The sequence below is a fragment of the Hemiscyllium ocellatum genome, chromosome 33 (assembly GCF_020745735.1).
Source record: "Hemiscyllium ocellatum isolate sHemOce1 chromosome 33, sHemOce1.pat.X.cur, whole genome shotgun sequence".
Taxonomy (NCBI): domain Eukaryota; kingdom Metazoa; phylum Chordata; class Chondrichthyes; order Orectolobiformes; family Hemiscylliidae; genus Hemiscyllium; species Hemiscyllium ocellatum.
The window spans coordinates 12840977-12901924 of NC_083433.1; the positions used below are offsets into that span (position 1 = coordinate 12840977).

At 45.2% G+C, this 60948-nt stretch overlaps 5 protein-coding genes across 5 annotated transcripts; all 5 read right to left on the reverse strand.

Annotated features, from left to right (window-relative positions):
- Positions 1 to 5874: 5874 nt before the first annotated feature.
- On the reverse strand, positions 5875 to 10280 carry LOC132831213 (ferritin, middle subunit-like). The gene is made up of 4 exons (XM_060849224.1): positions 10179 to 10280; positions 7247 to 7393; positions 6465 to 6596; positions 5875 to 6024 (listed from the first exon to the last, which is right to left on the reverse strand). Exons 1-4 carry the CDS (start codon positions 10278 to 10280, stop codon positions 5875 to 5877), a joined length of 531 nt encoding a protein of 176 aa, XP_060705207.1.
- Positions 10281 to 17608: 7328 nt separating this feature from the next.
- LOC132831209 (ferritin, middle subunit-like) lies at positions 17609 to 22284 on the reverse strand. Its single transcript, XM_060849221.1, has 4 exons — positions 22183 to 22284; positions 19053 to 19199; positions 18216 to 18341; positions 17609 to 17764 (listed from the first exon to the last, which is right to left on the reverse strand). Exons 1-4 carry the CDS (start codon positions 22282 to 22284, stop codon positions 17609 to 17611), a joined length of 531 nt encoding a protein of 176 aa, XP_060705204.1.
- Positions 22285 to 32521: 10237 nt separating this feature from the next.
- On the reverse strand, positions 32522 to 37424 carry LOC132831522 (ferritin, middle subunit-like). Its single transcript, XM_060849718.1, has 4 exons — positions 37323 to 37424; positions 34354 to 34500; positions 33200 to 33325; positions 32522 to 32677 (listed from the first exon to the last, which is right to left on the reverse strand). The coding sequence occupies exons 1-4, from the start codon at positions 37422 to 37424 to the stop codon at positions 32522 to 32524; spliced, it is 531 nt and encodes a 176-aa protein (XP_060705701.1).
- A 4704-nt stretch (positions 37425 to 42128) lies between these two features.
- Positions 42129 to 47304, reverse strand: LOC132831371 (ferritin, middle subunit-like). The gene is made up of 4 exons (XM_060849478.1): positions 47203 to 47304; positions 43952 to 44098; positions 42800 to 42925; positions 42129 to 42284 (listed from the first exon to the last, which is right to left on the reverse strand). Exons 1-4 carry the CDS (start codon positions 47302 to 47304, stop codon positions 42129 to 42131), a joined length of 531 nt encoding a protein of 176 aa, XP_060705461.1.
- A 5012-nt stretch (positions 47305 to 52316) lies between these two features.
- Positions 52317 to 57398, reverse strand: LOC132831400 (ferritin, middle subunit-like). The gene is made up of 4 exons (XM_060849526.1): positions 57297 to 57398; positions 54169 to 54315; positions 53014 to 53139; positions 52317 to 52472 (listed from the first exon to the last, which is right to left on the reverse strand). The coding sequence occupies exons 1-4, from the start codon at positions 57396 to 57398 to the stop codon at positions 52317 to 52319; spliced, it is 531 nt and encodes a 176-aa protein (XP_060705509.1).
- Between the last annotated feature and the right edge of the window lie 3550 nt (positions 57399 to 60948).

Sequence of the window (60948 nt, forward strand, 5' to 3'; positions counted from 1 at the left end):
CCACCTAAATCATCACTCTCTTTGGACTTTTATTTATACTCCAGGAACAGACCCTCATTATATTAAGCAGGAAGTGACATCATCAGTGACGGCCAATCACTCTTGCTAATCAATCAGCTGTCATGTCCAATCAGCGCAGAATGGGAATTGGATCCAGAAGACAATCAGAATTCACAACTGGTTAATGATGGAATTGCTGATTGACCTTTGACCTCTGACACAAGTTCAAATTCTCTAAGGGTATCTACCTGAAAATGAGAATAAAACATGCTCTGAAACTACGCAATTGTATCCGAGGTTGTGTATTAAGACATACAGATTTGTAGAATTCTGTTAGTTTGTTACTCTGAGGAATTTGTCTTCCTACCTTTTGAATGACAGTGTTGGGAGTCCATTGAAAAATGGCTAGATTTTATTGAAATTACGTATTTGCATATTGATTGACAGTAACAGAAATAAAGTGCTGTTGGATCATCTAGTGCAGGCAACTGATATACTTTGTGGATCCATTCTGAATCTGCTGTGATCTCTTTGACCTTAGGTCTCAGGAAGTCCAGTATGAAAATAAAAACACTAAATGTGCTGACAGATTGAATAGAGTGCCATGCGGTAGGCCTCAGGCCTTCATTTCTAAATTGCTGTTAGAAACTTATTGCATGATCAACTTTTCTATCGTTACATTCAGTCTTTAATTGTTTCAAGAACAGCTAACCCTCAACTCAAGCAGTTTCCAAGTGGGGAGATTCTGGTTCTGTTTACATTGCATTCTGTAAAATGTGCAGCTCAGAAACTGGCCTCCCAGCTCAACATGGTCCATAGCCACAGCGATATGGACATGAGGGTCTCTCAACCTAATGTTGAATGTGTTGAACTGAGCAGCCTCCAGTGGAATGGTGGGCTGTGAGAGTTTGGGGATTGAAGGTCCCCACTCAATGTTAGGGTATGATCACAGCCTTGACGGATGGATTGGTGGAAGCAAGTTACTTTGACCCAATAACTTTCTCAAATACCAGGTTACCATCTAGCCTTATCGTTTCGGATTGAGTTACAAGTTTGAATATTATACATGGAACCACGGTCAGAGGTCAACCCTGATAAATATTCATGGTGATGAGAGTAAGTCAGAGGCTGGGAATTCTGTTGTGCATTTCTCAACTCCTGACTTTCCAAAGCCTCTCCACCATCTACAAGACCAAAGTTAGGAAAAGTGTTGGGATACATTCCAATTTTCTGGCTGAATACAGCCCCAAGAACACTGACGGAGTCCTTGGGAAATCTCTCACCATCCTGAGTTGGAACAATATCACTGTTTCTGAATCCAAGTCCCGGACGCCCCCCCTCAGCAGCAGCAGCAGCAGCAGCAGCAGCAGCAGCAGCATCTGGTCTCTCCCACACCAGGTGGGCTGTAATAACCAGCTCATCACCACCTCCTGAAGGGTAACTGCGGCTGGGCACGAAACGCAGCGTTCTGATTGGCACACTGAAGATTGACCAACAAAAACACCCTGTGACGGGGTGGGGGTGTGCAACACTAGAGGGCTTAAGGTGAGAGGGGAAAGATTAAAAATAGGGATGTGAGGGGCAACCTTTCCAGCGATAGTGTGCTTTCTACATGGAATGAGCTGCCAGTGTTGGAGGCGGGTACAATTACAACATTTAAAAGATGTTTGGACAGATACGTGAATGGGAAGGTTTTAGATGGATGTCGAGCATATGAAGGCAAGTGGGACTCATTTAATTTTGGAAATCTGGTTGGCATGGACAGGTTGGACTGAAGGGTTTGTTTCTGTGATGGATGACTCTATGACTCTAATGTTGTGCAACATGTTCCTTCAGGGTGGCGTGGTAGCTCAGTGGTTAGCACTGCTGCCTCACAGCTCCAGGGACCTGGGTTTGATTCTAGCCTCGAGCACAAAGCTGTTGACCCCAGGAAACATTGAGGAGCTCAAGAGGGACTGCGCAGGTTGGAGAACCATGAAGCCTCTCTTTGAGTCCCCAGCGGATTGGTGAGAAACAGTAAAAGGGAACATCAAGAGGTTCTTCATCCTCAAAGGTGTTCAGGAGGTGAGAGAGAGGTGGGGAAAACTGTCCCAGCTCCAGGAAAGTATGCAGAACTTGTTCCTGCTGCAGACGATGGGGGTCGATGTCACGGAGGACCTCCAGGAGGTGAAGGGCCAGCAAGCCTCCCTCATTGCCTTGGAGGCCACCAAGATAATCTTCTGGCCAAGTGTCCGCTCGGTGGAGCAGGACGAGACGTGCTCACATTTCTTCTTCCAGAAGGTGCACAAAGCGAGTTCCGTGCTCAGCAGCCTGAAGGAAGAAGATGGCTCGATAACGTCATCTCAGGCTGACATCATGAGGATCAGCAAATCCTTCTATGTCAGTCTGTATGATGCGAAGCCAAACAATAGCGCGGCCTCCCAGTTATTCCTGTCCTCTATCATGGAGGTCTCAGATGACAGAACACGCGAGAGGCTGGACCAGCCGCTATCTCTGGACGAGCTGACCAAGGCCCTCGAGTCCTTCCAAAAGAATAAAGCTCCAAGAAGCGAAGGCTTACAGGTTGAGCTCTATTCTGCTCTGTGGGACTTGATTGGCCAGGACCTGCTGGAGATGTATGTCAGTATGCTTCGGGCAGGTACCATGAGTGAATCCGTGAGGAAAGGCATCATCCCCCTCATCTACAAGCGGAAGGGGGAGAGGGAGGAACTCAAACATTGGAGACCAATCACACTGTTGAATGCGGATTACAAAATTTTATCAAAGGTAATCGCCAACCGGGTCAGGTCTGCTCTGGGGTCGGTGGTTCACCCTGACCAAACCTGTGCTATGCCGGGCAGGAAGATCGCTGAGAGTCTCGCACTCCTCAGGGATACGATCGCCTACGTGCAGGATAGAGGGTTGGACACCTGCCTGATCAGCCTGGACCAGGAGAAAGCCTTTGACAGGATATCACACAGGTATATGAGAGATGTTCTCTCCAAAATGGGCTTTGGGGAAGAAATCTGCAATTGGATCAGACTGCTCTACACCAACATTGTCAGTACAGTCTCAATCAATGGGTGGGAATCAGATAGCTTCCCAGTCAGATCTGGAGTCAGGCAGGGCTGCTCTCTCTCTCCTGCCTTGTTTGTGTGCTGCATAGAGCCATTTGCCGAGTCCATCAGGAAAGATGCGAGCCTGAGAGGGGTGACTATTCCTGGCAGCGGGGGCCTGCAGGTTAAGGCCCCCCCTGTACATGGATGACATCGCTGTTTTCTGCTCGGATCCACTGTCTGTGCGCAGACTCATGTGCATATATGACCAGTTCGAACAGGCCTCGGGGGCCAAGGTAAACCGAGGCAAGAGCGAGGCCATGCTCTTCGGGAACGGGGCCGACCAATCCTCGATCCCCTTCACTGTCAGGACCGACCACCTGAAGGTGCTGGGTATTTGGTTCAGAGGGGGTGGGGCGGGCACCAAGTCTTGGGGGGAGTGTGAAGCAGAAACTGGGCAGATGGAAGCTACGGTCACTCTCCATCGTGGGAAAAACCTGGTCATCAGGTGTGAGGCACTGTCATTGCTGTTATATGTGACACAGGTGTGGCTTATTCCCAGAACCTGTGCCGCTGCCGTCACTCAGACCATCTTCCAATTTATATGGAGATCAAAGATGGACCGGATCCGAAGGGACTCGCTATACAAAGATCTGGGCAATGGGGGAAAAAATACACCCAATGCCACCCTCACCCTGATGGCCACCTTTGTGTGTGGCTGCATCAAACTGTGTGTGGATCCCCGGTACGCAAACACCAAGCGTCACTACATACTGAGGTTCTACCTGTCCCCGGTGTTGCGAATGATGGGCCTGGCCTCACTGCTGCGGAGCGCTCCGAGTAGTTGGAGCGTTCCGTATCACCTGTCCTTCGTGGAAAAGTTTATGAAGAAAAATACCTTTGACCACAAGTCCATGAGGAAGTGGTCAGCACGTAGTGTCCTTGAGACCCCTTCGGGAAAAGGAGAGGGCGGATCCTATCGAGCAGTTCCCTGAGCAGACTGTCAAAGCCATTTGGCAGAATGCCTCATCGCCAGAACTTTCCAACAAGCACCGAGACATGGCTTGGCTGGTGGTGAGAAGGGCTCTGCCTGAGATCTTTAATGCACGCCCGGACTCTCAGCCGCACTGCACGCTGCCCTCGAAGTGGCTGCGGGGGGGGGGAATGACTGTCACACACCTCCTTCTGGAATGTGCCTCTGCAGAGGCAGGCAGTGGTGTTTGTCGAGGTTCGTCCCGAGCAGTGCCGTGACATGGGACTCCATGCTCTGTTCCCCAGGACAAATATCAACTGTGCCTGGAGGATCATCAACTCAGTGAAGGATGCTCTCTGGGTGGTCCGAAACCTGTTGATCTTCTAGCTGAAGGAGTTGACCCCGACTGAGTGTTGCAGACTGGCACATTCCAAGGTCCAGGACTACGTGTTGAGGGATACGCTGAAGCTTGGGGCAGCTGCTGCCAAGGTGCAGTGGGTAAGAGACCCCTGTGTAACATCTGCCTGCCTAAGAAGAACAGGGGGCCCACGCCATCATTTGGGCTCTGCTGACGCCTCAGCTAAATATATGGGCATATGATTTATATATAGGTCTGTACATTTATCAATGATAAATTCTGATCGATGTAAAGAAATGGAATGTTTACATATGTATGGCATGACCAACTATGTAGACCAAAATATTGTGATTAAAGTATATTTTTGAAATAAAAACACTCTAGCCTCAGCTGACTGAGTGTGGAGTTTGTATGTTCTCCATGTCTGTGGGCTTCCTCCCATAGGCCAAAGATGTGCAGAATCAGTGGATTGGCCATGGGAAATGTAGGGTTAAGGGGATTGAGTGTTCAGACTCAATGGGCTGAATGGTCTTTTCTTGCCCTGTGCATCTATAATTATAGGGAGGAACAGTAAAGTGAGGGAGCCATAGCAAGACTATATTGTTACTTCAGGAATGAAGTCTTCCTGTGGCTAGGCTCCTTGATTAGATACCCATTCTGCTCAAAGGCCCCCATCAAGAGCTTTGTTTGAGTTGTTTATCCTCAATTTGTCTGACACTGGCCAACTACTTACAGCAGTGACAAGACAAGGGGCAAAGAGCACAGGCCCCTGTGCTGGTCCAAACCAAACCAGCACTGGCTGAGGCTAGAGCCACAGGAAGAAAACAGCAACATTAGAATGAATGAGTTAGTCACTTCAGAGTTCCCATTAGAGCTGTACTGGACAAGTTGAGATCATATTCTCAGGTTAGCTAGTTCCAACTGGGCAGAACTAGGGGCCTGATGGACCTCATTGAAAGGCCTGTGGGAAAGAGGTGAACACCTAGTGGTCAAATCTGGAAGTGAACATTGGACATCCCACATATTTGATTCAGACAGTCTTTTGAAGAGCTATGGAAACTGTCACAATTTGCTACAACTGTACCCATTAAGTTCAGAAAAGTATAATTGCTGGACAAAAGAATTAAAGGTTTGATATCCCACAGACTGCAATTCCAACCCAAAGTCTAGTTTTGGGTTGGAGTGGGGGGGCAGGGTAGCTTGAATTTGTCACTATGTAGAACTCCACCTAATTATCTTTGTCCAATTGGCTGGGGATGTGGGTGAGGAAAAGAAATTAGTAAATTTTAGTCCAGTGATGTGATGAGCTGGACTGCAGAATGATTACTAGCATCAAGCTTTGTGTGAAGTATGTTGTCTGAATGACAGATTTTATTCATTTCCATTCAGGTGGTACAGCCATTACATTCTTGCCAACATGCTCCTTCTCCCTGGGAGGGGGAAGCCAGATTGTCCAAGTGAAGTCAGTAATGCATTCAGACAAAGAGCAGACAGTCCCCCATGCCCCACTAACTGCTGTCCTCCAGTGAGAGCCTGTCAAACAGGTACTCTCCCAGCCCATTCTCAGGAGCTCCCAGACGCTTCAGGTTGGTGATGTAGTCCCCATGTCGCTTGATGATCTCAACCTCCTCATCCAAATAGTGGGTCTCCAGGAAGTCTCAGATGGAACACAGGAATAGCACAGCTCATTACATTAGCACAATCCAAGACCTGTTTACAATTCCCACTGCAAAACAGGCTGGGCCATATTGCTCCAGACAGGAAAGTCAAGCTAATGGCTGGATATTGTGCCAGGGAGGATGATAGCATTTCAGCTTCAGTTTCTTAACAGGAAACTGGTTGTATTGTGGTGTACAGTGATCATTCTACTGCAATGGTCCTGAATGGGGATTTAGTGGCCAATATCACTTCAGCATTCACACCAGATTACAATCCAAGTTCCTCCTTAACCTTATTGCTGAACAGTTGTAACATCAGTATGGATCTGGAGTGATCAATGTTACATCTGGTCCAAGTGTTGCATTATTGAATTTCAAACCCAAAGACCAACCAGTGAGGTGTTGCCCTGAGGATCTGGCTGTGATGAGAATGTGGTGAAGCTTACATGAGGGTCAGTCTGGGCAGTGGTGAGTTGGTGTAGATCCAGCAAACTCTGGTTCACATTCTTCTCCAGATCCAGGGCAACCTGCATTGCCTGCAGCCCATTACCCCACTCATCCCTCTCTGGCTTCTGAAACATGGAAACAAAGGACAGTTAAGGATCAGAATCAGAATCCTGACAGTGGGATGCAGTAGGACATTTAGCCCTTTTGTCCAAACCCACCCTCTGAAGAGTATCCCACTGACCCCACCCCATTCCTGTAATCTTATCTTCCCATGAAGAATGCATGTAGCTTGTGCATCCCTGGAAACTATGGGCAACTTAGCATGACCAAACTGACCTGCACATCTTTGGACTAAGACTGAGCAGTTGCCAGAGACTGGAATTGGACCTGGGTCCCTGGCACAGTGCCATCCTCAAGTCTAGATGAAGGTTTGAGGAGAAAGGGATTGAGATGGTATTGGAGGAATTTTTGAGAGAAAAATGGTGTACCACCTGAGAATGGGGTGGCAGCTAGTCCAGTGACATTTCTGCATCTGGACAAATATTTCAAGTGACAGGGCATAGTGGCCTCAGGACAAAGTGCAGGTAGATGGGATGAGTGGAGTTTGGGGTTTGTTGGTCAGACCAAAGGGCCTGTGTTGATGCTTGACAGGGCAATGGAGGAGATCTTGGGGGGGGGGGGGGGTGGGGAAGAAGCTAATCAAAAAGCTTTTCACTTCCCCTTCAGGATGTGCAAACCCTGTCACTGACTTGAAGCCACATCCCAACATACCCACCTTCACATCCTGGAGGAGGACTCTGCCTCCACACCGATTCTGGAATTTCAGCAGCTTCTCTGCATGTTCCTGCTTCTCCTGGGACTGAGCTTTGAAGAACTGGGAGAAATGGTGCAGGGCAACATCATCCTGGTCAAAGTACGACATCTGAAAGAGAACCATTTCCATCCCATTAACTAGCATTGGCCTCAATTTAATTGAGAGAAGGAGCTAGTTTAGCCCTCAAAAATCAGACCAAGTATTCAAGCAGCTGTTAAACTTGGTTCTCAACCATTTTAATATTGGGTAAAAACAATGACTGCTGCTCCTTGGATGCTGCCTGAACTGCTGTGCTCTTCAGCACCACTAATCCAGAACCATTTTAGTATTGTCCAATGAGCCAGCAGCTCCTTTAACTGGATGATCTGGAGCAACCTCAGCTTCTTCCTGGGACATGCAAACAATGTTTTATTTTGGATTAAACATCTGCTCAGCAGGTCTGACAGATAAATGCTGAATTCATGTCTCTGCTCAGTAACCGCCATCAAAAAATTGGAAGATATTGAGATTGAATAGGCTTTGAGCAAGTTAAGGAAACTGAAGTGCAGGATATATTCAGGGTGGAGGAGCCCAAAACTAGAGGGCACATGATTAGATAAGGGGGAAGATGTAGCAGACCCAAGAGTCAGCTTTATGCAGAGGGTGGTGCATGTATGGAATGAGCTGCCAGAGGAAACTGGTAGAGGCTGGTGCAGTGACAGCAGTTAGTAGGCATCTGAATAGATTGGAAAGTGTTCAGAGGGGTATGGACTAAGTGGGACTACATTTAGGATATCTGGCTGACATGGCAAAGCTGATTGTAGAGTGTTTCTGGGCTGTACATTTCACCATCTGTTGAAATTTCAGTTGGTTCCACACAGAACATTTGAAGTTATAACCTTTAACAAGGTGAGGGTTCAGTTGGATGACAAGGAAAGCCACTGGAGTACTCAGTGCAGTCTACTCCATTCAACATTAACCAGAGGGTAATACCCAGTCACCAGGGCATTTTTCTGGATGGAAGTAGAGATACAAAACTATCAGAACACAGACAGTAGGCCATTCAGCCCTGAAGCCTGTTCTGCCAATGAGAAAGTAACCATGAGGCTGCTGCAAGGCACTACATTGTTCCTTCAGGGCTAAAATGGATGTTGGACACTGCTGGCACTAAGTTAGTCAAGAGACAGTTTTCTGCAACATGTAGCTTGTTGGGATTGGATGTACCATACACTATCTGTACAAGAGCATTCCTATCTTGAGAATGGAGGGGAAAATGAGAGAAAAGGGGCCCTGGGTGTTGGCTAAAGAAAGCCTGCCCAATGACAGCCTTTGGATTGTTGCAGCAACAATTACTTGTGGTGCATTCAGACATCCAGAAACATGTCAGCAAGCAACTGAGTGGTTAGAAAGAGTAAAACATGAACAAGCTCACTGCAGGAACGACCTAGTGTGACCCTAGAGACAGCCATTATCTATCACCAGATTGAAGTGTAACTGAACAGTGTTTGACTTAATCCAACAAGTTCAAACCATTTAAATCTACACCCATAACTGGCTCAAACATTTGAACCACCAAATTCACAAGTGAATGGTGAAACAATACTATCCTTTTGCAAGGTCATTTTGATCTTTGTCTTTTTCAGGACAGGTTATAAAGGTGGAGGGGAGATATATCTGGATATAGCTCCTTTAAACAACAGCAGGAGAGAGTCCAGTTCAGGTTTTCATAGTATAACTTAGCCCCTTTTCACAGCAACAGTTTCTATGCTTCAACAGATATTTCTTGCCTGACTGAAATCAGTCTTCAAGAGTCAGATTTTGAATGCATCATTGCAATGTCACAACTCTTTGCTAATGGTGTCAGTCAGGCTTTCAAATACTTAAGCTAAGTTCTGCCTTTTGTTTAAACCTACATTCTGTTTTGTAAGCAGCAGAGTGGATTGACCAGCTGCATCAGTCCCAGAATATCCACTAACCAACTGCTTTTAAAATTAGTGCATTATTGCTTATATGGGGACACAACTCAGGTCAAAGTGGAAATGGGTGGTCTATTTTATTCTGGGATACTATCAAGTTAAACTAAACTAGCTCACCAATGAAAGTTGTACCCACTTCCAAACAGCTTTAGAGACTTCATTCTTATCACATGAGAGAGAACCTCTAAACAGAGGAGCCCAGAGTGTGATGAGTATTCTCCACATGTCTGGATGACAGCACTCAACATTCAGGAAGACACCATCCAGGATAAAACAGCCCACTTCATTGGTACTGCATTCTCCACTTATCAGTGAGGATTATCTAACAGGTACCCTGCAACATTTATCAAACCCTTCCAGGAAGGGTAACACTTCAGCAGGGCAAATCACCACCTGGTGAAACAGGCCATTTTGTTTCCTATGCCTGCTTTGGGTGGATTAAGGCCTACTTGTGGATTCCAGTCACACCCTGGCCATGAATACTTCTGCTCAGCTAGAGTATCAATAAATACTACTAGAATTCCTTTCACAATGAGTTGTTATTTTTGATCAGAAAAAAGGCATAACAAAATAATGTCACATTACAGTGGTAGAATGGTGACCAGTGGACATTATTCCACTGGATGGTTGACCAAAATGGCATCTAAAAACAGCTCAATATCCCATTTTGACAACCCAACAGAAGAAATAGCAGTTACTACAAATCACAATCCTCAGTTGCAAGTTGATCCCAAGAACAATTCATCCTGCATACATCACTGAAGGCCAACTGGGGATTAGTTGTTTTACATCAGTATCATACACTGTTGTTGCTAAGAGCATTTAGCTTGAATAGATATTAAGGCAACAGCCACAAAACAATCTACAAGAGCATCAAGTTGATTAGAAATAAGGAAGTTTACCTCATAAATGTATGTATAAATAGAGACAATACTCACCAAGGAGTGATAGAGATAGGAGGCAGTGAGCTCCAGGTTAATCTGCTTGTTGACAGCAGCTTCACAATCCTGGTGATAGTTTTGACAAACCTGGGAGGCCATTTTGCACTACCTTCCTCTCCAAACCAATTCACAGCCTAACAACAAACTTAATATCAGCACCAACTACACCTAAACCATCACACCCTTTGGACTTTTATTTATACTCCAGCAGCAGCCCATCATTTTATTAAGCAGGAAATGACATCATCAGTGATGGCCAATCACTCTTGTTAATCAATCGATCAGCTGCCATGTCCAATCAGTGCAAATTGGGAATTGGATTCAGAAACCAACCAGAATTGACAATGAGTCGATGATGGAATTGCTCATTGACGTTTGACCTCTGCACAAGTGCAAATTCTGGAAGTGTATCTACCTGAAAATGAGAATAAAACATACTCTAAAACTTCGCTATTGCATTTGAGGTTGTGTATTAAGACATGCTCAACACAGATTTGCAGAATTCTGTTAGTTTGTACATCTGAGGGATTTCTCTTCCTACGTTTTGAATGACAGTGTTGGGGATCATAGATCTAGTCAAATTGTCCTTATAGAGTCATAAAGATGTACAGCATGGAAACAGACCCTTCGATCCAACCTGTCCATGCTGCCCAGATATCCCAACCCAATCTCGCTAGCACCCGGCCCATATCCCTCCAAACCCTTCCTATTCATATACTCATCCAAATGCCTCTTAAATGTTGCAATTGTACCAGACTCCACCAAATCCTCTGGCAGCTCATTCCATACCCGTATCACCCTCTGTGTGAAAAATTTTCCCCTTAGGTCTCTTTTATAGCTTTCCCCTCCACCCTAAACCTATGCCCTCTAGTTTTGGACTCCCCGACCCCAGGGAAAAGACTTTGCCTATTTATCCTATCCATGCCCCTCATAATTTTGTAAACCTCTATAAGGTCACCCCTCAGCCTCCAACGCTCCAGGAAAACAGCCCCAGCCTGTTCAGTCTCTCCATATAGCTCAGATCCTCCAACTCTGACAACATCCTTGTAAATCTTTTCTGAACCCTTTCAAGTTTCACAACACCTTTCCAATAGGAAGGAGACCAGAATTGCATGCAATATTCCAACAGTGGCCTAACCAATGTCCTGTACAGCCCTGTATTCAATACTCTGATCAATGAAGGAAAGCATACCAAATGCCTTCTTCACTATCCTATCTACCTGTGACTCCACTTTCAAGGAGCTATGAACCTGCACTCCAAGGTCTCTTTGTTCAGCAACACTTGCTAGGACTTTACCATTAAGTAGATAAGTCCTGCTAAGATTTGCTTTCCCAAAATGCAGCAACTCGCATTTATCTGAATTAAACTCCATCTGCCACTTGTCAGCCCATTGGCCCATCTGTTGTAATCTGAGGTAACACTCTTTGCTGTCCACTACACCTCCAATTTTGGTGTCACCTACAAACTTACTAACTGTACCTCTTATGCTCACATCCAAATCATTTATGTAAATGACAAAAAGTACAGGACCGAGCACCAATCCTTGTGGCACTCCACTGGTCACAGGCCTCCAGTCTGATAAACAACCCCCCACCACCACCCTCTGTCTTCTACCTTTGAGCCAGTTCTGTATCCAAATAGCTAGTTCTCCCTGTATTCCATGAGATCTAACCTTGCTAACCAGCCTTAATGGGGAACCTTCTTGAACGCCTTACTGAAGTCCATATAGATCACATCTACTACTCTGCCCTCATCAATCCTCCTTTTTACTTCTTCAAAAACCTCAATCAAACTTGTGAGACTTGATTTCCTACGTACAAAGCCATGTTGACGATCCATAATCAGTCCTTGCCTTTCCAAATACATGTACATCCTGTTTCTCAGGATTCTCTCCAACAACTTGTCCACCACCGATGTCAGGCTCACTGATCTATAGTTCCCTGGCTTGTCTTTACCACCCTTCTTAAACAGTGGCACCATGTTTGCCAACATCCAGTCTTCCAGCACTTCACCTGTGACTATCGATGATACAAATATCTCAGCAAGGGGTCCAGCAATCACTTCCCCAGCTTCGCACTGAGACCAAGGGTACACCTAGAGTCTTAGAGATGTACAGCATGGAAACAGACCCTTCAGTCCAACCTGTCCATGCCGACCAGATATCCCAAAACAACCTACTCCCACCTGCCAACAACTGGCCCATATCCCTCCAAACCCTTCACCTTTACCTGTTTCAAGACATCCAGCACTTCCTCCTCTGTAATATCTTTCATATCCTTTTCCACAGTAAATACTGATGCAAAATACTCATTTAGTATCTCCCCCATTTTCTGCGGTTCCACACAAAGGCTGCCTTGCTGATCTGTGAGGGGCCCTATTCTCTCCCCAGTGACCCTTTTGTCCTTAATGTATTTGTAAAAACCCTTTGGATTCTCCTTAATTCTATTTGCCAAACTATATCATATCCCCTTTTTGCCCTCCTGATTTTCCACTTAAGTATACTCCTACTTCCTTTATACTCTTCTAAGGATTCACTCGATCTATCCTGTCTATACCTGACATATGCTTCCTTCTTTTTCTTAACCAAACCCTCAATTTCTTTAGTCATCCAGCATTCCCTATACCTACCAGCCTTCCCTTTCACCCTGACAGGAATATACGTTTTCTGGATTCTTGTTATCTCATTTCTGAAGGCTTTCCATTTTGCAGCCATCCCTTTACCTGCAAACATCTGTCCCCAAACAGCTTTCGAACGTTCTTGCTTAATACCGTCAAAAGTGATCTTTCTCCAATTTAGAAATTCAACTTTTAGGTCCACTCTATCCTTTTCCATCACGATTTTAAATCTAATAGATTTATGGTCACTGGTCCCAAAGTACTCCCCCACTGACACCTCAGTCACCTGCCCTGCCTTATTTTCCAAGAGTAGGTTAAGTTTTGCACCTTCTCTAGTAGGTACACCCACATACTGAATCAGAAAATTGTCTTGTACAAACTTAACAAGTTCCTCTCCATCTAAACCTTCAACACTATAGCAGTCCCTGTCTATGTTTGGAAAGTTAAAATCCCCTATCATAATTACCCTATTATTCTTACAGATAGCTGAGGTCTCCTTACAAGTTTGTTTCTCAATTTCCCTCTGACTATTGGGGGATCTATAATACAATCCCATTAAGGTAATCATCCCTTTCTTATTTCTCAGTTTCACCCAAATAACTTCCCTGGATGTATTTCTGGGAATATCCTCCCTCAGTCGAGCTGTAATGTTATCCCTTATCAAAAATGCCACTCCACCTTCTCTCTTGCCTCCCTTTCTATCCTTCCTGTAGCATTTGTATCCTGGAACATTAAGCTGCCAGTCCTGCCCATCCCTGAGCCATGTTTCTGTAATTGCTATGATATCCCAGTCCCATGTTCCTTGCATTGAAATAAATGCAGTTTAATTTATTTGTCCGACCTTGTCCCTGCCTGCTCTGACTGTTTGACTCACTTCTCTTCTCAACTGTACCAGCCTCAGATTGATCTCTTTCCTCACGATCTCCCTGGGTTCCCCCACCCCCCACCACCTTACTAGTTTAAATTCTCTCGAGCAGCTTTAGCAAATCTCCCTGCCAGTATATTAGTCCCCTTCCAATTCAGGTCAATCCATCCTTCTTGTACAGGTCACTTCTACCCCAAAAGAGATTCCAATGATCCAAAAATATGAATCCTTCTCCCATACACCAGCTCCTCAGCCATGCATTCATCTGCTCTATTCTCCTATTCCTGCCTCAGTAGCTCGTAGCACTGGGGGTAATCCAGATACTACTACTCTTGAGGACCTCCTTTTTAAATTTCTGCCTAACTCTCTGTAATCTCCCTTCAGAATCTCAACCTTTTCCCTTCCTATATCATTGTTTCCAAAGTGGACAACGATCTCTTGCTGGCCCCTCTCCCCCGTGAGAACATTCCGCACCATCTCTGAGACATCCTTGATCCTGGCACCAGGGAAGCAACACACCATTCTACTTTTTCATTACTGAGTCCATTGAAAAATGGCTGGATTTTGTTGATAATAAACATTTGCTGGACAGCAACAGAGATAAAGTGCTTTTGGGTCATCTAGAGCAGGCAACTGGTGTACTTTGTGGATCCATTCTGAATCTGATGTGATCTCCTTGACTTTAGGTCTTTGGAAGCTCAGTTTGAAAACCAAAACGCTAAATGTGCTGAGTGCCTCAGCCATGTAGTAGGCCTCAGGCCTCCATGTCTCAGTTGCTGTTAGAAATTTATCGCATGTTTCTATCTTCATGCTCAGTTTTTAATTGTTTCATAAAGAACCAGCTATCAACTCAAAGATGTTTCCAAAAGTGGGGAGATTCTGGATCTGTTTACATTGTATTCTGTAGAACGTACAGCTCAGAAACTGGCCTCCCAGCTCAACATGGTCCATACCCACAAGCGATATGGACACGAGGGTGTCTCAACCTAAAGTTGATTGTGATGAACTGAGCAGCCTCCAGTGGAATGGTGGGCTGAGAGAGTTTGGGGATTGAAGGTGCCCACTCAATGTTAGGGTATGATCACAACCTTGACGGATGGATTGGTGGAAGCAAGTTACTTTGACCCAGTATCTGATTCAAATACCAGGTTACAGTCTAGCCATTACTTGTCGGATTGAGTTACAAGTTTGAGTATTATACATGGAACCACGGTCAGAGGTCAACCCTGATAAATATTCATGGCGATGAGAGCAAGTCAGAGGCTGGGAATTCTGTTGTGAATTCCTCAACTCCTGACTTTCCAAAGCCTCTCCACCATCTACAAGACCAAAGTTAGGAAAAGTGGTGGAATACTTTCCAATTTTCTGTCTGACTACAGCCCCAACAACACTGACGGAGTCCCAGGGAAATCTCTCACCATCCTGAGTTGGAACAATATCACTGTTTCTGAATCCAAGTCCCGGACGCCCCCCCTCAGCAGCAGCAGCAGCAGCATCATCTGGTCTCTCCCACACCAGGTGGGCTGTAATAACCAGCTCATCACCACCTCCTGAAGGGTAACTGCAGCTGGGCACAAAACACAGCCTTCTGATTGGCACATTGAAGATTGACCAATAAAAATCACCCTGTGACGGGGTGGGGGGGCTGCAACACTAGAGGGGATTAGGCTTAAGGTGAAAGGGGAAAGATTAAAAATAGGGACGTGAGGGGCAACATTTTCAGAGAGAGGGTGCTGTGTACATGGAATGAACTGCCAGAGGAAGTGTTGGAGGTGGGTATAATTACGCCATTTAAAAGACATTTGGACAACTATTTGAACAGGAAGGTTTTAGAGGGATATGGGGCAAAATGCAGGGAAGTAGAACTAGTTCAGTTTTGAAAACCCAGTCAGCATGGATAGATTGGGCCAAAGGGTCTACTCCTGTGATGTATGACTCTAATAAGCATACAACAGCATGTTCCTTTAGGGTGGCACAGTGGTGTGCACTGCTGCCTCACAGCACCAGGGACCCGAGTTCGATTTCAGCCTCGGGTAACTGTCTGTGTTCAGTTTGCCCCATGTTTGTGTGGCTTTCCTGCGTGCTCCAGTTTCCTCCCACAGACTAAAAGGTGCAGGTTTGATGGAGTGGCTATGCAAAATTGCTGATAGTGTCCCCGAATGTGCAGGATAGGTGGATTCGCTAATGGGAAATGTAGATTTACAACAAATCGGGGTGGATCTGAGGATTATGCTGTTCGGACTCCAATAGCCTTCTCTTACACTGTATGGAGTCTGTTAGCATGACTTAAGATTGTTTACAAAAGAAGGACTTATGCGGTGGAATAAATTTGTCAAGTGCCTTAAAGCTCTACATCCTTCCTGAAGGCTACAAAATTCACGGAAACAATCACCAGGATGTCTCTGACAGCCCCCACCCTAACGCATGATCCCTGAAAGATAAGTGAAATAGCTGTACAGGAGAGTCAGCATCTCCAGGTTTCCTTTCAGAAGGACAGCACTCCCCAACTTGGAGAGAAATCACTGCACCAAATCAAATTGCATCAGGAGAATCCTTCAGCACAGGGGAAGCTGGGAGGAAGCTAGGATCAGCTTGGACTGCAAACTTTAGCAGCAAGAATAAATCTGATGGAAGCATCTAACCTTGAGCATTGCTGTGTCATTCCCAGGTCACAATCATCCTGCTCATTTCAGCTGTAGGTAACAATGAGTGTGCATTATAACCCAATACAGCTCAGGAGAATTTGAGTTAACACCCTAGAATATGACCGCACTGAGTGATTGGGGTGAATTTTCCCAGCTTTGGGCTGGCAGTTTAACTCCATTTGCAGGAGTAGTGTTGGGAGTAGAGTCTTCAGCTAGTGATAGTAAACTGAGGACAGTGCAGTGGGACAAGTTTGTTCTTTCTGGGAATGATTCTTCCCTCTCCCTTTGAGTGGGGAACTCCTTATTGAACTCAGAACAGGTATTTAAAATCAAGGTCCCCATCAGAAACTACATGTTTGACTCAGACTATGGAGGGGGAAAGAAAAAAAAACAACACAAAACTGGTCAGTGTGCCCAACAGGTAATGGCTGTAATAAGACAGAGGATGAAGATCACAAGGCCCTGTGCTAGTCCTGCTATGAATCCTAACTGGCTCCCTAGGTGTGTTTGGGGGTGGGGGGGAAAAAAAACCAAGAAGAAGAGAGAAAGAAGATAAAAAACCCCAGCACAATTTAGAATATATTGCTCATGTTAGAGTTCCTTTGGGAAGCAAACCAAAAGGAAGTGGAGATCATATTCCCAGGTTAGCTGGGAACATTATCTAGACAGATACCAAAGTCTGATGGATCTTATCTGAGGCTTAAGGGAAGAGATGATCAGGTCTGGTCACCCAGATCATGTAGTTTATGACCCCAAATCATGGCGTATTGCTTAAGTGAAAAAAAAAATGTGCGAGGTGGAGGTGAACAATTTGATAGGAAATCTGGGATTGAATGTAGAATGCAAGATGCAGGAATGGGCATGTGGCCACCACTTTTTGATTAAGGCTTTGTGCAAAGTTTGTTTGGCTACAATTGTAGCCATTAAGTCCAGAAAAATATAGTTATTGGACAAAAAAGAGTTAAAGGTTGGACATCCGAGACTAATACCCAACCTTTTAGGGTGGAGGGAAGGCAGAAAGAAGGTGGGGGCGTGAGAAGATTAGGAAGGTATTTTAGTTCAATGATGGGATACATTGCAGGCAAACACTCCAGAGATAACCAAATTTGTGTGAAGTATCAGTGCTCCAAATGATGGACAATAAGCAAGATCAAATACAAGGTTTTATTCATTTCCATTCAGGTGGTAAAGTCATTACATTCTTGCCAACATGCACCTTCTCCCTGGGTGGGGGAAGCCAGATTGTCCAAGTGAAGTCAGTAATGCATTCAGACAAAAGCAGACAGTCCCCCATGCCCCACTAACTACTGTCCTCCAGCGAGAGCCTGTCAAACAGGTACTCTCCCAGCCCATTCTCAGGAGCTCCCAGACGCTTCAGGTTGGTGATGTAGTCCCCAAGTCGCTTGATGATCTCAACCTCCTCATCCAAATAGTGGGTCTCCAGGAAGTCACACAGCTGGAACACAGGAATAGCACAGCTCATTACATTAGCACAATCCAAGACAAGTTTACAATTCCCACTGCAAAAAGTTTGGCCATATAGCTGAATTTCCTGTCTGGAGCTAACAGCTAAAGAATGTCAGTGAAGATAATACCATTTTAGCTGCATGATTCAGCAGCTTCTTAACTGGAACTGAGTTGTATTGTGGTGTACAGTGATCATTCCACTGCAATGGTCCCAAATGAGGATTCAGTGGCCAATATCACTTCAGCACTCCCACCCAGATTAGAATCCAAGTTCCTCCTTAATTTTAAAGGAACAGTTGTAACATTGTTGTCATCAGTATGATCTGGAGTGATCAATGTTAGGTCTATCAAAGTGTTGTATTATTGAACTTCAAACCTACAAAGACCAGTGAGGTGTTGCCCTGAGGGTCAGGCAATGAGGAGAAGGAGGTGAAGCTTACATGAGGGTCAGTCTGGGCAGTGGCGAGTTGGTGTAGATCCAGCAAACTCTGGTTCACATTCTTCTCCAGATCCAGGGCAACCTGCATTGCCTGCAGCCCGTTACCCCACTCATCCCTCTCTGGCTTCTGAAACATGGAAACAAAGGACAGTTAAGGATCAGAATCAGAATCCCTACAGTGGGATGAAGCAGGTCATTTTGCCCATTTGTCCACTGACCTCTAGAGGGTCCCACACTGACCCACCCGATCCCACTAATCTGGCATTTAGAGTGGCTAATGCATGTAGCCTGCACATCCCAGGTCACTATGGCCATGCTACATTGCCCAATCAACTAAACTGCATATTGCAGTTGTGGAAACCAGCACTGACATGGTCAGAACATGCAAACTGCAGACAGACATTCTGGAGGCAGGAATTGGACATGGACCCCTGGCAACGAGGCAGTAGTGCTCACTGAACCACTGTCATCCTCAAGTCCACATGAAGGGGTCAAGAGGGTACTTGAGGAAGCTGCTCAATAGAGAAGTATTGAATACACTACCTGAAGGGAGTGGAGGTGCTAACTAGTCCAGTGACACTTCAGTAAAATCTGGACAAATACTTCAAATGCCAGGGCATAGTGGGCAAAGGAACAAGTGCAGGTAGATGGGATTAGTATAGTTTGGTCAGCATAGATTATGGTGGACCAAAAGGGCTCGTTTCTGTGCTGTGACTTGGAAATGGAGGAGATTGGGTAAGTAAATCAGAAGACCTTGTCACTGCCCCTTCAGGATGTGAAAACCCTGTCACTGACTTGATGCCACAAGAGCAGCCATTCCCTTCCCCAACATTCCCACCTTCACATCCTGGAGGAGGACTCTGCCTCCACGCTGATTCTGGAATTTCAGCAGCTTCTCTGCATGTTCCTGCTTCTCCTGGGACTGAGCTTTGAAGAACTGGGAGAAATGGTGCAGGGCAACATCATCCTGGTCAAAGTACGACATCTGAAAGAGAGCCATTTACATCCATTAACTAGAATTGGCCCCAGTGATGTGTTATCACAAGTAGGGCACTAGTTTAGCCCTTGAAATCAGGCTTACTATTCAGCTGTTAAACCTCTGGGTTGTCAGCCATTTTAATATACAGTGTTGTCCAATGAGCCAACTGCTCCTTTAACTGGAGGAGGTGAACAACCCCAGCTTCCTCCTGGGGAAGGAAATTCACTTTTAACTTTGGATTAGACAGCTGGTTCATTGCTCAGGTCTGGCACAGCATCAGAGGAGAGAAACACTGAATTAGTGTTTCTGCTTATTAACCGTCAGAATTGGAAGATAGAGGTGGAACAAGATTTGAGTAAAGTGAAGGAAACTACATTGCAGGGTGGAGGAGTCCAAAACTAGAGGACATAGGTCCATTATAACTATCACTATCAACTCAGACAGCTTTTCCAAAAAAGATGGTGTGTGTATGGAATGAGCTGCCAAAGGAAGTGGTGGAGGCAAACCCAGTGACAACATTTAAAGGCATTGTATGGGTACAAGAATAAGAGCAAGAGGGATATGGGCCAAGTAGGACTAGATTAATTCAGACTTCTGGTAGGCAGGAGAAAGCTGGATTGGAGGGTCTGTTTCCATATTGAAATTTCTACAGCTGTAGAAAGTGTAGAATTGGTTCAGTGCAGAACATTGGAAGTTGTAACCTTTAACGAGGTGATGGTTCAGTTGTCTGAAGAGGAAAGCCACTGGAGTACTAAGTTCAATATTAACCAGAGGGTAATACCCAGTCACCAGGACATGGAGATACAGAACAGATATCAGAACACAGGGACAGGAGGCCATTCAGCCCCTCAAGCCTGTCCTGCCATTCAATGGAGAAAAGTAACCATGAGGCTGCTGCAAGGCACTACATTAACCCCGACAGAACAAACTGGAAAATGGATGTTGGACACTGCTGGCACTAATTTAGTCAGGAGAGAGTTTTCTGCAACTTGTACATCATTGGGATTGGATGTACCAGTCACTTGATCTGTACAAGTGGGCTCTTATCTGGAGGGGAATGAGAGAGAAAGGGGCCCCCAGGGGTTTGCCAAGGAAAACCTGCTCAATGACAGGCTCTGGATTGTTGCAGCAGTTTATTACAGGCCTATGTATACAGTGCACACAAACCGAGAAAAACTTGTAAACAAGCATCAGATTCACTCAGTGAGTGATGTAATACAGGAAAGACCTAGTGTGACCTAGAGATCAACCATTATCTGCAGATAATGTCAGCAGCTTAAAGTGTAAGCTGAAAAGCACTATGCCTGATTTGACCTCACAAATTACAAACCATTTCGATAGATATCCATATTTGCCTCATTTGAGGCATCATGTTCACAAGTAAATGGTGTGACAATGCTGCCCCTTTAACAAGGTTATTTTGTCCATTGCTTTATGATCTCCATTGAAAGAGCAGAGATGCTGCTATGTCTGGAAGTAGCTACTTTAAACATGTCAGGGGAGTGGCCAGTTCACCAGGTTGAAGTTTTCTTATGCAGGCAGAAGCTTTTACAGTGATAAGGTTCCATGCTTCAACAGATGTTTCTTGCCTGAAAGAATTTTCCTGAGATAACCAGATAGGAATCTACCATCTGCAAAGGGGTGTTTTTGCAATGTTGCAGGTATTGGAACAGCTCCTTCATGAAGTGCTTATTGAGTCAGTTTTCCAAATTAAAAAAAGTGAAACAAAAATCTGACTTTAGAATAAAAGACATTTTTCCACAAGGCAGGATGGTTTGACCAACTGCATCACCCCTGAAATAGCCATTTATACATGTACTTTTATAACAAAAAGTTAGGTCTCAGCTACTTTGAGGTCCTTGACTGTAGGAAGATATCTATGAAGGGTCACAACTCAGGTCAGAGGGGAAGTGAGTGGCCTATTCTTCTGGGACACTCCCATTATATAAAAAAGCTTACTGGTTCACCAGTGAAAGCTGTTCCCATCTCTAACAAGCTATGCTTTAGGGACTTCATTCTCCTCATGAAAGAGCCATAAACCCAGACTGATGAATATTCTACACATGTCTGGACAAGAGCATTTACAACATGCAAGCAGACATCATCCAGGATAAAGCAGTCCACTCTGCTAGTACTACATTTTCCACCTCCTTCAGTGAATTGTCTACCAGGTACCCTACAGCACTCAGTAAGGTGAGTTAACACCTTCTAAACAAATTCCACCATGTCAGAAGGGCATGGGCAACTCACTATCTAGAGTAAGAACAGCCAGCCATTTTGTTACCATGCCATCCTGGTTGGAGATTAGATCTTCAGTCATTGGTCAAAAGTCTCAATTCCAGCCTTCCTGTGGATGCAGCAATACTTTAGTAGATCAACTCTGCTAGAAAGAGTTACAGACAATAAAATGGTTCCCTGACCATTGCATTCATACATGAGTGGGTAATCAGAAAGCCAGATCAGGCCTCAGTTGAGGCCTTAAGTATATGCCAGTCACAGCCTGAACTTCTACTACTGCTCAGATCAACCACATTGATAAATCCATAACTCCCTTCTGCAGCCTCAAAACTAGCATCATGGCTATTTAGGATCAGCAGAAAGTTAGAGAAAATATCAGTATATTTCCACAGTAAAAAAGGCAACTAGACAATGGATACTTCCATTCCACCATATAGTTGGCCCAAGTGACTAAGAATGTTTTAGAAATACCCAACTCTGACAACCACAGGGAAAGAATAACAGTTACTACCAGTGACAACCCTATCAGGGATTAATAAAATAACTCTTGAAGAACACTTCACACTGCATATATCACTGAAGGCCATCTAGGCATTAGATATTTTACATCATATCCCATAGTTGCTATAACATTTCTATCTTGAATTCTTGTTTAGATGAGACTATAAAACTCAATCTACAAGAACATCAAGTTTATTTAGAAACATCAGCATAATAGATTTAATTTTAAGCACACAGAGAGCATACTCACCAAAGACTGATAGAGATAGGAGGCAGTGAGCTCCAGGTTAATCTGCTTGTTGACAGCAGCTTCACAATCCTGGTGATAGTTCTGACAAACCTGAGATGTCATTCTGTGATGAATACTGCTTTAACTTTCTCCCCAAATCCCAATCACAAATTGAAGATTAACACCAAATGTACCTAAACAAACACTGCCTTTGGACTTTTATTTATACTTCAGGAGTTGACCCTCAGTTTATTCAGCAGGAAATGACATCATCAGTGATGGCCAATCACTCTTGTTAGTCAATCCATCAGCTGCCATGTCCAATCAGCACAGGATGGGAATTGGATCCAGAAGCCAAACAGAATTGACAACTGGTTGATGATGTCATTGCTGATTGACTTTTGACCTGCTGCATAACTGCAAATTCTGGAAGTGCATCTACCTGAAAATGAAAATAAAACATGCTCTAAAACTTGACTATTGCATCTGAGGTAGTTTATTATAAAGTAAAAAATGAGGTCTGCAGATGCTGGAGATCACAGCTGCAAATGTGTTGCTGGTCAAAGCACAGCAGGCCAGGCAGCATCTCAGGAACAGAGAATTCGACGTTTCGAGCATAAGCCCTTCATCAGGAATAAGAGAGAGAGCCAAGCAGGCTAAGATAAAAGGTAGGGAGGAGGGACTGGGGGAGGGGCGATGGAGGTGGGATAGGTGGAAGGAGGTCAAGGTGAGGGTGATAGGCCGGAGTGGGGTGGGGGCGGAGAGGTCAGGAAGAGGATTGCAGGTTAGGAGGGCGGTGCTGAGTTGAGAGAACCGACTGAGACAAGGTGGGGGGAGGGGAAATGAGGAAACTGGAGAAATCTGAATTCATACCTTGTGGTTGGAGGGTTCCCAGGCGGAAGATGAGGCGCTCCTCCTCCAGCCGTCATGTAGTTGTGTTCTGCCGGTGGAGGAGTCCAAGGACCTGCATGTCCTCGGTGGAGTGGGAGGGGGAGTTAAAGTGTTGAGCCACGGGGTGATTGGGGTGGTTGGTTCGGGCGGCCCGGAGGTGTTCTCTGAAGCGTTCCGCAAGTAAGCGGCCTGTCTCACCAATATAGAGGAGGCCACATCGGGTGCAGCGGATGCAATAGATGATGTGTGTGGAGGTACAGGTGAACTTGTGGCGGATATGGAAGGATCCCTTGGGGCCTTGGAGGGAAGTGAGTGTGGAGATGTGGGCGCAAGTTTTACATTTCCTGCGGTTGCAGGGGAAGGTGCCGGGGGTGGAGGTTGGGTTGGTGGGGGGTGTGGATCTGACAAGGGAGTCACGAAGGGAGTGGTCCTTGCGGAACGCTGATAGGGGAGGGGAGGGAAATATATCCTTGGTGGTGGGGTCCATTTGGAGGTGGCGGAAATGACGGTGGATGATACGTTGTATGCGGAGGTTGGTGGGGTGGTAGGTGAGAACCAGTGGGGTTCTGTCTTGGTGGCGGTTGGAGGAGCGGGGCTCAAGGGCGGAGGAGCGGGAAGTGGAGGAGATGCGGTGGAGGGCATCGTCGATCACGTCTGGGGGGAATCTGCGGTCCTTGAAGAAGGAGGCCATCTGGGCTGTGCGGTGTTGGAATTGATCCTCCTGGGAGCAGATGCGGCGGAGACGAAGGAATTGGGAATATGGGATGGCGTTTTTACAGGGGGCAGGGTGGGAGGAGGTGTAGTCCAGGTAGCTGTGGGAGTCAGTCGGTTTATAATAGATGTCTGTGTTGAGTCGGTCGCCCGAGATAGAAATGGAAAGGTCTAGGAAGGGGAGGGAGGAGTCTGAGACAGTCCAGGTGAATTTCAGGTCGGGATGGAAGGTGTTAGTAAAGTTGAAGAACTGTTCAACCTCCTCGTGGGAGCACGAGGCAGCGCCGATACAGTCATCGATGTAGCGGAGGAAAAGGTGGGGGGTGGTGCCAGTGTAGTTGCGGAAGATGGACTGTTCCACATATCCTACGAAGGGGCAGGCATAGCTGGGGCCCATGCGGGTGCCCATGGCAACTCCTTTAGTTTGGAGGAAGTGGGAGGATTGAAAAGAGAAGTTATTCAGGGTGAGGACCAGTTCAGTCAGTCGAAGGAGGGTGTCAGTGGAAGGGTACTGGTTAGTGCGGCGGGAAAGGAAGAAGCGGAGGGCTTTGAGTCCTTCGTGATGGGGGATGGAGGTGTACAGGGACTGGATGTCCATAGTGAAAATAAGGCATTGGGGACCGGGGAAGCGAAAATCCTGGAGGAGGTGGAGGGCGTGGGTGGTGTCCCGAACGTAGGTGGGGAGTTCTTGGACTAAAGGGGACAGGACCGTGTCGAGGTATTGGGAGATGAGTTCGGTGGGGCAGGAGCAGGCTGAGACAATGGGTCGGCCGGGGCAGGCAGGTTTGTGGATTTTGGGCAGGAGGTAGAAACGGGCGGTGCGGGGTTGTGGGACTATGAGGTTGGAGGCGGTGGATGGGAGATCCCCTGAGGTGATGAGGTCCTGGATGGTCTGGGAGATGATGGTTTGGTGGTGGGAGGTGGGGTCGTGGTCAAGGGGGCGATAAGAGGAGGCGTCCGCGAGCTGGCGTTTGGCTTCAGCGGTGTACAGGTCAGTGCGCCAAACTACCACCGCGCCTCCCTTGTCTGCGGGTTTGATGGTGAGGTTGGGATTGGAGCGGAGGGAGTGGAGGGCTGCACGTTCTGAGGGTGAGAGGTTGGAGTGGGTGAGAGGGGTGGACAGGTTGAGTCGGTTGATGTCACGGCGGCAGTTGGCTATAAAGAGGTCGAGGGCGGGTAGGAGGCCTGCACGGGGTGTCCAGGTGGATGGGGTGTGTTGGAGGCGGGAGAAGGGGTCGTCAGAGGGTGGGCGGGGTACTGTACTAATGCAGAGACCAAGCCCAGGCTGGACTCTGCTCCAAGCCAAGCATAGAAATACAAGTCTTACCAGAAAGCTCAAACTGTCATTGCTTAGGCTAGTCAGTAATTCCATTCCTATAAATGGAGCTAGTTCAAACCACCCAGTCTAAGCAAATAAGCCACTCCACCAATATAGGGGCAGGGGAGGAAAGAAAGAGGGTAGTGGTGCAGTGATAGCATCAGAGTTGAGAAACCCAGGTTTATTTTCCATTTACTAGATACAGGTGAAACATCTGAACTGATCAGTTAGAAGAGAGGGAGAAACATCAGTTACACCCAGAGATTGATATTACAACCAAACTCAGGGACAGTTAGCAAGTGTATTAAGTCCAGCTGATATTAGACCCTTTAGGACACTTGTAACACTGATACTGTCCCTGGTCTAGGGACAGAGACCCAGGTTCAAGTCCCACCTGCTCCAGATGTGAACAAAGAACATTACTATGCAGTATAGGCCTTCAGTGTTACATCAATCTGAAGCCCATCTAGCCTACACTATTCCATTTCATTTCATGGAAATGCCTATCCAATGACTATTTAAATGCCCTTAAAATTTGGCAAGTCAACAACTGTTGCAAGCAATACATTCTACATCCCTACTACTGAACTACTTTAGACATCTTTCCTATATCTATTACCCTCCATTTAAATTTATAGCCCTTAATACTAGCCATCACCATCCAAGGTGGAAAGGCTCTGTCCAACCTCTCTAAATCACTTTTATATGTCTCAATTAAGCCATCTCAACCTTCTCCAAGAAGGAGAGCTTCAAGTCCCTCAGCCATTTCAAGACCTTCTCCCATACCAGGTTCTTCTCTGAACCCTTTATAAAACTTCCACATCCTTCCTATAACAGTGACCAGAACTGTACACAATACTCCAAGTGCAGCCACACCACAGTTTTGTACAACTAAAACATGTTGTGGCAACATCTGAGGAGTGGATTAATTAAAAGAACACACCCCATATCTATCCAAGTATAAGACTGACATCAATAGTTAAGACAGCCATGAAGTCTAAACAAGAAACTATTCAGGTCAAATCAAAAACAGAAACTTTAATTTTATAAAAAGAAAGGCTTTATTTGAAAAAGCAGAGACAAAACTTACCGAAGACTGATAGAGATAGGAGGCAGTGAGCTCGAGGTTAATCTGCTTGTTGACAGCAGCTTCACAATCCTGGTGATAGTTTTGACAAACCAGTGAGGCCATTTTGTCAAAAGAAGCCTTATCCTGATTCCTATTTTCTTCCCCAAAAGCCCCACACACAATGCTCAATAACAGCTACCATTACCTTTTAGTGTTAAATTTATACTCTAGGAACATAATCCTCATCTTTTCAAGCAGGAAATCACATAATCAGAGGTGACCAATCGTTTTTCTCAATGAGTTGAAGAGCTGCCATTTCCAGTTGGATTCCAATCAGTGCATCTGGACCCAAAATGATAAAGGAAGGGCTCATTTGATAGGCACCTCAACCATTATGGAATCCTTGATTAATCTTTGACCTTCACAAGCTCGGTTTCACGTCTCTACTTGGAAACAAGAACAAAAATAAAGTACATTATAAATCCAATTTTTATGTTTGGGTGAAGATAATAAGATAATCCTGCTGAGGGCCTGCAGAGCTACATTGATGTGTTACTCTGAGGGATTCTCTTTCCTGTCTTATCAATGGCAGTGTTGAAAACCCATTGGAAAATAGAGGCTTTGTTCTTAGAAAATATTTTCCTCTTGGTATCTTCAACTTTTTGCCCAACGTCAGATTCAACCCACACTGTTGTGACCTTAACTGCATATCAGACAAGGATCCAGGTCCTGAATTCACCCTAGTCAGAATGGGGACCAAACCCTGCAGTGCTTGCATCAGGTGCTGTGGCAGGTGCTCCAACCAACTGAGCCAACTGGCCCATGAAGGATTCTGAGTTGCTATGGTAACACACCTTTTCCCACATGTTGTAGCCTGGAACTATGGACCGTGATGGTAAAGGCTCCAATTTCTTTCCATCACACCTGCCGATAAGGAATCTGTCCTGCTCCTACCACCTGCTCTTGGAATGATTTGAAAAGATTTGCAAGTTTATATTTGGATTTCAATTCAATCCAGTGGCATATGAGTGTTAGCTGACTTCTGTGATGGGATTTAGAATTTACTTAGGTCAGTCTTTCTGGAACCATGGTCTTAACTAATATGTGTCAAAATGTGTGGTGCTGGAAAAGCACAGCTGGTCAGGCAGTATCCAAAGAGCAGGACAGTCAACGTTTCGAGCCAGGAATGTGGGGGAGGCCCAAGGGGGTTGAGAAATAAATGGGACGGGGATGGAGCCGGGGAAAGGTAGTTGGGAATGCGATAGGTAGATGGAGGTGGGTGTGATAGTGATAGATTGGAATGGAGAGTGGAGCAGATAGGTGGGAAGGAAGATGGGTGGATAGGACAGATCAAGAGGGTGGTGCCGAGTTGGAGGATTGGATCTGGGATAAGGTGGGGGGAGGGGAGATGAAGAAACTGGTGAAATCGACATTGATCCCATGTGGTTAGAGGGTCCCAAGGCGTTCTTCCTCCAGGCGTCAGGTGGCTAGGATTTGACGATGGAAGAGTCTCAGGACTGGCATATCCTTGGTGACGTGGGAGAGGAAGTTGAAGTGGTCAGCCACAGGGCAGCGGGGTTGTTTAGTGCCTGTGTCCCAGCATCTGCAGTCCTTACTTTCTCCTTTAACTAATATGTGTCAGACGACAGCAAAGCCTCCTGAAGAGTAAATGGAAGTTTGTTTATTGTGGGTAATTAGAACAGGAGAGTAAACATTAAGTCATTAGCTTTAACAGAATATAGGATGAGTACGTTTTTGTTTAAAGTTCAAAGGTTTTTGGGTTCAGTTGAGAGGAGATGCAAACCAAATGCAAATATATTCTTTTCTAGTAAAGGGAATTATTCAGAGCAGGTAAAGGAATAAGGTACCTCAGTTAAAGACTGAAGTTTGTGAAACTTCCAGACTAGGGTAGAATTATCTTTTTTTTTAAATTTCAAAAATATACTTTATTCATAAGATAATTTGATGGATTCCTGATGAAGGGCTTATGCTCGAAACGTCGAATTCTCTATTCCTGAGATGCTGCCTGGCCTGCTGTGCTTTGACCAGCAACACATTTGCAGCTAGTTTATTATAAAGACATGCTCAACACAGATTTGCAGAATTCTGATTGTTCATTCATCTTCGGAATTTGTCTTCCTGTCTTTTGAATGACAGTGTTGGGAGTCCATTGAAAAATGGCGAGATTTTGTTGACATTAAACATTTGCCTCTTGCTTGACAGTGACAGTAATAATGTGCTTTTGGGTCCTAGTGCAGGCAACTTTGTGGATTCATTCTAAATCTGCTGTGACCTCTTTGACTTTGGGTCTCTGGAAGCCCAGTTTACAAACCAAAATGCTAAATGTGCTGAGTGCCTCAGCCATGTAGTAGGCCTCAGGCCTCCATGTCTAAATTGCTGCTCAAAACCTATGGTACATTCGGCTTTTCTGTCTCCATGTTCAATTTGTAATTGTTTCAAGAAGGACCAGCCCTCAACTCAAGGATGTTTCCAAGTGGGAAGATTCTGATTCTGGAAAGTCATGAGTTGAGAAATTCACAACAGAATTCCCAGCCTCTGACTTACTCTCATTGCCATGAATATTTATCAGGGTTGACCTCTGACCGTGGTTCCATGTATAATACTCAAACTCGTACCTCAATCTGACAAGTAATGGCTAGACTGTAACCTGGTATTTGGGAAAGTTATTGGGTCAAAGTAACTTGCTTCCACCAATCCATCCGTCAAGGCTGTGATCATACCGTAACATTGAGTGGGGACCTTCAATCCCCAAACTCTCCCAGCCCACCATTCCACTGGATGCTGCTCAGTTCAACACAATCAGCATTAGGTTGAGACACTTTCATGTCCATATCGCTGTGGGTATGGACCACATAGAGCTCGGAGACTAGTTTCTGAGCTATATATTCTACAGAATACAATGTAAACAGAACAATAATCCCGCTAATTGGAAACATGCTCAAGTTGAGGGCTAGTACTTCTTGAAACAAGTAAAAATTGAACATGGAGATAGAAAAGCTGAATGTGCCATATGTTTCGAGCAGCAATTTAGACATGGAGGCCTGAGGCCTACTACATGTCTGAGGCACTCAGTACATTTAGTGTTTTGGTTTGTAGACTGGACTACATATATATTGTCGCATATGCAGTTTGGTTCTGTACAATTGCATATCAAAGAAACAAATATTGGAGTTTGACTCTATCCAACAAATCGAAAAGTTCTCTTACTTGAACCAGATTGTATTTACATGCATTTGAGGCAGTGGAAAGATCCAATAACTGAATGGATCCTCATTAACCTTCAGCAGAAAGACTTCAGACAATGGTCTTTCCCCACATGCCCCTCAGCGGCAGCTGCCCCAAGCTTCAGCGCGTCCCTCAGCACGTAGACCTGGACCTTGGAATGTGCCGGTCTGCAACACTCAGTCGGGGTCAACTACTTGCTCTGGAAGACCAACCAAATTTTGGGTAAACCAAAGGGGGCCTTTCACTGAGTGGATGGTCCTCCAGGCGCAGTTGATGTTTGTCTTGGTGTGCGTCCTGAGGAGCAGACCATAGGGCACAGAGTCCCACGTCATGGATCTGCTCAGGACGACACTCAACACACACCACTGCATCATCCTCCAGACTTCCTTTGCAAGGGCACATTCAGGAAGGAGATATGGAACAGTCTCTATCCCTGGCAGCCGCTTCGCGGGCAGCGTTCGATGGCGCAGAGAGACTGGGCGTGCATGAGGATTTCACAGGTAATGCCCTTCTTACCACCAGCCAAGCCATGTCTTGGTGCTTGTTGGAAAGTTCTGGTGATGAGTCATTCTGCCAAAAGGCTTTAACAGACTGCTCAGGGGACAACCCGACAGGATCCACCCTCTCCTTTTCCCGAAGGGTCTCAAGGACACTACGTGCTGACCACCTCCTGGGGGATTTGTAGTCGAAAGTGTTGTTTTTTTAGAAATTTCTCCACAAAGGACAGGTGATATGGAATGGTCAAACTACTTGGAGGGTTTCAAGGCAATGAGGCTAGGCCCATGATTCGCAACACCAGGGACAGGTGGAACCTCAGTACGTAGTGACACTTGGTGTCTGCGTGCCGGGGTCTATGCACAACTTGATGCAGCTGCACACAAAGATGGCCATCAGAATAAGGGCAGTATATTCCTCCCTCCCTCATCCAGAGTTTTGGGCATGGTGTCCCTAAGGACATAGAAGTCTACGATGGACCAGGTAACAGCGCAGTTTCAGGGAACAGGCCAGACCTGCATCACAGACAACAACAGAGAGAGTGCCTCACACCTGATGATCAGGTTTTACCCACAATGGAGAGGGAGTGGTGCTCTCAAAGGCCCAGTTTCTGCCTCATCTTGGTGATGCACTCCTCCCAAAATTTTGCACACACCCCTCTGAATCGTACTCCCAGCACCTTCAGGTAATCTGTCCTGACCGTGAAGGGATAAAGGATCGGTCAGCCCAGTTGCCAGTTAACATGGTTTTGCTCTTTGTCTCAATTTACCTTGGCTCCCAGGACCAAAGATATCAGGCTGAGTGGATTGGCCATGCTAAATTGCAGATAACATCTAGGGATAGGTAGGCTAGGTGGATCAGCCTTGGGATATGGGGGAAAGCATGGGTCCGAGCAGGATGCTGTTCAGATGATTGATGCAGACTCAATGGGGTGAATGGCCTCTTTCTGGACTGTAGGGATTCTATCAGCATAACTTAATGTTTGGTTTAAAATAAAAGCATTTATGTGCTGGAATAAATATGTTCAGTGCCTTAAAGTCTCACCCTCCACCCTGAAGGTTGCAGAATGCACTAGTTAAACAAAATGCACTGAAACAATCACCAGGATGTCTCTGACAGCCCCCTCCCTAACCCACGATCCCTGAAACCTTGAAAGATAAATGAAACAGCTGTACAGGAGAGTCAGTATCTCCATGTTTTCTCTCCCAGTCACACCCACTCCCCAACATGGAGAGCAATCATTGCTCCTTCAACATCACTGGGTCAAATCAAACTGCATCAGGAGAATCCTTCAGCAGATGGGAAGTTAGGATCAGCTTGGGCTGCTAAAGTCAGCAGTTTGCAGTAAGAGTAAATCAGATGGAAGCATCTAACCTCAACCATTGCTGTTATTCCCAGGGCACTGTCATCCTGCCCATTTCAGCTGTAGGGGGCAATGCAGAACACACATTATAATCCATTGCAGCTCAGGAAAATTCCTTGAGCTGACCCCCTGGCCTTGGCCCCTGCTCTGGGCTACCAGGCCTGAAGTTTTTTTTTAAAAAAAAGGTTGGGGGGGGGGGGGGGGGGGGGGGGGCAATGGGGAAGGCTGCCTGATTGAGACTGAGCAGTCTGCTAGGGAAAGTAAAATGAGGGATGCACACAGGCCAACTCATTTCTGGGAAAGTTGCCCCCCCAGTGTGGATTGGCTCCTTGTTGTTCCAAGAGGGGCATTTAAAGTGCCCAGCCAGACCAGTACATTTGGAGATTAGGAGGGCATGAATGGTAGTGTGGCTAACTAATAAAACAAGGTGAAGATCACAGAGCCCAGTTCTGACCCTGGTCAGAAACCCAACTGGCCCTCTAGAACCTTAGGCTGGGCCCACTGTCCAAGGAAGCCACAACACTTGGAATATAGTTGTTCTGGCACTCTATGGGCAGCTATGCAAGAAATGTTGGGATTGTATCATTTCCAGGTTGGCTGGTTCCACAATCTGGACAGAAACCAGAGCCTGATGGACCTCACCTTAGTGGAGGTGAGCTGGTCATCAGTTTAGTCTCAATTGAGATTTATTGCTTAAAAGTGTAAATAAGTCATTGGAGGCTGAGGTAAGCTATTTGAAGGATGTCTGCACTTGACTGTTTGTGAAAGGAAGTTTCTGTATCACCTCAGTTTTCCTTCACCACAAATGTAGCTATTTATTTTTCTCTACATTAATTGTAGTACAAAAGAAAGGAATGAAGACTGTCCACCCCTAGACTGTAATCTATCCTTATGTTCTACAGAGCGGGTGGTGCAGGGCTGGCTTGACCTCCTGGTTACTCCAGATCAGCACCTTCTGGAGATCCCAGTCCAGTTGGATGATGAGTGGGGTAGGGAAGAGGAAAAGAAAACCCAGTGAAAGTTTCATAACCTAGTTATTTGATCAGCCAAATTACTCATTCCAAGCTCAAGAGATCTACCAAAGTGAAGTATCAGTGGTCTGAATGACGGACAATCAGCAAGTACAAGGTTTTATTCACTTCCATTCAGGTGGTACAGCCATTACATTCTTGCCAACATGCTCCTTCTCCCTGGGAGGGGGAAGCCAGATTGTCCAAGTGAAGTCAGTAATGCATTCAGACAAAAGCAGACAGTCCCCCAGGCCCCACTAACTGCTGTCCTCCAGTGAGAGCCTGTCAAACAGGTACTCTCCCAGCCCATTCTCAGGAGCTCCCAGACGCTTCAGGTTGGTGATGTAGTCCCCAAGTCGCTTGATGATCTCAACCTCCTCATCCAAATAGTGAGTCTCCAGGAAGTCACACAGCTGGAAGGAAGGAATAGTACAACTCATTACATTAGTGCAAAGCCAATTATAGAATTTCCACTACAAAACTGAGTGCGCCCAAAATGTCAACTCTTGCTCCTTGGTTGCTGCCTGACTTGCTGCACTTTCCCACTGAGCCTTCAGCATCAATATTAATAGCTCTAGATATTACAGAGTTTGCTAGACTTTTCAGGACTATGTGCTGGTGAGGACAATAACCTTTCAGCTGGCTCATCTTGCTGTTTCTAACTGGAGCCCACTGTATTGTGGTGTACAGTGATCATTCCACTGTAATGGTCCTGAATGGGGATTCAGTGGCCAAGAACCACTTCAGAACTCCCACCAGATTACAATCCAAGTTCCTCCTTAAAGTCAAGGAGGAATTGTAACATTGTAACCATCAGCATGATCTGGAGTGATCAATGTGACATCTGGACCAAGTGTTGCATTGTTGAATTTCAAACCCACAAAGACCAAAGACCAACCAGTGAGGTGTTGCCCTGAGGAGGTGGTGAAGCTTACATGAGGGTCAGTCTGGGCAGTGGCAAGTTGGTGTAGATCCAGCAAACTCTGGTTCACATTCTTCTCCAGATCCAGGGCAACCTGCATTGCCTGCAGACCGTTACCCCACTCATCCCTCTCTGGCTTCTGAAACAAAGGACAGATCAGTTATTTGAGAGTTACATTCACCTTGGCGATGTGGCTGGTCTGAAGCAGGAAGTTTAGGAACAGGTCGTTGTTGAGATCAGGATTAAGTTTTATGAAAAAAAAGATTGTTTGAATCAGTGTCCATTTGAGAACTTAGATCAGGATAGTCACATCCTTATCTTGGCACAACAGCCCATTGTGTCCCACCTCTTGACCACAAGGTGCAGTCCCACTTACACAATGGCTTCACACTTGCCAAGTACATGGATTAAAAGTGTGCATGCAATTCAATTGAGGGGCAGCAAAATGTTTACAATAATAAAGATTTGGATACAAGGTCATAGATCCCAGAACCATTCAGTACAGGTAGATTGGGTGAAGGTGGGATGCAGGAGTTGTGGCATTGAATATAGGAATAAGTCCTGCTTTACAAAGCAGTGAAAAAAATCAGTTAGGATGAAGGAACACTGGCTCTGGCCACCACACTACAAGGATGGCATTGCACTGGAGGGGGTACAGATGAGATTCTGCAGGATGTTGCAGAAGATGGAAAATCCATTGAGGGGAAAGACTGGATGTTTTATTGGAACAGAGGCAGCTGGGGTTCTCTGATTGGACAGTAGTGAGAATCTCTTCCCCATGGCAGACAGCAAGACTAGAAAGCACAGGTTTAGGCATCAGTATGTTGGGGAAAGCTTCCTCAACAGAGTAGTAGAAATATGGAATGCATCACCTGATGAGTGGAGGCAGCTAGTGCAGTGACATTCCAGCAGCATTGGACAAATACTTCATATCCAGGATGTAGTGGTCTAAGGACCAATTGCAGGTAGATGGGATTAGTGTAGTTTGGTGTTGATTGGTCAGCACAGACTAAAGGGCCTGTGTCTATGCTGTGACTTGGAGATGGAGAAGATTATTGGGGAAGCCAAGCAGAAGACCATGTCACTTCCCCATCAGGAAGTGATAACCTAGTCACTGACTTGAAGCCACATCACCAGAGCGGCCATTCCCCTCCCCAACATTCCCACCTTCACATCCTGGAGGAGGACTCTGCCTCCACGCCGATTCTGGAATTTCAGCAGCTTCTCTGCATGTTCCTGCTTCTTCTCGGACTGAGCTTTGAAGAACTGGGAGAAATGGTGCAGGGCAACATCATCCCGGTCAAAGTATGACATCTGAAAGAGAACCATTTACATCCCATTAACTAGAATTGGCCCCAGTGATGTGTTATCACAAGTAGGGCATTAGTGCAGCCCTTAATCACACTGACTATTCAGCTGTTAAACCTCTGGGTTGTCAACCCTTTTAATATACAGTGTTGTCCACTGAGCCAGCAGCTCTTTTCACTGGAGGAGGTGAACAACCCCAGCTTCCTCCTGGAGACAAATTCACTTTTACTTTGGATTGAACAGCTGGTTCATTGCTCAGGTCTGGCACAGCATCAGAGGAGAGAAACACTGAATTGGTGTTTCTGCTTATTAACCACCATCAGAATTGGAAGATATTAGAGATGGAATAGGATTTGAGTAAAATGAAGGAAACTACATTGCAGGGTGGAGGAGTCTGAAACTAGAGGACATAGGTCCATTATATCTATCACTATCAACCCTGAGAGACAGCTTTTCCAAAAAAAAAAGGGTGATGTGTGTATGGAATGAGCTGCCAAAGGAAGTGGTGGAGGCAAACCCAATGACAACATTTAAAGGCATTGGATGGGTACAAGACTAAGAGCAAGAGGGATATGGGTCAAGTAGGACTAGATTAATTCAGACATCTGGTAGGCAGGAGAAAGCTGGATTGGAGGGTCTGTTTCCATACTGTACATTTCTACAGCTGTAGAAATTTCAATTGGTTCAGTGCAGAACATTGGAAGTTGTAACCTTTAACAAGGTGAGGGTTCAGTTGGATGACAAGGAAACCCACTGGAGTACGAAGTGTAATCTACTCCATTCAACATTAACCAGAGGGTAATACCCAGTCACCAGGACACTTTTCTGGACGGAAGTAGAGATACAAAACTGATACCAGAACACAGGGACTGTAGGCCATTCAGCCCTGCAAGCCTGTCCTGCCATTCAATGAGAAATTAACCATGTAGTGCCTTGCAGCAGCCTCATCGACCCTGAAGGTTGAAACTGGAAAATGGATGTTGGACACTGCTGGCACTAATTTAGTCAGGAGAGAGTTTTGTGCAACTTGTACATCATTGGGATTGGATGTACCAGTCACTTGATCTGTACAAGTGTGCTCTTATCTGGAAGGGAATGAGAGAGAAAGGGGCCCCAGGGATTTGCTAAGGAAAACCTGCTCAATGACAGGCTCTGGATTGTTGCAGCAGTTTATTACAGGCCTGTGTCTACAAACCATTTCGATAGACATCCATATTTGCCTCATTTGAGGCATCATGTTCACAAGTAAATCGTGTGACAATGCTGCCCCTTTAACAAGGTTATTTTGTCCATTGCCTTATGACCTCCATTGAAAGAGCAGGGATGCTGCTATGTCTGGAAGTAGCTACTTTAAACATGTCAGGGGAGTGGCCAGTTCACCAGGTTGAAGTTTTCTTAAGCTTTTACAGTGATAAGGCTCCCTGCTTCAACAGATGTTTCTTGCCAGAAAGAATTTTCTGAGAACCAGATAGGAATCTGCCATTTGCAAAGGGGTATTTTGCAATGTTGCACGTATTGGAACAGCTCCCTCATGAAGTGCTAATCGAGTCAGTTTTCCAAGTTTAAAAAAGTTATTCTAAAAATTCAGATTTTTGTTTCAAAGACGTTTTCCACAAGGCAGAATGGTTTGACTGGCTTCATCACCCCTGAAATAGCCATTTATACATGTACATTAACAACAAAGGTTAGGTCTGAGCTACCTTTAGAGGTCCTCAACAGTGGGAAGATGTCTATGAAGGGTCACAACTCAGGTCAGAGGGGAAGTGAGTGGTCTATTCTTCTAGGACACTCCCATTATATTAAAAACTTCTTGGTTCACCAGTGAAAGCTGTTCCCATCTCTAACAAGCTATGCTTCAAGGACTTCATTCTCATGAATGAACCATACAAACCCAGACTGATGAATATTCTACATGTCTAGACGAGAGCATTTACAACATGCAAGCAGACATCATCCAGGATAAAACAGCCCACTCTTCTAATACTAGATTTTCCACCTCCCGTCAGTGTGGATTGTCTACCAGGTACCCTACAGCACTCACTAAGGTTGTTAACACATCTAAACAAATTCCACCATGTCAGAAGTGCATGGGCAACTCTCTAGAGTAAACAGCCAGCCATTTTGTTACCATACCATCCTGGTTAGAGATTAGATCTTCAGTCATCGGTCAAAAAAAACCTCAATTCCAGCCTTCCTGTGGATGTAGCAATACTTTAGCAGATCAACTCTGCTAGATGGAGCCATTTGTTGTCTGTAACTCTCTGACCATTGCATTCACACACATGTGGGTAATCAGAAAGCCAGATCAGGCTTCAGTTGAGGCCTTAGGTATATGCCAATCACAGCCTAAACTTCTACTCAGATCAAACATTGAAAAATCCATAACTCCCTTCTGCAGCCTCAAAACTAGCATAATGGCTATTTAGGATCAGCAGAAAGTTAAGGAAATATCACAGTATATTTTCATAGTAGAAGAGGCGACTAGACAATGGATACTTCCATTCCACCATATAGTTGACCCAAATGACTAAGAACATTTTAGAAATACCCAATTGACAACCAGAGGGAGGGAATGACAGTTACTGCCAGTAACAACCCTATCAGGGATTAATAAAATAACCCCGAAGAACACTTCACCCTGCATATGTCACTGAAGGCCATCTAGGCATTAGATATTTTCCCTCATCATATTCCATAGTTGCTGTAACATTTTTATCTTGAATTCTTATTTAGGTGAGACTATAAAACTCAATCTACAAGAACATCAAGTTTATTTAGAAACATCAGCATAATAGATTTAATTTTAAGCACACAGAGAGCTTACTCACCAAAGACTGATAGAGATAGGAGGCAGTGAGCTCCAGGTTAATCTGCTTGTTGACAGCAGCTTCACAATCCTGGTGATAGTTCTGACAAACCTGAGATGTCATTCTGTGATGAATACTGTTTTAACTTTCTCCCCAAATCTCAATCACAAATTGAAGATTAACACCAACTGTACCTAAACAAACACTGCCTTTGGACTTTTATTTATACTTCAGGAGTTGACCCTCAGTTTATTCAGCAGGAAATGACATCATCAGTGATGGCCAATCACTCTTGTTAGTCAATCCATCAGCTGCCATGTCCAATCAGCACAGGATGGGAATTGGATCCAGAAGCCAAACAGAATTGACAACTGGTTGATGATGTCATTGCTGATTGACTTTTGACCTGCTGCATAACTGCAAATTCTGGAAGTGCATCTACCTGAAAATGAAAATAAAACATGCTCTAAAACTTGACTATTGCATCTGAGGTTGTTTATTATAAAGACATGCTCAACACAGATTTGCAGAATTCTGTTTGTTCGTTCATCTGAGGAATTTGTCTTCCTGTCTTTTGAATGACAGTGTTGGGAGTCCATTGAAAAATGGCGAGATTATGTTGACATTAAACATTTGCCTTTTGCTTGACAGTGACAGAAATAATGTGCTTTTGGGTCCTAGTGCAGGCAACTTTGTGGATCCATTCTAAATCTGCTGTGCCCTCTTTGACCTTGGGTCTCTGGAAGCCCAGTTTACAAACCAAAATGCTAAATGTGCTGAGTGCCTCAGCCATGTAGTAGGCCTCAGGCCTCCATGTCTAAATTGCTGCTCAAAACCTATGGTACATTCAGCTTTTCTGTCTCCATGTTCAGTTTGTAATTGTTTCAAGAAGGACCAGCCCTCAACTCAAGGATGTTTCCAAGTGGGAAGATTCTGATTCTGGAAAGTCAGGAGTTGAGAAATTCACAACAGAATTCCCAGCCTCTGACTTACTCTCATTGCCATGAATATTTATCAGAGTTGACCTCTAACCGTGGTTCCATGTATAATAATCAAACTTGTAATTCAATCTGACAAGTAATGGCTAGACTGTAACCTGGTATTTGGGAAAGCTATTGGGTCAAAGTAACTTGCTTCCACCAATCCATCCGTCAAGGCTGTGATCATACCCTAACATTGAGTGGGGACCTTCAATCCCCAAACTCTCACAGCCCACCATTCCACTGGATGCTGCTCAGTTCAACACATTCAACATTAGGTTGAGACACCCTCATGTCCATATCGCTGTGGGTATGGACCACATAGAGTTCGGAGACTAGTTTCTGAGCAGTACATTCTACAGAATACAATGTAATTAGAATAATAATCCCGCTATTTGGAAACATGCTCAAGTTGAGGGCTAGTTCTTCTTGAAACAAGTAAAAACTGAACATGGAGATAGAAAAGCTGAATGTACCATATGTTTCGAGCAGCAATTTAGACACGGAGGCCTGAGGCCTACTACATGGCTGAGGCACTCAGTACATTTAGTGTTTTGGTTTGTAAACTGGACTATGTATATATTGTCGCATATGCAGTTTGGTTCTGTACAATTGCATATCAAAGAAACAAATATTGGAGTTTGACTCTATCCAACAAACCAAAGACTTCTCTTACTTGAACCAGACTATATTTACATGCATTTGAGGCAGTGGAAAGATCCAATAACTGAATGGATCCTCATTAACCTTCAGCAGAAAGACTTCAGACAATGGTCTTTCCCCACATGCCCCTCAGCGGCAGCTGCCCCAAGCTTCAGCGCGTCCCTCAGCGCGTAGACCTGGACCTTGGAATGTGCCAGTCTGCAATTCTCAGTCAGGGTCAACTACTTGCTCTGGAAGACCAACCAAATTTTGGGTAAACCAAAGGGGGCCTTTCACTGAGTGGATGGTCCTCCAGGCGCAGTTGATGTTTTTCTTGGTGTGCGTCCCGAGGAGCAGACCATAGAGCACAGAGTCCCACGTCATGGATCTGCTCAGGACGACACTCAACACACACCACTGCATCATCCTCCAGACTTCCTTTGCAAGGGCACATTCAGGAAGGAGATGTGGAACAGTCTCTATCCCTGGCAGCCGCTTCGCGGGCAGCGTTCGATGGAGCAGAGAGACCGGGCGTGCATGAGGATTTCACAGGTAATACCCTTCTTACCACCAGCCAAGCGATGTCTTGGTGCTTGTTGGAAAGTTCTGGTGATGAGTCATTCTGCCAAAAGGCTTTAACAGACTGCTCAGGGGACAACCCGAAAGGATCCACCCTCTCCTTTTCCCGAAGGGTCTCAAGGACACTATGTGCTGACCACCTCCTGGGGGACTTGTGGTCGAGAGTGTTTTTTTTTTAGAAATTTCTCCACAAAGGACAGGTGTTATGGAATGGTCAAACTACTTGGAGGGTTTCACGGCAATGAGGCCAGGCCCATGATTCCCAAAACCAGGGACAGGTGGAACCTCAGTACATAGTGACGCTTGGTATCTGCGTACCGGGATCTATACACAACTTGATGCAGCTGCACGCAAAGATGGCCATCAGAATAAGGGCAGTATGTTCCTCCCTCCCTCATCCAGAGTTTTGGGCATGGTGTCCCTATGGACCTCCAGGTGAAGTGGAAGATGACTCAGGTAACTGCAGTTTCAGGGAACAGGTCAGACCTGCATCACAGCCAACAACAACAACAACAACAACAACAACAACAGAGAGATTGCCTCACACCTGATGACCAGGATTTTACTGACAATGGAGAGGGAGTGGTGCTCCTAAAGGCCCAGTTTCTGCCTCACCTTGGCGATGCGCACCACCCAAGATTTTGCACACACCCCTCTGAATCGTACTCCCAGCACCTTCAGGTAACCTCTCCTGACGTGACGGGGTAAAGGATTAAGGATCAGTCAGCCCAGTTGCCAATTAACATGGTTTTGCTCTTTGTCTCAATGTACCTTGGCTCTCAGGACAAAAGATACAAGGCTGGGTGGATTGTCCGTGCTAAATTGCTGATAGCGTCTAGGGATAGGTAGGCTTGGTGGATCAGCCTTGGGATATGGGGTATAGCATGGGTCTGAACAAGATGCTGTTCAGATGATTGAGTCTGTATCAATGGGCTGAGTAGCCTCTTGCTGGACTGTAGGGATTCTATCAGCATGTCTTAATGTTTGGTTAAAATAAAAGGATTTATGTGCTGGAATAAATATGTTCAGTGCCTTAAAGTCTCACCCCCACCCTGAAGGTTGCAGAATGCACTAGTTAAACAAAATGCACTGAAACAATCACCAGGCTGTTGCTGACAGCCCCCTCCCTAACCCATGATCCCTGAAAACTTAAAAGATAAGTGAAGCAGCTGTACAGGAGAGTCAGTATCTCCAGGTTTTCTCTCCCAGTCACACCCACTCCCCAACATGGAGAGCAATCATTGTTCCTTCAACATCACTGGGTCAAATCAAACTGCATCAGGAGAATCCTTCAGCACATGGGAAGCTGGGAGGAAGCTAGGATCAGCTTGGACTGCAAACTGCTGACTTTAGCAGCAAGGGTAAATCAGATGGAAGCATCTAACCTCAAGCATTGCTGTTATTCCCAGATCACTGTCATCCTGCTCATTTCAGCTGTCGGGGGCTATGCCGAACACACATTATAATCCATTGCAGCTCAGGAAAGTTCCTTGAGCTGACTCCCTGGAATTCTCCCCTGCTCTGGGGTACCAGGCCAGATGTTTTTTTTCCAACAAAAGGTTGGGGGGCTATGGGGGAGGCTGCCTGATTGAGACTGAGCAGTCTACTAGGGAAAGTAAAAATGGGGGATTCACACAGGACAACTCATTTCTGGGAAAGTTGCCCCCCCACAGTGTGGATTGGCTCCTTGTTGGTCCAAGAGGGGCATTTAAAGTGCCCAGCCAGAGCAGTACGTGTGGAGAGTAGGAGGGCATGAATGGTCAGTGTGGCTAACTACTCAAACAAGGTGAAGATCAAAGGGCCCAGTACTGACCCTGGTCAGAAACCCAACTGGTCCTCTCGAACCTTAGGCTGGGCCCACTGTCCAAGGAAGCCACAACACTTGGAATATAGTTGTTCTGGCACTCTATGGGCAGCTATGGAAGAAATGTTGGGATTGTATCATTTCCAGGTTGGCTGGTTCCACAATCTGGACAGAAACCAGAGCCTGATGGACCTCACCTTAGTGGAGGTGAGCTGGTCATCAGTTTAGACTCAATTGAGATTTATTGCTAAAGTGAAAATAAGTCATTAGAGGCTTAGGTAAGCTATTTGAAGGATGTCTGCACTTGACTGTTTGTGAAAGGAAGTTTCTGTATCACCTCAGTTTTCCTTAACCACAAATGTAGCTATTAAGTCCAAAGAAAAATAAAGTGTTAATAGTACAAAAGAAAAGGAATGAAGACTTTCCACCCCTAGACTGTAATCCAACCTTACATTCTACAGAGGGGGTGGTGCAGGGCTGGCCTGACCTCATGGTTACTCCAGAGCAGCACCTTCTGGAGATCCCAGTCCAGTTGGATGATGAGTGGGGTAGGGAAGAGTAAAAGAAAACCCAGTGAAAGTTTCATAACCTAGTTATTTGATCAGCCAAATTACTCATTCCAAGCTCAAGAGATCTACCAAAGTAAAAGTATCAGTGGTCTGAATGATGGGCAATCAGCAAGATTTTATTCATTTCCATTTCAGGTGGTACAGCCATTACATTCTTGCCAACATGCTCCTTCTCCCTGGGTGGGGGAAGCCAGATTGTCCAAGTGAAGTCAGTAATGCATTCACACAAAAGCAGACAGTCCCCCAGGCCCCACTAACTGCTGTCCTCCAATGAGAGCCTGTCAAACAGGTACTCTCCCAGCCCATTCTCAGGAGCTCCCAGACGCTTCAGGTTGGTGATGTAGTCCCCAAGTCGCTTGATGATCTCAACCTCCTCATCCAAATAGTGGGTCTCCAGGAAGTCACACAGCTGGAACACAGGAATATTGCAGCTCATTACATTAGCACAAAGACAATTATAGAATTTCCACTACAAAACTGTGCCCAAGATGTCAACTCTTGCTCCTTGGTTGCTGCACTTTCCCACTGAGCCTTCAGCATCAATATTATAGCTTAGATATTAGAGTTTGCTAGACTTTCCAGGAATATATGCTGTTGAGGACAATAGCCTTTCAGCTGGCTCATCTTGCTGTTTCTAACTGGAGCCCGCTGTATTGTGGTGTACAGTGATCATTCCACTGCAATGGTCCTGAAAGGGGATTCAGTGGCCAAGAACCACTTCAGAACTCCCACCAGATTACAATCCAAGTTCCTCCTTGACTTTATTAAGGAGGAATTGTAACAATCAGCATGATCTCAAGTGATCAATGTTACATCTGGAAAAAAAGTGTTGGATTACTGAACTTCAAACCCACAAAGACCAACCAGTGAGGTGTTGCCCTGAGGGTGTGGCAGTGATGAGAATGAGGGGGTGGTGAAGCTTACATGAGGGTCAGTCTGGGCAGTGGCGAGTTGGTGTAGATCCAGCAAACTCTGGTTCACATTCTTCTCCAGATCCAGGGCAACCTGCATTGCCTGCAGACCGTTACCCCACTCATCCCTCTCTGGCTTCTGAAACAAAAAAAAGGACAGATCAGTTATTTGAGAGTTACATTCACCTTGGTGATATGGCTGGTCTGAAGCAGGAAGTTCAGGAACAGGTCGTTGTTGAGATCAGGATTAAGTTTTATAAAAAAGATTGTTTGAATCAGTGTCCATTTGAGAACTTAGATCAAGATAGTCACATCATTATCTTGGCACAACAGCCAGTGTCCCACCTCTTGTCCACAAGGTTCAGTCCCACTTGCACAATGGCTTCACACTTGCCAAGTACATGGATTAAAAGTGTGCATGCAAGTCAATTGAGGGACAGCAAAATGTTTACAATAATAAAGATTTGGATACAAGGTCATAGATCCCAGAACCATTCAGTACAGGTAGATTGGGTGAAGGTGGGATGCAGGAGTTGTGGCATTGAATATAGGAATAAGTCCTGCTTTACAAAGCAGTGAAAAAATCAGTTAGGATGAAGGAACACTGGCTCTGGCCACCACACTACAAGGATGGCATTGCACTGGAGGGGTGTACAGATGAGATTCTGCAGGATGTTGCAGAAGATGGAAAATCCATTGAGGGGAAGACTGGATGTTTTATTAGAACAGAGGTAGAAGGGGTTATCCGATTGGACAGTAGTGAGAATCTCTTCCCCATGGCAGACAGCAAGACTAGAAAACACAGGTTTAGGCATCAGTATGTTGGGGAAAGCTTCCTCAACAGAGTGGTAGAAATATGGAATGCATCACCTGATGAGTGGAGGCAGCCAGTGCAGTGACATTCTAGCAGCATTGGACAAATACTTCATATCCAGGGTGTAGTGGTCTAAGGACCAATTGCAGGTAGATGGGATTAGTGTAGTTTGGTGTTGATTGGTCAGCACAGACTAAAGGGCCTGTGTCTATGCTGTGACTTGGAGATGGAGAAGATCATTGGGGAAGCCAAACAGAAGACCTTGCCACTTCCCCATCAGGAAGTGATAACCTAGTCACTGACTTGAAGCCCCATCACCAGAGCGGCCATTCCCCTCCCCAACATTCCCACCTTCACATCCTGGAGGAGGACTCTGCCTCCACGCTGATTCTGGAATTTCAGCAGCTTCTCTGCATGTTCCTGCTTCTTCTCGGACTGAGCTTTGAAGAACTGGGAGAAATGGTGCAGGGCAACATCATCCCGGTCAAAGTACGACATCTGAAAGAGAACCATTTACATCTATTAACTAGAATTGGCCCCAGTGATGTGTTATCAGAAGTAGGGCACTAGTTCAGCCCTTAATCACGCTGACTATTCAGCTGTTAAACCTCTGGGTTGTCAACCCTTTTAATATACTAGTGTTGTCCAATGAGCCAGCAGCTCCTTTAACTGGAGGAGGTGAACAACCCCAGCTTCCTCCTGGGGACAAATTTACTTTTACTTTGGATTGAACAGCTGGTTCATTGCTCAGGTCTGACACAGCATCAGAGGAGAGAAACAGTGTTTCTGCTTGTTAACCACCATCAGAATTGGAAGATATTAGAGATGGAATAGGATTTGAACAAAATGAAGGAAACTACATTGCAGGGTGGGTGAGTCTGAAACTAGAGGACATAGGTCCATTATATCTAATCACTATCAACCCTGAGAGACAGCTTTTCCAAAAAAAAAGTGATTAGATTAGATTACTTACAGCGTGGAAACAAGCCCTTCGGCCCAACAAGTCCACACCGACCCGCCGAAGCGCAACCCACCCATACCCCTAACCTAACACTGCGGGCAATTTAGCATGGCCAATTCACCTGACCCGCACATCTTTGGACTGTGGGAGGAAACCGGAGCACCCGGAGGAAACCCACGCAGACACAGGGAGAACGTGCAAACTCCACACAGTCAGTCCCCTGAGGCGGGAATTGAACCCAGGTCTCTGGTGCTGTGAAGCAGCAGTGCTAACCACTGTGCCACCGTGCCGCCCTGCGTGTATGGAATCACCTGCCAAAGGAAGTGGTGGAGGCAAACCCAATGACAACATTTAAAGGCATTGGATGGGTACAAGACTAAGAGCAAGAGGGATATGGGCCAAGTAGGACTAGATTAATTCAGACATCTGGTAGGCAGGAGAAAGCTGGATTGGAGGGTCTGTTTCCATACTGTACATTTCTACAGTTGGTTCAATGCAGAACATTGGAAGTTGTAACCTTTAACAAGGTGAGGGTTCAGTTGGATGACAAGGAAAACCACTGGAGTACGAAGTGTAATCTACTCCATTCAACATTAACCAGAGGGTAATACCCAGTCACCAGGACAGGTTTTCTGGAAGGAAGTAGAGATACAAACCTGATACCAGAACACAGGGACTGTAGGCCATTCAGCCCCACAAGCCTGTCCTGCCATTCAATGAGAAATTAACCATGTAGTGCCTTGCAGCAGCCTCATCGACCCTGAAGGTTGAAACTGGAAAATGGATGTTGGACACTGCTGGCACTAATTTAGTCAGGAGAGAGTTTTCTGCAAATTGTACATCATTGGGATTGGACGTACCAATCACTTGATCTGTAACAAGTGTGCTCTTATCTGGAAGGGAATGAGAGAGAAAGGGGCCCCAGGGGTTTGCTAAGGAAAACCTGCTCAATGACAGGCTCTGGATTGTTGCAGCAGTTTATTACAGGCCTGTGTCTACAAACCATTTCGATAGACCTCCATATTTGCCTCATTTGAGGCATCATGTTCACAAGTAAATGGTGTGACAATGCTGCCCCTTTAACAAGGTTATTTTGTCCATGCCTTATGGTCTCCATTGAAAGAGCAGGGATGCTGCTATGTCTGGAAGTAGCTACTTTAAACATGTCAGGGGAGTGGCCAGTTCACTAAGTTGAAGTTTTCTTAAGCTTTTACAGTGATCAGGTTCCCTGCTTCAACAGATGTTTCTTGCCAGAAAGAATTTTCTGAGAACCAGATAGGAATCTACCATTTGCAAAGGGGTGTTTTTGCAATGTTGCACGTATTGGAACAGCTCCTTCATGAAGTGCTTATTGAGTCAGTTTTCTAAGTTTAAAAAAAGTTACTCTAAAAATTCAGATTTTGGTTTCAAAGACATTTTTTTCCACAAGGCAGAATGGTTTGACTGGCTTCATCACCCCTGAAACAGCCATTTATACATGTACGTTAATAACAAAGGTTAGGTCTGAGCTACCTTTAGAGGTCCTTAACAGTGGGAAGATGTCTATGAAGGGTCACAACTCAGGTCAGAGGGGAAGTGAGTGGTCTATTCTTCTAGGACACTCCCATTATATTAAAAAACTTCTTGGTTCACCAGTGAAAGCTGTTCCCATCTCTAACAAGCTATGCTTCAAGGACTTCATTCTCACGAATGAACCATACAAACCCAGACTGATGAATATTCTATACGTCTAGACAAGAGCATTTGCAACATGCAAGCAGACATCATCCATGATAAAACAGCCCACTCTTCTAGTACTAGATTTTCCACCTCCCTGCAGTGTGGATTGTCTACCAGGTACCCTACAGCACTCACTAAGGTTGTTAACACATCTAAACAAATCCCACCATGTCAGAAGTGCATGGGCAACTCTCTAGAGTAAAACAGCTAGCCATTTTGTTACCATGCCATCCTGGTTAGAGATTAGATCTTCAGTCATTGGTCAAAAAAACCTCAATTCCAGCCTTCCTATGGATGTAGCAATACTTTAGCAGATCAACTCTGCTAGAAAGAGTTACAGACAACAAGTGGCTCCCTGACCATTGTATTCACACATGCGTGGGTAATCAGAAAGCCAGATCAGGCCTCAGTTGAGGCCTTAGGTATATGCCAGTCACAGCCTGAACTTCTACTTCTGCTCAGATCAACCAAACATTGAAAAATCCATAACTCCCTTCTGCAGCCTCAAAACTGGCATGATGGCTATTTAGGATCAGCAGAAAGTTAGAGAAAATATCAGTATATCCCCACGGTAGAAAAGGCAACTAGACAATGGATACTTCCATTCCACCATATAGTTGACCCAAATGACTTCATAAGAATCTTAGAAATACTCAATTCTGACAACCAGAGGGAGGGAATGACAACCCAATCAGGGATTAATAAAATAACCCTGAAGAACACTTCACCCTGCATATGTCACTGAAGGCCATCTAGGCATTAGATATTTTACCTCATCGTCATATTCCACAGTTGCTGTAACATTTTTATCTTGAATTCTTATTTAGGTGAGACTATAAAACTCAATCTACAAGAACATCAAGTTTATTTAGAAACATCAGCATAATAGATTTAATTTTAAGCACACAGAGAGCACACTCACCAAAGACTGATAGAGATAGGAGACAGTGAGCTCCAGGTTAATCTGCTTGTTGACAGCAGCTTCACAATCCTGGTGATAGTTCTGACAAACCTGGGAGGCCATTCTGTGAGAAATACTGCTTTTAGCTTTCACCCCAAAGCCCAATCACAAATTGAAGATTAACACCAAATGTACCTAAACAAACAGTGCCTTTGAACTTTTATTTATACTTCAGGAGTTGACCCTCAGTTTATTCAGCAGGAAATGACATCATCAGTGATGGCCAATCACTCTTGTTAGTCAATCCATCAGCTGCCATGTCCAATCAGCACAGGATGGGAATTGGATCCAGAAGCCAAACAGAATTGACAACTGGTTGATGATGTCATTGCTGATTGACTTTTGACCTGCTGCATAACTGCAAATTCTGGAAGTGCATCTACATGAAAATGAAAATAAAACATACTCTAAAACTTCACTATTGCATCTGAGGTTGTTTATTATAAAGACATGCTCAACACAGATTTGCAGAATTCTGTTTGTTCGTTTGTTACTCTGAGGAATTTGTCTTCCTGTCTTTTGAATGACAGTGTTGGGAGTCCATTGAAAAATGGCTAGATTTTGTTGACATTAAACTTTTGCCTATTGCTTGACAGTGACAGAAATAATGTGCTTTTGGGTCCTAGTGCAGGCAACTTTGTGGATCCATTCTAAATCTGCTGTGACCTCTTTGACCTTGGGTCTCTGGAAGCCCAGTTTACAAACCAAAATGCGAAATGTGCTGAGTGCCTCAGCCATGTAGTAGGCCTCAGGCCTCCATGTCTAAATTGCTGCTCAAAACCTATGGTACATTCAGCTTTTCTGTCTCCATGTTCAATTTGTAATTGTTTCAAGAAGGACCAGCCCTCAACTCAAGGATGTTTCCAAGTGGGAAGATTCTGATTCTGGAAAGTCATGAGTTGAGAAATTCACAACAGAATTCCCAGCCTCTGACTTACTCTCATCGCCGTGAATATTTATCAGAGTTGACCTCTAACCGTGGTTTCATGTGTAATATTCAAACTTGTAATTCAATCTGACAAAATAGGGCTAGACTGTAACCTGGTATTTGGGAAAGTTATTGGGTCAAAGTAACTTGCTTCCACCAATCCATCCGTCAAGGCTGTGATCATACCCTAACATTGAGTGGGGACCTTCAATCCCCAAACTCTCACAGCCCACCATTCCACTGGATGCTGGTCAGTTCAACACATTCAACTTTAGGTTGAGACAACCTCATGTCCATATCGCTGTGGGTGTGGACCACATAGAGTTCGGAGACTAGTTTCTGAGCTATACATTCTACAGAATACAATATAATTAGAATAATAATCCCGCTATTTGGAAACATGCTCAAGTTGAGGGCTGGTTCTTCTTGAAACAAGTAAAAACTGAACATGGAGATAGAAAAGCTGAACGTGCCATATGTTTCGAGCAGCAATTTAGACATGGAGGCCTGAGGCCTACTACATGGCTGAGGCACTCAGCACATTTAGTGTTTTGGTTTATAAACTGGACTATGTATATATTGTCGCATATGCAGTTTGGTTCTGTACAATTGCATATCAAAGAAACAAATATTGGAGTTTGACTCTATCCAACAAACCAAAGACTTCTCTTACTTGAACCAGATTATATTTACATGCATTTCAGGCAGTGGAAAGATCCAATAACTGAATGGATCCTCATTAACCTTCAGCAGAAAGACTTCAGACAATGGTCTTTCCCCACATGCCCCTCAGCGGCAGCTGCCCCAAGCTTCAGCGCGTCCCTCAGCGCGTAGACCTTGGAATGTGCCAGTCTGTTAATTCGCAGTCAGGGTCAACTACTTGCTCTGGAAGACCAACCAAATTTTGGGTAGACCAAAGGGGGCCTTTCACTGAGTGGATGGTCCTCCAGGCGCAGTTGATGTTTGTCTTGGTGTGTGTCCTGAGGAGCAGACCATAGAGCACAGAGTCCCACGTCATGGATCTGCTCAGGATGACTCTCAACACACACCACTGCATCATCCTCCAGACTTCCTTTGCAAGGGCACATTCTAGAAGGAGATGTGGAACAGTCTCTATCCCTGGCAGCTGCTTTGCGGGCAGAGTTCGGTGGTGAAGAGAGACCGGGCGTGCATGAGGATTTCACAGGTAATACCCTTCTTACCACCAGCCAAGTGATGTCTTGGTGCTTGTTGGAAAATTCTGGTGATGAGTCATTCTGCCAAATGGCTCTGACAGACTGCCCAGGGGACAATCCGACAGGATCCACCCTCTCCTTTTCCCGAAGGGTCTCAAGGACACTACGTGCTGACCGCCTTCTGGTGGACTCGTGGTCGAAGGTGTTTTTTTTTAGAAATTTCTCCACAAAGGACAGGTGTTATGAAATAGTCAAACTACTTAGAGGGTTTCACGGCCATGAGGCCAGGCCCATAATTCACAACACCAGGGTCAGGTGGAACCTCAATACCTAGTGACACTTGATGTCTGCGTACCGGGGTCGATGAACAACTTGATGCAGCTGCACACAAAGATGGCCATCAGAATAAGGGCAGTAGGTTCCTCCCTCCCTCATCCAGAGTTTTGGGCATGGTGTTCCTATGGATAAAGTCCATTCTAGACCTCCAGGTGAAGTGGAAGATGGCTCAGGTAACAGTGCAGTTTCAGGGAACAGGCCAGACCTGCATCACAGAAAACAACAGAGAGATTGCCTCACACCTGATGACCAGGATTTTACCCACAATGGAGAGGGAGTGGTGCTCCCAAAGGCCTAGTTTCTCCCTCACCTTGGCGATGCACTCCTCCCAAAATTTTGCACACACCCCACTGAATCGTACTCCCAGCACCTTCAGGTAATCTGTCCTGACGGTGAAGGGATAAAGGATTAAGGATTGGTCAGCCCAGTTGCCAATTAACATGGTTTTGCTCTTTGTCTCAATTTACCTCGGCTCCCAGGACCAAAGATATCAGGCTAGGTGGATTGGCCGTTCTAAATTGCTGATAGCATCTAGAGATGGGTAGGCTAAGTGGATCAGCCTTGGGATATGGGATATAGCATGGGTCTGAACAGGATGCTGTTCAGATGATTGATGCAGACTCAATGGGCTGAATAGCCTCTTTCTGGACTGCAGGGATTCTATCAGCATATCTTAATGTTTGGTTAAAATAAAAGGATTTATGTGCTGGAATAAATGTTAAGTGCCTTAAAGTCTCACCCCCACCCTTAAGGTTGCAGTATGCACTAGCTAAACAAAATTCACTGAAACAATCACAAGAATGTCTGACAGCCCCTTCCCTAACCCATGATCCCTGAAACCTTGAAAGATAAATGAAATAGCTGTACAGGAGTGTTAGTATCTCCAGGTTTTCTCTCCCAGTCACACCCACTCCTCAACATGGAGAGCAATCATTGTTCCTTCAACATCACTGGGTCAAATCAAACTGCATCAGGAGAATCCTTCAGCACATGGGAAGCTGGAAGGAAGCTCGGATCAGCTTGGACTGCAAACTGCTGCCTTTAGCAGCAAGAGTAAATCAGATGGAAGCATCTAACCTCAAGCATTGCTGTTATTCCCAGATCACTGTCATCCTGCTCATTTCAGCTGTAGGGGGCAATGCAGAGCACACATTATCATCCATTGCAGCTCAGGAGAGTTCCTTGAGCTGACTCCCAGGAATGTCAGGTGATTTTCCCCTGCTCTGGGATGGCAGGCATGAAGTGTTTTTTTTTAAAAAAAAAGAAAAAGGTTGGGGGCCGTGGGGATGGTGGCCTGATTTTGTGACTGGGCAGTCTGCTAGGGAAAGTAAAATGAGGGATGCACCTAGGACAACTCACTTCTGGAAAAGTTGCACCCCCAGTGTGGATTGGCTCCTTGTTGTTCCAATAGGGGCATTGAAAGTTCCCACCCAGAGCAGTACATTTGAGATTTGGAGAGCACGAATGGTCAGTATGGCTAACTGCTGAAACAAGTTGAAGATCAGAGGGCCCAGTCCTGACCCTGATCAGAAACCCAACTGGCCCTCTAGAACCTTAGATTAGATTACTTACAGTGTGGAAACAGGCCCTTCGGCCCAACAAGTCCACACCGACCCACCGAAGCGCAACCCACCCATACCCCTACATTTACCCCTTGCCTAACACTACGGGCAATTTAGCATGGCCAATTCACCTGACCTGCACATCTTTGGACTGTCGGAGGAAACCTGAGCACCCAGCAGAAACCCACGCAGACACGGAGAGAATGTGCAAACTCCACACACAGTCAGTTGCCTGAGTCGGGAATTGAACCCGGGTCTCAGGTGCTGTGAGGCAGCAGTGCTAGCCACACCACCCACAAAGCTAGGCCCACTGCACAAGGAGGCCACAACATTTGGAATATAGTTGTTCTGTCACTATTGGCAGTGATGCAAGAAACATTGGGATTGTATCATTTCCAGGTTGGCTGGTTCCACAATCTGGACAGAAACCAGAGCCTGATGGACCTCACCTTAGTGGAGGTGATCTGGTCAACAGTTTAGCAATAAATAATCAGTCGAGTCTAAAGTGAAAATAAGTCACTGGAGGTTTAGGTAAGCTATTTGAAGGATGTCTGCACTTGACTGTTTGTGAAAGGAAGTTTCTGTATCACCTCAGTTTTCCTTAACCACAAATGTAGCTATTTATTTTTCTCTGGGCTTAAGCGTTCATTGTAGTACAAAAAGAAATTGAAGACTGTCCACCCCTAGACTGTAATCCAACCTTACATTCTACAGAGGGGGTGGTGCAGGGCTGGCCTGACCTCATGGTTACTCCAGAGCAGCACCTTCTGGAGATCCCAGTCCAGTTGGATGATGAGTGGGGTAGGGAAGAGTAAAAGAAAACCCAGTGAAAGTTTCATAACCTAGTTATTTGGTCAGCCAAATTACTCATTCCAAGCTCAAGACATCGACCAAAGTGACGTATCAGTGGTCTGAATGATGGGCAATCAGCAAGATTTTATTCGTCTCCATTTCAGGTGGTACAGCCATTACATTCTTGCCAACATGCTCCTTCTCCCTGGGTGGGGGAAGCCAGATTGTCCAAGTGAAGTCAGTAATGCATTCAGACAAAAGCAGACAGTCCCCCAGGCCCCACTAACTGCTGTCCTCCAGTGAGAGCCTGTCAAACAGGTACTCTCCCAGCCCATTCTCAGGAGCTCCCAGACGCTTCAGGTTGGTGATGTAGTCCCCAAGTCGCTTGATGATCTCAACCTCCTCATCCAAATAGTGGGTCTCCAGGAAGTCACACAGCTGGAACACAGGAATAGCACAGCTCATTACATTAGTGCAAAGACAATTCTAGAATTTCCACTACAAAACTGAATGTGCCCAAAATGTCAACTCTTGCTCCTTGGTTGCTGCCTGACTTGCTGCACTTTCCCACTGATCGTTCAGCATCAATATTAATAGCTCTAGATATTAGAGAGTTTGCTAGACTTTTCAGGAATATGTGCTGGTGAGGACAATAGCCTTTCAGCTGGCTCATCTTGCTGTTTCTAACTGGGGCCCACTGTATTGTGGTGTACAGTGATCATTCCACTGTAATGGTCCTGAAAGGGGATTCAGTGGCCAAGAACCACTTCAGCACTCCCACCAGATTACAATCCAAGTTCCTCCTTGACTTTATTAAGGAGGAACTGTAACATTATAAACATCAGCATGATCTGGAATGATCAATGTTACATCTGGAAAAAGTGTTGGATTACTGAACTTCAAACCCACAAAGACCAACCAGTGAGGTGTTGCCCCGAGGATGTGGCAGTGATGAGAATGAGGAGGTGGTGAAGCTTACATGAGGGTCAGTCTGGGCAGTGGCGAGTTGGTGTAGATCCAGCAAACTCTGGTTCACATTCTTCTCCAGATCCAGGGCAACCTGCATTGCCTGCAGACTGTTACCCCACTCATCCCTCTCTGGCTTCTGAAACAAAAAAAAAGGACAGATCAGTTATTTGAGAGCTACATTCACCTTGGTGATGTGGCTGGTCTGAAGCAGGAAGTTCAGGAACAGGTCATTGTTGAGATCAGGATTAAGTTTTATAAAAAAGATTGTTTGAATCAGTGTCCATTTGAGAACTTAGATCAGGATAGTCACATCATTATCTTGGCACAACAGCCATTGTGTCCCACCTCTTGATCACAAGGTCCAGTCCCACTTGCACAATGGCTTCACACTTGCCAAGTACATGGATTAAAAGTGTGCATGCAATTCAATTGAGGAACAGCAAAGTGTTTACAATAATAAAAGATTTGGATACAAGGTCATAGATCCCAGAAACATTCAGTACAGGTAGATTGGGTGAAGGTGGGATGCAGGAGTTGTGGCATTGAATATAGGAATAAGTCCTGCTTTACAAAAGTTGTAAAAAAAATCTGTTAGGACAAAGGAACACTGGCTCTGGCCATCACACAAGGATGGCATTGCATTGGAGGGGGTACAGATGAGATTCAGCAGGATGTTGCTGAAGATAGAAAATCCATTGAGGGGAAAGACTGGATGTTTTATTGGAACAGAGGTAGATGGGGTTCTCTGATTGGACAATAGTGAGAATCTCTTCCCCATGGCAGACACCAAGACTAGAAAGCACAGGTTTAGGCATCAGTATGTTGGGGAAAGCTTCCTCAATAGAGGAGTAGAAATATGGAATGCATCACCTGATGAGTGGAGGCAGCCAGTGCAGTGACATTCCAGCAGCATTGGACAAATACTTCATATCCAGGGTGTAGTGGTCTAAGGACCAATTGCAGGTAGATGGGATTAGTGTAGTTAGGTGTTGATTGGTCAGCACAGACTAAAGGGCCTGTGTCTATGCTGTGACTTGGAGATGGAGAAGATCATTGGGGAAGCCAATCAGAAGACCTTGTCACTTCCCCATCAGGATGTGATAACCTAGTCACTGACTTGAAGCCCCATCACGAGAGCAGCCATTCCCTTCCCCAACATTCCCACCTTCACGTCCTGGAGGAGGACTCTGCCTCCACGCCGATTCTGGAATTTCAGCAGCTTCTCTGCATGTTCCTGCTTCTCCTGGGACTGAGCTTTGAAGAAGTGGGAGAAATGGTGCAGGGCAACATCATCCCGGTCAAAGTACGACATCTGAAAGAGAACCATTTACATCCCATTAACTAGAATTGGCCCCAATGATGTGTTATCAGAAGTAGGGCACTAGTTTAGCCCTTGAAATCAGGCTGACTATTCAGCTGTTAAACCTCTGGGTTGTCAGCCATTTTAATATACTAGTGTTGTCCAGTGAGCCAGCAGCTCCTTTAACTGGTGGAGGTGAACAACCCCAGCTTCCTCCTGGGGACACAAATTCACTTACTTTGGATTAAACAGCTGGTTCATTGCTCAGGTCTGGCACAGCATCAGAGGAGAGAAACACTGAATTAGTGTTTCTGCTTATTAACCGTCATCAGAATTGGAAGATAGAGGTGGAACAAGATTTGAGTAAAATGAAGAAGCTACATTGCAAGGTGGAGGAGTCTGAAACTCGAGGACATGGGTCCATTATATCTATCACCATCAACCCTGAGAGACAGCTTTTCCAAAATCGAGAAAGTGATAGTGTATGGAATCACCTGCCAAAGGGAGTGGTGGAGGCAAACCCAATGACAACATTTAAGGCATTGGATGGCTACAAGAATAAGAGCAAGAGGGATATGGGCCAAGTAGGACTGGATTAATTCAGACATCTGGTAGGCAGGAGAAAGCTGGATTGGAGGGTCTGTTTCCATACTACAGCTGTAGAAATGTACAGAAGTTTCAATTTGTTCAATGCAGAACATTGGAAGTTGAACCCTTTAACAACGTGAGGGTTCAGTTGGATGACAAGGAAAACCACTGGAGTACTAAGTGTAATCTACTCCATTCAACATTAACCAGAGGGTAATACCCAGTCACCAGGACATGGAGATACAGAACAGATATCAGAACACAGGGACAGGAGGCCATTCAGCCCCTCAAGCCTGTCCTGCCATTCAATGAGAAATTAACTATGAGGCTGCTGCAAGGCACTACATTAACCCTGAAGGAACAAACTGGAAAATGGATGTTGGACACTGCTGGCACTAATTTAGTCAGGAGAGAGTTTTGTGCAGCTTGTACATCATTGGGATTGGATGTACCAATCACTTGATCTGTACAAGTGTTCTGATCTGGAGGGGAATGAGAGAGAAAGGGGCCCCAGGGGTTTGCCAAGGAAAACCTGCTCAATGACAGGCCCTGGATTGTTGCAGCAGTTTATTACAGGCCTATGTATGCAGTGCACACAAACCTCCAGAAACTTGTAAACAAGCATCTGATTCACTCAGTGAAACATGTAATACAGGAAAGACCTAGTGTGACCTAGAGATCAACCATTATCTGCAGAGAATATCAGCAGCTTAAAGTGTAAGCTGAAAAGCACTACGCTTGATTTGACTTCAAACAACTATAAACCATTTCGATAGACATCCATATTTGCCTCATTGGAGGCATCATGTTCATAAGTAAATGGTGTGACAATACTGCCCTTTAACAAGGTTATTTTGTCCATTGCCTCTATGGTCTCCATTGAAAGAGCAGGGATGCTGCTATGTCTGGAAGTAGCTACTGTAAACAGTGGTAGGGGAGTGGCCAGTTCACCAAGTTGAAGTTTTCTTATGCAGGCAGAAGCTTTTACAGTGATAAGGTTCCATGCTTCAACAGATGTTTCTTGCCTGAAACAATTTTCCTGAGATAACCAGATAGGAATCTACCATTTGCAAAGTTGCAGGTATTGATAACCACTTCATGAAGGAGCGTTCAAAGTCAATTTTCCAAATTAATAGAAGTTATTCTAAATTCAGATTTTTGTTTCAAAGACATTTTCCACAAGGCAGAATGGTTTGACCAGCTTCATCACCCCTGAAATAGCCATGTTATAAAAGTATATGTATAAAAAAAGAGTTAGGTCTGGGCTACCTTTAGAGGTCCTTAACAGTGGGATGATGTCTATGAAGGGTCACTACTCAGGTCAGAGTGGTCTATTCTTCTGGGACACTCCCGTTATATATAAAAAGAAACTTCCTGGTTCAGTGAAAACTGTTCCCATCTCTTATGAGCTATGCTTTAGGGTCTTTCTCCTCATGCAAAAACTATGCAAACCCAGACTGATGAATATTCTACATATGTCTAGATGAGTGTATTTGCAATATGCAAGCAGATATCCAGGATAAAGCAGCCCACTCTACTAGGACTATGTTTTCACCTCCCTTCAGTGTGGATTGTCTACCAGGTAGCCTACGGCACTCAGTAAGGCGAGTTAACACCTTCTAAACAAATTCCACCATGTCAAAAGGGCATGGGCAACTCACTATCTAGAGTAAAAACAGCCAGCCATTTTGTTACCATGCCATCCTGGTTAGAGATTAGATCTTCAGTCATTGGTCAAAATCTCAAATCCAGCCTTCCTGTGGATGTAGTAATACTTTAGCAGATCAACTCTTCTAGAAAGAGTTACGGACAACAAATGGTTCCCTGACCATTGCATTCATGCATGAGTGGGTAATCAGAAAGCCAGATCAGGCTTCCGTTGAGGCCTTAAGTATATGCCAGTCACAGCCTGAACTTCTACTTCTGCTCAGATCAAACATTGAAAAATCCATAACTCCCTTCTACAGCCTCAAAACTAGCATCATGGCTATTTAGGATCAGCAGAAAGTTAAAGGAAATATCACAGTATATTTTCATAGTAGAAGAGGTGACTAGACAATGGATACTTCCATTCTACCATATAGTTGGCCCAAATGACTTCATAAGAATCTTAGAAATACTCAATTCTGACAACCAGAAGGAGGGAATGACAGTTACTGCCAGTAACAACCCTATCAGGGATTAATAAAATAACCCTGAAGAACACTTCACCCTGCATATGTCACTGAAGGCCATCTAGGCATTAGATATTTTACCTCATCATCATATTCCATAGTTGCTGTAACATTTTTATCTTGAATTCTTATTTAGGTGAGACTATAAAACTCAGTCTACAAGAACATCAAGTTTATTTAGAAACATCAGCATAATAGATTTAATTTTAAGCACACAGAGAGCATACTCACCAAAGACTGATAGAGATAGGAGGCAGTGAGCTCCAGGTTAATCTGCTTGTTGACAGCAGCTTCACAATCCTGGTGATAGTTCTGACAAACCTGAGATGTCATTATGTGATGAATACTGTTTTAACTTTCTCCCCAAATCCCAATCACAAATTGAAGATTAACACCAACTGTACCTAAACAAACACTGCCTTTGGACTTTTATTTATACTTCAGGAGTTGACCCGCAGTTTATTCAGCAGGAAATGACATCATCAGTGATGGCCAATCACTCTTGTTAGTCAATCCATCAGCTGCCATGTCCAATCAGCACAGGATGGGAATTGGATCCAGAAGCCAAACAGAATTGACAACTGGTTGATGATGTCATTGCTGATTGACTTTTGACCTGCTGCATAACTGCAAATTCTGGAAGTGCATCTACCTGAAAATGAAAATAAATATAAAACATACTCTAAAACTTGACTATTGCATCTGAGGTTGTTTATTATAAAGACATGCTCAACACAGATTTGCAGAATTCTGTTTGTTCGTTCATCTGAGGAATTTGTCTTCCTGTCTTTTGAACGGCAGTGTTGGGAGTCCATTGAAAAATGGCGAGATTATGTTGACATTAAACATTTGCCTCTTGCTTGACAGTGACAGAAATAATGTGCTTTTGGGTCCTAGTGCAGGCAACTTTGTGGATCCATTCTAAATCTGCTGTGCCCTCTTTGACCTTGGGTCTCAGGAAGCCCAGTTTACAAACCAAAATGCGAAATGTGCTGAGTGCCTCAGCCATATAGTAGGCCTCAGGCCTCCATGTCTAAATTGCTGCTCAAAACCTATGGTACATTCAGCTTTTCTATCTCCATGTTCAATTTGTAATTGTTTCAAGAAGGACCAGCCCTCAACTCAAGGATGTTTCCAAGTGGGAGGATTCTGATTCTGGAAAGTCAGGAGTTGAGAAATTCACAACAGAATTCCCAGCCTCTGACTATTTCTCATCGCCGTGAATATTTATCAGGGTTGACCTCTAACCGTGGTTTCATGTGTAATATTCAAACTTGTAATTCAATCCGACAAAATACGGCTAGACTGTAACCTGGTATTTGGGAAAGTTATTGGGTCAAAGTAACTTGTTTCCACCAATCCATCCGTCAAGGCTGTGATCATACCCTAACATTGAGTGGGGATCTTCAATCTCCAAACTCTCCCAGCCCACCATTCCACTGGAGGCTGCTCAGTTCAACACAATCAACATTAGGTTGAGACACTTTGATGTCCATATCGCTGTGGGTATGGACCACATAGAGCTCAGAGACTAGTTTCTGAGCAGTACATTCTGCAGAAAACAATGTAAACAGAACAATAATCCTGCTAATTGGAAACATGCTCAAGTTGAGGGCTAGTTCTTCTTGAAACAAGTAAAAACTGAACATGGAGATAGAAAAGCTGAATGTACCATATGTTTCGAGCAGCAATTTAGACATGGAGGCCTGAGGCCTACTACATGGTTGAGGCACTCAGCACATTTACTGTTTTGGTTTGTAAACTGGACTATGTATATATTGTCGCATATGCAGTTTGGTTCTGTACAATTGCATATCAAAGAAACAAATATTGGAGTTTGACTCTATCCAACAAACCAAAGACTTCTCTTACTTTAACCAGATTATATTTACATGCATTTGAGGCAGTGGAAAGATCCAATAATTGAATGGATCCGCATTAACCTTCAGCAGAAACACTTCAGACAATGGTCTTTCCCCATATGCCCCTCAGTGGCAGCTGCCCCAAGCTTCAGTGCGTCCCTCAGCACGTAGTCCTGGACCTTGGAATGTGCCAGTCTGCAACACTCAGTCGGGTCAACTACTTGCTCTGGAGAACCAACCAAATTTTGGGTAAACCAAAGGGGCCTTTCACTGAGTGGATGGTCCTCCAGGCACAGTTGATGTTTGTCTTGGTGTGCGTCCTGAGGAGCAGACCATAGAGCACAGAGTCCCACGTCATGGATCTGCTCAGGACGACTCTCAACACACACCACTGCATCATCCTCCAGACTTCCTTTGCAAGGGCACATTCAGGAAGGAGATGTGGAACAGTCTCTATCCCTGGCAGCCGCTTCGCGGGCAGCGTTCGATGGCGCAGAGAGACCGGGCGTGCATGAGGATTTCACAGGCAATACCCTTCTTACCACCAGCCAAGTGATGTCTTGGTGCTTGTTGGAAAGTTCTGGTGATGAGTCATTCTGCCAAAAGGCTTTAACAGACTGCTCAGGGGACAACCCGACAGGATCCACCCTCTCCTTTTCCCGAAGGGTCTCAAGGACACTACTTGCTGACCACCTCCTGGTGGACTCGTGGTCGAAAGTGTTTATTTTAGAAATTTCTCCACAAAGGACAGGTGATATGGAATGGTCAAACTACTTGGAGGGTTTCAAGGCAATGAGGCTAGGCACATGATTCGCAACACCAGGGTCAGGTGGAACCTCAGTACGTAGTGACACTTGGTGTCTGCGTACCGGGGTCTATGCACAACTTGATGCAGCTGCACACAAAGATGGCCATCAGAATAAGGGCAGTATGTTCCTCCCTCTCTCATCCAGAGTTTTGGGCATGGTGTCCCTAAGGACACAGAAGTCTACGATGGACCAGGTGAAGTGGAAGATGGCTCAGGTAACAGTGCAGTTTCAGGGAACAGGCCAGACGTGCATCACAAACAACAACAGAGAGAGTGCGCCTCACACCTGATGACCAGGATTTTACCCACAATGGAGAGGGAGTGGTGCTCCCAAAGGCCCAGTTTCTGCCGCATCTTGGTGATGCGCTCCTCCCAAAATTTTGCACACACCCCTCTGAATCGTATTCCCAGCACCTTCAGTGAAGGGATAAAGGATTGATCAGCCCAGTTACGAATTAACATGGTTTTGCTCTTTGTCTCAATTTACCTTGGCTCTCACGACCAAAGATATCAGGCTGGGTGGATTGGCCGTGCTAAATTGCTGATAGCATCTAGGGATAGGTAGGCTAAGTGGATCAGCCTTGGGATATGGGGGAAAGCATGGGTCTGAACAGGATGCTGTTCAGATGATTGATGCAGACTCAATGGGGTGAATAGCCTCTTTCTGGACTGTAGGGATTCTATCAGCATGACTTAATGTTTGTTTAAAATAAAAGGATTTATATGCTGGAATAAATATGTTCAGTGCCTTAAAGTCTCACCCCCACCCTGAAGGTTGCAGAATGCACTAGTTAAACAAAATTCACTGAAACAATCACCAGGATGTCTGTGACAGCCCCCTCCCTAACCCATGATCCCTGAAACCTTGGAAGATAAATAAAACAGCTGTACAGGAGAGTCAGTATCTCCAGGTTTTCTCTCCCAGTCACACCCACTCCCCAACATGGAGAGCAATCATTGCTCCTTCAATATCACTGGGTCAAATCAAACTGCATCAGGAGAATCCTTCACCCTATGGGAAGCTGGGAGGAAGCTAGGATCAGCTTGGACTGCAAACTGCTGACTTTAGCAGCAAGAGTAAATCAGATGGAAGCATCTAACCTCAAGCATTGCTGTTATTCCCAGATCACAGTCATCCTGCTCATTTCAGCTGTAGGGGGCTATGCAGAACACACATTATTCTCCAACGCAGCTCAGGAGAGTTCCTTGAGCT

What these genes read in the sequence shown, in the direction of transcription:
- LOC132831213 (XM_060849224.1), bottom strand. Translation starts at nt 10,280, where the DNA reads ATGGCCTCCCAGGTTTGTCAAAACTATCACCAGGATTGTGAAGCTGCT. An exon ending in CCTATCTCTATCACTCCTTG is followed by an intron (nt 7,394 to 10,178) that starts GTGAGTATTGTC and finishes GTTCTCTTTCAG; the next exon opens with ATGTCGTACTTTGACCAGGA. An exon ending in TCCTCCTCCAGGATGTGAAG is followed by an intron (nt 6,597 to 7,246) that starts GTGGGTATGTTG and finishes TCCATGTTTCAG; the next exon opens with AAGCCAGAGAGGGATGAGTG.
- LOC132831209 (XM_060849221.1), bottom strand. Translation starts at nt 22,284, where the DNA reads ATGACATCTCAGGTTTGTCAGAACTATCACCAGGATTGTGAAGCTGCT. An exon ending in CCTATCTCTATCAGTCTTTG is followed by an intron (nt 19,200 to 22,182) that starts GTGAGTATGCTC and finishes GCTCTCTTTCAG; the next exon opens with ATGTCGTACTTTGACCAGGA. An exon ending in TCCTCCTCCAGGATGTGAAG is followed by an intron (nt 18,342 to 19,052) that starts GTGGGAATGTTG and finishes TCCATGTTTCAG; the next exon opens with AAGCCAGAGAGGGATGAGTG.
- LOC132831522 (XM_060849718.1), bottom strand. Translation starts at nt 37,424, where the DNA reads ATGACATCTCAGGTTTGTCAGAACTATCACCAGGATTGTGAAGCTGCT. An exon ending in CCTATCTCTATCAGTCTTTG is followed by an intron (nt 34,501 to 37,322) that starts GTGAGTAAGCTC and finishes GTTCTCTTTCAG; the next exon opens with ATGTCATACTTTGACCGGGA. An exon ending in CTGCCCAGACTGACCCTCAT is followed by an intron (nt 32,678 to 33,199) that starts GTAAGCTTCACC and finishes CCTTCCTTCCAG; the next exon opens with CTGTGTGACTTCCTGGAGAC.
- LOC132831371 (XM_060849478.1), bottom strand. Translation starts at nt 47,304, where the DNA reads ATGGCCTCCCAGGTTTGTCAGAACTATCACCAGGATTGTGAAGCTGCT. An exon ending in CCTATCTCTATCAGTCTTTG is followed by an intron (nt 44,099 to 47,202) that starts GTGAGTGTGCTC and finishes GTTCTCTTTCAG; the next exon opens with ATGTCGTACTTTGACCGGGA. An exon ending in CTGCCCAGACTGACCCTCAT is followed by an intron (nt 42,285 to 42,799) that starts GTAAGCTTCACC and finishes CCTGTGTTCCAG; the next exon opens with CTGTGTGACTTCCTGGAGAC.
- LOC132831400 (XM_060849526.1), bottom strand. Translation starts at nt 57,398, where the DNA reads ATGACATCTCAGGTTTGTCAGAACTATCACCAGGATTGTGAAGCTGCT. An exon ending in CCTATCTCTATCAGTCTTTG is followed by an intron (nt 54,316 to 57,296) that starts GTGAGTATGCTC and finishes GTTCTCTTTCAG; the next exon opens with ATGTCGTACTTTGACCGGGA. An exon ending in CTGCCCAGACTGACCCTCAT is followed by an intron (nt 52,473 to 53,013) that starts GTAAGCTTCACC and finishes CCTGTGTTCCAG; the next exon opens with CTGTGTGACTTCCTGGAGAC.